Consider the following 69,643-nt stretch of genomic DNA (forward strand, 5'->3'; position numbering starts at 1 on the left):
GGCAAGACGGTTAACTGTGCGTCAAACCGGCCTGGCCCACGGAATCCAGATGTCTGGTCAAATGCCAATCTCAGTATCGCAAGGGATGTATTTTTCAGACGAGATTCACTTTTAAATTGGTAAGCAGACTTTGAGTAAAGCAGATGAGCCTTCACAATGTGGGTGGGCCTTGCCCAGTCAGTTGAAGGCAGACAGATTAAAAACACTGAGGTTCCAGGAGGGAACCTCTGAAGATGGAACCTGGCTCCAGATGCCCTTCACACTCCAGGCTGAAGCATTGACTATCCTCCCCTGGGTCTCCAGCCAGCCGTGCAGACTTGCGGGCTCCCACAACCACATGAGCCAATTTCTTCCAGTAAATCTGTCTCTCTCTTTCCCTCCCTGTTTTGTGTAGACTCCCACACACACACACTTACACACTCACAGATATACATGCACACTTCCCTTTGGTTCTCTTTCTCTGGAGAACCTCAGCCAGTACATGGGTGTTGGAGACACATTCTTTCCTGCCTCTTGCCAGGAGCTATTCAGGTAAGAAGTCACTGACCTGGGGATGAGACCCTAGTGTCCCAGCCCCTACAGAAGGTGCTCCCAGAGCAGGAACCAGAGTGGGGTGACCCAGGGAAGAGCAGCCATGAGTGGGAATGGCCCCAAAAGGCTTGAGGTCTCTGGGAAGGGATCTGATGCTCCCTAGACAGCCCTCTTCTGAAGGTGGTTGGTGAGGCAGCCATCAGACCTAGGCCCAGGGCTGCAGGAAGCGTACATGGGGCAGGCTGCCCCTGAAGCATCCCTGGCAGAGTCCCCGGCTCTCAAGTCCAGCTTCGGGGCAGAGTTTCCCCGGGACCCAAGACATTCTCTCCACCTGCTCTGCCTGCTGCCATCTTTACTTTGGTCTTCTTGGCCTCTTGGCACTGCCGCCCTGGCGCTTGCAGGGGTGGCTGGGAGGCAGTGGGCTATGATGTCGGCCTCCGCTGTCCGTAGACCCTGGCTGGGGGAAGGGGGGAAGACTTCATTATTTTTTTTTATTTGAAATACAACGTTGTTCTGATTCTAAATGAAAAGGAATAGGAATGGCAGTAACAAGCAAGATTCTACCTCTCGATATTGTCAAGAGACTGTGGTCGTCTTATATTTGAAACTCCAGGCAGAAACAACATGCTCAAAACACAGAAACACGCAGGTCCCGAAACGAAGGTCGGGAGTGGGAAGACCGTGGAGCAGAGTCGGAGGCCAGTTCGGGCGGCTGGCCGGCCCCCGCCAGGGCTGGGCGCCCCGGCCCCGGCCCCGGCCTCTTGCCAGACTCAGCTCAAGACCCGTGTGGACTCCTCTCCCCCGCCAGCCCTGCCCACACCCCAGACAACCTCTGGGCCCTGTGGACCTCACCTCCCGGACCTGGGGCCAGACTTGTCCTGGCCTCTGCTCCTCCCATAACCCAGGCCTGTCCCTAGAGCCTCCTCAGCCAAATTCTCCACTAAGGTGAACTCATGCCGTTAGGACAAGGGAATCCTTGGGGACTATTTCCCGTCCCTCACATTTAAAGAAGCGTTTAAATCCTGTGAACAACTGGCTGTTACTCAGCCTGCTCTGGTCTGGGAGCTTTTGGCTCCAGGTTTGTGGCCAGTAAATACCTTTGACACCATTTCCCCCAGAACACTTAAAAGAAAGGGCATGAAATGAGAGGTTGTTAATCTTTTCTGAATCACTAACATAAAGGTACAGTGAGAGGGACCAGGGTTAGCCATAAGGAAGAACGTCCTGCGTAGGCCCAGCAGCTCCTGGTGGCCTTTAAGCTGAATGTTGATTTATACACATCCTTACAGACAACGCGGTGTGTGTTGGGTCAGTGGTGAGGAAACAGTGCCAGGATGTCAGAGGGAGTTTCCTGTTCCCAGAAAGGATTCAGGTCACACAGCCTCACAAGCTGGCCAAGGATGACATGGACGTGAGTGCTGACGTGACTTCAGCCATCACTGGGATTGATCAGATACCCGACCCATGGCTGTTCTTGCTCAAGATATAAAGAGAAAGCAATACAGGAAGGAGGGGCGGGAGAAGTGGAGGGCCACCAGCGCAGGGACGAGTGTGCGCCTTGTGTTTTACGGGTGACACACAGAACATGCAACATTATACCAGACTCGTCATTTCACGATGTGAAGTTGCTCAGTCGTGTCACACGGGAGCTGCATGCAATGCTGCCACAGCCTTAGCAGGTGAGGAGCATTTGTACATGAGTCGCTTGTCAGGTTAATGAGTGTGTTCTCTCACCCTCCTCAGGTGAGGAGGACATGGGGTGACTGGTCCTGTCTGAGGAACAGCCCCACTCATTAATAGCCTCCTCTGGTGAGGGGAACTCTGGTGTGGCTCTTGTGTGACCTAGATGTCCATGCTGTCAGGCTCCTCAGGTGAGGAGACGCGTGGTGCCTGGGCACATCTGAGATACGTGCGCTGCTCGCTCTCACAGCCTCCTGAGGTGAAAAGCTCTCTGTATCAGTCTGGTCTGAGGGAAAGCGTGCATGCTGCCACGACCCCCTTAAGTGAGGAGACACTGGCGACTCATCACATGCTAACTGCGCGTGCAACGCAGTAACGGCCTCCTCGTGTGAGGACAGTCACGGTGACCGGTCATGCCTGAGAATTATGGGCCGTGCCCTAACAGTCTCATCATTTTTAAATCCGTCAATTCTAGGGTAAACGTGCACGCTGTTCACAGCCTCCTCAAGCGGGGAGGCATGTGACCAGGCACACTTGAGGATTATCTGCGCTGTCCTCACAGCCTCCTCAGGTGAAAAGCCCTTCATATCGGTCAGGTCTGGGTAAAGGTGGGCGTGCCGTCATAGCCTCCTCAGGTGGAATGACCTTTCATACTCATCTGTCTGAGGTAAACGTGCATGCTGTTCACAGCCTCCTTAAACAGGAGACGCACGGTGACTCATCAGACGTGAGCGGCTCGGGAAATCCCGTTACAGCCTGCTCAGGTGAGGGGCTGAGGGCAGCCGGCGACTGGCCGTGCCTGAGAGTCACGCGCGATGCTCTGAGCTTCCTCGGGCGAACAAAGCTTTTGCTATCAGTCACACCCGAGGTTCCCACGAAGCCCTTCTGAAATGAGACCCGTGGTCCCTGGTCACTTCTGAGGGACACATACACGCTGTCACGGCCTCCTTAAGTGATGGGCCCGGTGCCGCCAGCCACATCTGAGCTACAACTGTACTCTGTCACAGCCTCCTCGGGTGAGAGGACGTTTAGCACGTGGCCACCTCTGTGGACGCACTCACTGTCGTCACAGCCCTCACAGGCGAAGGGGCCTGTCACATCCGTCGTGTGTGACGGGTGGGTGCGGGGCGTCACACCAGCTCAGCGGAGGTGCTCACGCGCGCCGCCGCTGCTCTCCTGGCGACGGGCCGCGTGTGGCCGCTCACGTCTTAGGCGCGCGTGCGCACTGCCACAAGCCTCCTCGAGCCAGGAGACCGGCGCGCCGCTTTCACGGCCTCCCGCCTTGAAGGTGCGTGTGTTACCGGTCACGTGAGGCACACGTGCGTGCCGTCACGCCAGTTCAGCTGAGGGAGGTCAGGGAACTGCCACGTTGGAGGTGCTCATGTACCGGCGTCACCGCGCCACTGGCCAGGGGGCGTATAGTGTGGGCCAGGACTGAGGTGGACGCGGAGACCGATCACACCTGAGGGACACGGCGCGCTCGCACAGCCTCCTCCGGCGAAGCAGCGGAGGTGCGTGCGCGCTCTCGTCTCAGCCTCCTCCGGCGAAGCAGCTGAGGTGCGTGCGCGCTCTCGTCTCAGCCTCCTCAGGCGAAGCAGCGGAGGGTGGCGGTGGCGGCGGCTCTCGTCTCAGCCTCCTCCGGCGAAGCAGCGGAGGTGCGTGCGCGCTCTCGTCTCAGCCTCCTCCGGCGAAGCAGCGGAGGTGCGTGCGCGCTCTCGTCTCAGCCTCCTCCGGCGAAGCAGCGGAGGTGCGTGCGCGCTCTCGTCTCAGCCTCCTCCGGCGAAGCAGCGGAGGTGCGTGCGCGCTCTCGTCTCAGCCTCCTCAGGCGAAGCAGCGGAGGTGCGTGCGCGCTCTCGTCTCAGCCTCCTCCGGCGGGGGGTGAGTGGCGAGCTGTCTCGTGTGAGGGACACGTGCGTGCTGTCACACCCTCTTCAGGTGAGGGCACGTGTGGTGAGCGGTCACGTGTGAGGGTCAGCTGCAGTGCCACAGCTTCTCAGGGGAAGCTGCCTGTGGTATCGGTTACGCCTGAGGCACACGTGCGCTATGGCCTCCACCTCCTCAGGCGAGGGGATGAGGCGAGCGCTCACGTCTCGGGTATAAATGTCTTAGCGTCCCAGCCCTCACGGCTTAGTGCTGTGTGTTGACAGGTTAGGTCACAGCTGAAGTTCAGGCGCAGTGATGTCACAGCCCGACCAGTGAGAGGCTGTGTGATGAGCGGCCATGTCTGAGGTACCCACGCTCTGACAGATGAGAGCACTGACCTCGGATGTCCCGGGGCAGGAGGGGCGCCCTGCTCGGGCCTGGGCTGCCCTGCCAGGTGGCGCTGGGAGACGTGACGCTGGCCTCTGGCACGTGCAGTGTGTTTCCATCTAAACAGTGAGCCAGAGAAGAGAGAATGTCATTATTTTCAGGGCCACCCGGTGAATCCTGGGAATAAGCTAAACAAGGGGCGTCTGACGCACTGTATTCAGACTCACTACGTGCTGGCTGTTCGCTGAAGTTACCTCATGGTTTTCTCCCACAGCTCTGGGAGGGCTTGTGTTTTCCATGAGCTCCTGAGCTCCAGACTTTCTGGAATTTTCCCCTGTGGCTTGTGGCTCCTCCCTATTCTTCTCAACCACACTCTGCCTTCCTCTTCCTGTTCCCTCCTTGCTCTTAGCTGACCTTGACTTGGCGGTGAGAGGATTCTCTGGGTTCACTGAACGGTGTAATCAGACGCCATCATCAAACAGGAAAGGAGCAAGGAGGGTATGGTGGGGGGATAAGGGATCTCTCCTAGGATTGAGTCAGGCGCCCACTTCCCCAGGCCTCTGCTCACGGGTACCCCCACTCACTCACTCATTCATCTGTCCATGTTGCTGCTATTTATTGAGAACCTGTTGTAATTATCGGGCACAAGGCAGTGATTGAGACCAACTGTCCTCCCTGTGCCCACAGAGCCTGCAGACACATGAACAAAAAAAACAAGCTCAATCTGCAGTCCCTTGGCTGGGGACACACACCGCGGCCCCCGTGCTGAAGGCGCGAGGAGGGAGCCCTTGACTGCAGATCTTCCTCTTGTAAGGAAAGCCCAGCTTCTGCGTTTTGACAAGCAATCTGATTCTTCACATTATCTCACCATGTGCTCGCTGGTCAGCCAGGGTCCTCCCAGCTCTGGGCTGGAGTTGGCCCAAGAACTGCCCATCTGCAATTTCTGCTTCAGTAATCAAAATTCTAAGCTGCTCTAGATGTTAATTCAGTTGCTCTTAATCAGGGTGGAAAGAGTTCCTCACATAGAGGAATTGGACATCTTTTCAGAAGCGTTTTAGGTTGGTTAGGAAAGACCTGCCTCACGCTTGACCCAGGGTGGGAGTCCGAGCGGGTGGGGAGCCCCATAGGTGAGCGTGTGACCTGGGAGCTCCCTCCTCTCGGCTCCGTGCTTACCGTCCTGTGAAATGGGCGCCTATTCGTACGCAGGGATGTTGAGGATGGTCAATGGAGCGACACGCCTGCTCCTCCCTGGCGTCCACTGGCCTGTGGGACTCAGCTGCTCCTTCCTCCCTCAGATGCGCCTGGGCTGCTGCTCGTCTCCGCACCCCCAGATGTGATATCCACCAAGGTGTGGATGCAGGGCCGACCGGACTGGGGCCCTAACTAAATGAGCCACCAGATCGGAACCCCAGTATCTCTGCCACCTCTCTGCACCTCGGATTCCTCATCAGTGTCACGGGGATAACTGTTCTTCTCCTGGTGAAATCACGGTGAGGACTAACAGGCTGACCCCATACAGTGCCTGGCACATAGGCTGTGCTCAATAAGTGTGCGCTCTTGTTATGCAGCGATGCAGGCCAGTGCTCTCGTCAAACACGGTGAGGACTAGCTTCCTTATCTGCTTCTCAGTCTATACGGGACTGAGAATTTTGCAAATATAACAAAAGCAACTTACTAGGAAGATTAAATGAAAAATTCCTTAAAGACAGAATCCAGACCATTGATGCCAAGTTGTGGTTCCATCGGATCTGGCTGCCGTGTTCTTTTCTAAACCCTTGACCTCGACTTCCGTGCTCCTCTGATGGCAGGTCAGTAACAGTTGGTGGCCCCTCTGAGAAGGGCTGTCATCCACCAATCTGTTCCCACACTGCGATAAACCGAACACAATCCCAACATCCAATAGGGGACATGCGTTCGTGCCCCTGTGTACCCCGTGAGGACGGCAACTTACAGAGGCCCTTCCTGGGCGGTGGGGTTTACGAGTGCTTTCTCCTTTGTTGATGATGTCCTCTATATTCCAAAGTTTCCATGATGAGTACTTATTATTTTTGTAGCAACAACCACCGTGGAAGGTGGGACTCAAACCGGCACTGAGAGAACCCACGGGGGCCCGGGGTGCAGACCGAGTTAAGGCAATCAGCCAAATGTGCACAACTGAGTCCTTGCCTCAGACTCCTGGGACGCCAGGCAGGCCAGCAGCACAACCGGGCACACCCCCAGGTGCACCTTTTCAAAGAGCCGGTGACTGTGGCTGACCTGCTGCCTAAGAAAACCTGAAACTCGCTCACGCCAAGGAGCAGACAACGGTAACAGCCCAGACCGTCACACCTTCCAAACGTTTGAGAGGAGGGCCGGAGATGCAGAAAAAACCCAGCTTGCTCTTGTCCTTTTTTGATCGCATACCTGCGTGAAAGCTGAGGCTGGGTTTCATCTTAGTGGCTGAAGGGACAGCAGGGAGAAAGCTCTTTCCCAGAGACTTTGACAGCTGAGGGAGTGCAGGGGGCGGCTGGCTCTCGGCTACGTGATCCGTGGAGAGCAGCTGAAGCTTTTCTGTTGCCTGTGGGGGAAGCATCACCAAGTATGGGGAGCAGGTAGAGAAGGGATGAAACGTCAGGGTCACTTTGAGCTGCAGTCCTGCACTGACTGAACACCTACTGTGCGCCAGCTATGTGGGCATCTTAGCGAACACAACAGGCAGAATCACTGCTAACATCCACTTTCAACCACCAAGAAGAATGAGTGGATGATTGATGCAGTCCTGGGTCTTCGTCCCCGGGCTTTTTCCTTCTCAACCACAGGCCCCCATGGAAGGGGTTCTCATCTAAACCATTGTGATGGTTACCATTTAAACCCATCAGCCATGTAAAGCAGATGGCTCTCTCTAATGGGGTGGGCTTCATCCAATCAGTTGACAGCCTGCATAGAACTAAAGGACTGACTCTCCCGTGAGTCAGAGAGATAGAGGCCCTCTCCTGGCAACCTTTAGCTGGGACCTTGGCGTTTTCCTGCCTTTGGACTTGAACGGAAACTCTGGCTCTGCTAGCTGGCCTGCGTGTTTGTACGGTGGGACGGGGGTGAACACACATACACACAGATTCTTTGGGTCTTATTTCTCAGGATACCCCTGACCACTACACCCGCCTTCTGCTCCTTGCTACTGTCCCACTTTTATTCCACTGAGGAGTCACCAGAGCCATTTCCATTTGAATTAGCAAATGCCCACTGTGTGTCCAGCAGGACTCAGGGTCTCACCAGGAGGGGCAGAGCGGAGCTCCCCCTGGCCACCAGCAATGCCCCCAGGGGTAGCCTGCTCCCTTAGGCTCACTCGGTTTACTTAACCAAGTGGATGACAAGAGATAAGCCCCTCCCGGTGAAGACCAGCTTCATTTGCACCCGGGGAACCCGCACCCTCCCCACACAAACATCATTCCACACCGCTGTGGTCACTTGAATTCTGCCACGCGCTCTCTGCCTTTGCTTAATCCTATTTGTTGAGGCTTTGCCACGGGTGTTCACTGCCTAATATCCCAAGAAAGCAACTCAACGTGAAGAAGTCTGCTCCCACAGAGATGCATGCGCGTCGTGTGAGACGGTCAAAAATGACAGACAGGGACCTCCCTGGTGGTCCAGTGGTTATCACTCCGTGCTCCAAACGTCGGAGTCACAGGTTCAGCCCCTGGTGGGGGAGCTAGCATCCCACACGTGGTGCGGCATGGCCAAAAGAAAAAGAAGAAGAAAGACAACCTGCACCATTTAATGGGGAGCAGAAACACACAAAGTGGCCACAGATGGAATCATGCGTGTCTGGTCATCCCTCTGCGGGTACGACAGGGGGCTGGCTACCAGACTTGGGGAGGAAAGACACATCTCATGGTCGTTAGTGCATAGCAACTCACCTCTCACCAACTGTTATTTATCTGACGTGGTTCAGAATCAAGTAAGTATTAGTTGCTCAGTCGTGTCTGACTCTGCAATCCCACGGACTGTAGCCCACCAGGCTCCTCTGTCCATGGAATTCTCCAGGTCAGAATACTGGAGTGGGTAGCCATTTCCTTCTCCAGGGAATCTTCCTGACCCAGGGAACCAACCCAGGTCTCCTGCACTGCAGGTGGATTCCTTACCATCTAAGCCACCAGGGAATCCACAAGAACCAAGTAATGTGCCTTTTATAAAGTGCAAATACTAGGTAGGCACATGAAAATTCATGAAATAATGGTAGGGAAAAGACCCAGATCACAAAACTGTGTTTCCCTGGGACAATGATGACCACACACGACATGCCCACATGTGGCTTCAGGTCAGGAGGAAGGGACTGGGTCACAGTGACGGGGGCGGGGGTGGGGAGGGTCTGGTTCTCTTCTCTCTCCCTGGTGTGCTGGGCACTCCCACACCCACCATGACTGTGTGGAGGTCAGCCCTGGCCGTCCCCGTCCACTGCTCTGGGTGAACCCCTGGGACCAGCACCCCCAGGCCCCTGTCCACCTACTGGCTGGACGCTCCTGGTGAGGGGGGGCGACGGCTTCCCCCTGGCCTTCTTCTCTGCAGAGCGGGCCCTGCCCGGGCTGGCTTGCGGCCACGTCCTGTCGGCCGGGCTCGTCTCCGGGGCGATGCTGGGCTTGGGGTCCTTGGGGTCTGGAGCCGCCTCCCCTGGAGGGTGGGGGGAGGGGCGGCCACTGCTGCCCTCGCGGTCCTGCGCCCTGGAGCGCCGGGCGGCCGCGATGAGGGCGATGCTCTTGGTGCCTGCAGCCATCTCCTTGAGGGCCTGGGCACTCAGCCCGGCCTCTGCCGCCGTCCTCGGGGTGGGGGTGCCTGGTTCCCGGCCAGCCGGGGAGCCCAGCTTGGAGACCAGTGTCTTCACGCTCTGGGAGCTTGGCTTCTGCGGGGAACGTTGCAGCAGCGGACCATCAGCTGCCCCAGGTTGGGCCCCGAAGCAGGCCCAGCAACAGGGGTCACGGAGCGGTCACCTGGCTTCTCTGGGTCTCATTTCCTGTTTATAAAGTGAGGGGGACACCCACTCCTGCCCCTGCATGGCTGGGGGAGTGTCGTAGTGGGTTGGTCCACGGTGACCCCAGCCCGGGTCCACCTTGGACCCCCGAATGTCACCTCTGCATTGAGTGTGGGTCTTGGGATCCCCAGAGGGGTTTCCTTACAAGAAGAGAGACACAGAGCCACAGAGGGAGGAGGCTGTAAAGACGGAGGCAGACGGGGAGGCCGCCCAGGAGCCCGGGAACCCAGGAGCTGGACGAGGCCGGAGGGACCCTCCCCCGGAGCCTGTGGAGGGAGTGCAGCCCTGGGACACCTGACCTTAGACTTCCGGCCCCAGAAGTGGGAGAGAAGGAGCGTCTGAGCGTCAAGCCTCCTGGTCTGCAGTGCTTTGGCCTGGACGCTCCAGACCCTAGCATGGTGACGCTAGCCGGGCTCAATACGTGGTCAGCACTGTTGTGAGGGCTGCTTCAGGACAACCTGCGTTCCGGAAGCTTCTCTCGCGCCCGCCCTGGGCCAGCTCTGATGGGCCCCGAGCACCCTGTCAGGAGAGGGAGCCTCACCAGAGTCGCGAGCCCGTTAGCACTGCACACACCAACCTCGTGAGCCGGCGGGCTCAGCAGGATGTGGAGCGAGGATGGCGGGAGGAGGGAGTCTTGCTTGCCCAGCTTTTTCAACGGCGTGGCTTTCGATGACTTGTAACCATCACTGTGGACAAAACTCAGAGGTCTCAGCAGGGCCGGGGCCAGGTCCCCAAGTCCTTCATCCAGTCTTTGGGGCTGTGAGAAAGTAACTTCTGTTGTTTAAGTCACCTGTCTGTGGCATCTTGTTACTGCAGCCCAAGCTGAGGTGGCGACACGCACGGGGGAATGTTAGCTACTGAACCCAGGCGGTGAGCGTGTGGTGTTCAGTCTACAGGTCTACGTTTGGGTGTGTTGGAAACATCGGAGGAAAAGAAAGAAAACCAGAAAAGAGGAGGAAAGGACTGAGGTTGGGAGGAGGTGGCTGATGGTGAAAAGAAACCACATGTGAAATGAAGCTGGTCTTCCGAGCAACAAAGAGCCCAACTTCACAATCGCCCCGTGTGGTGAGGACCCACACTGATTCTCCTTAAACAACTCTGCAAGACTGGACATTAGCCTTGCCTCACAAGATGCGCCCAGGGTTACACGTCAGCGTCTCTGGGTCCCCATCTGGGCTCCACCCCACCCTGGGAACCAGGGGATGCCCATGGCCCTGGGATGGGGGCCCTGTCACCTGTCCGGATGCAGCAGCATGGGGGGCAGCTCAAACTGGGCCCCCCACGGGAGGTCCTCCCTGTCGTCCAGCTGGTCTTGGCTGGGCTCCTCTGGCGGGGGAGAGATGTTCAGAACAGAGCCGTCCTGGGACCAGACAGAGGGCAGGGTGAGGCGGCAGGGACCACAGACACGAGCGGGCTGCATTGTCAAGCAGAGCCTGAGGAGCCACCGCCTCTGGAACGAGTCACGGGCTCCTCCACTGCGCCTCCCATCACAGACAGAAAGGGCCAGAGCCCAGGAAACACGGGGCACAGCCTCGATCCCGAGCAAATCGGTGCATAAAGGAGGTGCTTGCTACCAGCACTCTCGATAGCCGGCAGGGCCTCAGGAAGTCAGACAGAATCACCAGACATAGGAGCCAGCAATCCCGCTCCCGGGGGCGTCACCAAAGAACCGAAAGCAGGACATAAACAGAGTGTGCACCCACTCTGAGAGCAGCCCTATTCACAACAACCAAAAGGTGCAGCAACCCGAGTGCCCATCGATGGGTATGGATAAACACAGTGTGCCCGTCCACACGCTGCACTGTGATTCATCCTGGACACAGAAGGGAGCTCTGGCACCTGCCGGAGCGCGGATGCTCAGTGAAATAAGCTGATAGCAAAGGACAGACACTGGGCGACCCCACTTCTGTGCGGACCCCGGGGGCTCAGGGCCACGGACAGGAGTCAGAGTAGGTGCCGGTGACTGGGGAGGACGGGAATCAGTGCTTGTCGAGTCTAGGTGGTACAACGGACTTTGAGTCCTGCGAGTCGGGCGGGGGGCACTCTTGGGGACCCTGACGCTTACTCTAGGATCCCACGAGGGATCCTTACAACAGCCCAGGGGACAGACCTGCTGTGGGGGCCGCACACAGGGCCCCCCGCCCCGTCCCCGCCAGGGACGCCTCATCTGAAACCTGCCTGGATCCTGGCGGGTGGCACGGCCCCATCCAGCCCCAGGTGCCTCTGGTTCTAGGCAGCCTGGTTTGTGGGGTTTCCGAGTTTCCTCTTCCCTCTACTGGGGCCAGTGCCCCCACCAGGGCTTAGCGCACAGGCCAGGCAGGAGGGAACGGCGTCACACAGCCTGAACCCGAAGCCTACTCACGCGCAGGGAGCTGGCCATCACGGTGTGCAGCAGCAGCAGGCGGTTCAGCGTGCCCGCGTCCAGCTCCCGGGAGTACAGACCGTACTGCTGCTCCAGGGCCTCCGGCACCGCCAGGCCGCTATCTGCGGGAGTCGGGGAAGCAGAGATGGGGTGAAACATTCATCACTTGTTAGAAAGACAGCATCTTTTTTGGAAGTTTGAAGGCAATGCTCCAATCTGATAAAAAGATTTTTCTAGAGAGTGGGGTTTCTGTAGGTCATCTTTGCGTTCCTGTTTTAAACATTTTCTGTTATGTTCATGTATTGCCTTCCAATCATAAAATCATATCATTAGCAATTCTAAAGGATAAATAAACTTCGATTTAAAAGTTAAAGAGCGGGAGTTCCCCGGTGGTCTAGTGCAGTGAGGCCAAAAAGAAAAACATTAAAGAACTTCCCTAGGGCTTCTCCGGTGGCTCAGTGGTAAAGAATTGGCCTGCTAATGCAGGAAACCTGGGTTTGATCCCTGATCTGGGAAGATCCCACGTGCCGTGGAAAAACTAAGCCCGTGCGCCACAAGCACTCAGGTCCACGTGCCCTAGAGCCCACCCGGCTCTGAAACGAGAGAAGCCACCACAGTGAGAAGCCCGCTCCCTGCGACTAGAGGAAAGCCCTCGCGGCAACAGGGACCCAGCAGTCAGAAGCAGATAAACAACAACAGCAGCAACAAGAGGACCACTCCTAGGTGTGCCCAGCAGGACTGAGAACGGGGAGCGGCGGGCGGGGACAGGGCTGGAGACTGGTGCCTCCCGGCCTGGCCTGCCGTGCGGGATCTGACTTTCTGGGGACCGCGTGCACTGCCCACTCTTTCCAGAAAAGCGTTAGGCGCTCAGTCGTGTCTGACACTGTGCGACCCCAGGGACTGTAGCCTGCCAGGCTCCTGTGTCCATGAGATTTTCCAGCAAGAATACTGGAGTGGGTTGCCATTCCCTTCTCCAGGGCATCTTCCCGACCCAGGACCCAGAGATTGAAGCACCAGGGAGTTGCTTTTCCAGAAAGTAACCCTGACAGAGGTGGGGGCCCGAGGAAGGGGCGGCGGGGCGGGGCCTCACCCTGGATCAGCCGCTGCTGCTCCCGGATGACCCGCTCGCACAGGCGTCGGTGCCGCTGGCAGCGCTGGATCACGAAGTCCTTCTGGCACAGCAGGCTCCTCCTGCACAGGCTGCTGGCCTGCAGCCCCGTGTTCTCCACCTCCAGCTCGTGCACCCGGCACAGCAGCCGCAGCACCTCCCGCTGGTCCTCGCTGAGGACCTGCGCCGGCAGCTGCTCCTCCATCTGCGAGGCCTTCTTCTTGGCGTTGGCCAGACGCTGCTCCAGGCCCGCCTGGTGGAGAGGCCAAGGGATCAGGGCAGACGCCTGGGGTCTCTGCTGCCAAGTCCTCTCATCCTTACAGACTCTGGTTTGCCATCGCGCTCACAGAGACACGCGGGATTGACTGTGAGGACGTGCCCCGCATTAACCGTGTCCTTCATTTCCTGTTCTGATGTTGTCGCATCTGGGGACCCTGCTGACTGTGCAGGGACAGCTCCCCCAGAACGGCCAGGTCCTACAGACAGCAAACAACTTGCCCTCAGGCACATCTTTCATGTGCAAACAACTTGCCCTCAGGCACATCTTTCATATGCAAACCAGCCAACCCAGAGCCCACACCCTTCCCTCTCCTCCACAGGCTTCCACAATCTGGGCCACTGTCCACCTGCCCTCATCACCCAGGACAGGTACTGAAAGAGCCAGTTCCCAGGCAGGTTGATAAGAAGTCCAGGGTCCCTGAGGAGAAGAAAGGGGTCTGGGACTCTCAAGGAGGAGGAAAAGACAAACTTCTTTTTCCTCGACATTTTAGTCACATAAAACGTTTTTTTCTTTAAGCCTTGAACTGATGATTACACAACAAAGAACTCAGTTTAAACTCTGTGCTAGGAATTATATAACAACCGTGTGTCCTGCTCGAGGACAGTTTCTCCTTCCTGAAAACCTTCTGACCAATCCTGATATTTCAGAATGTCTATTATGGGAGGGGGTCTGGCAGGACCTTTCTATTGTTAAATTCTAATCCTGTTATCCTAAAATGTAAATTGTGGGAGTAGGTCTGGTAAAATTTTCACAAACTTGAGACATTCTTTTGATTGACCGTAATGACCGATTAGGAAGCGCATGTGACGCCCTTGCTAACACCGGGATGGGGCACTCTCAGTCCCCTCCTGATGTCTACGTCAGAAGCTTTCCCTGTCCCTTTTCTTACTTTGATGAAACTCTGCAAAGCTCTTGAGTGATCAAGCTTGGTCCCTGGTCCCAAAGCTAAATCTTCTTCTTTGGAGATCACAAATTCAACATTGTTCACTATAAGCTATCAGTACCAGACAACCCAGGACAGGCCCTGTGCCCCAGAGCCTGCGGGAACAATCCAGACCAGCCAGTCCTCAGCCTGCCCACCCCGCCTTGTCCACTCCTTCCGCAGAAACCTCAGTGAGGTCTCTGGTCCGCCCTGACCCTCCCTCCCTCTGCCTCCAGCCGCCCTGGGGTCTCCACATGCGGCCCTGCCTGGCATTGCGTGCCCCCTCCTCTCAGGAACTGTGAGTAACAAACGATCTTTCCAAGGCAGTTGTCTCCTGATCTGTTGGCCTCATCTTGAACATTCTTGAATGTTCTATTAATGCATGGGGCATTCTAGAACGTTCTATGCATGCACGGCATTAAGAATAATAATTATTTTTATTGATTTACGTACTTGGATGCGCCGGGTCTTGGTTGCCACGTGCAGGATCTAGTTCCCTGACCAGGGACTGAACCCCAGCTCTCTGCATTGGGAGTGTGGAGTCTTAGCCACTAGACCACCAGGGAAGTCCCTTGCCTGGCACTTTGGAACAGACCCAGGGCTTAACCTTCACCACAGTGTCTGGTGCGGGACACCAAGGCTGCCGGTTTTCACGCTGTGACGCTGTCGTAAGCCGGCCCTGGTCGTCAGAGAGAAGGCTCTGAAGGGGTGCTTCTACAGCCTCTGTATCACAGACTTCTTATCTGAAACTGAGGTCCTGGTTCTCTTGGGCCAAAGCTGGACTTGAGAAGGAGCAGAGAGATGGGAGGCTTAGCTCACCCACTGCAGCCCTGGGCACTGCTGCCCTCTTGCAGAAAGACAGTGGAGGGGGGTGGGGGGGGACTGTGAGGTCTGTGCGTGAGTCAGGGCTCCAGAGAAACAGAACAATATTTATACACGTTTGTGTATATATGTGTTTATATATGTTTGTGTGTATATGAATACATATCTATATATTTATGTACATGTTTGTATGTATATGTATACACACACATACACACACACACACACACACACACACACACTTACATAGAGGGGCACGGCAGCCCACTCCATTATCCTTGCCTGGAGAATCGCATGGACAGAGGCTGGCGGGCTGCCATCTACAGGGTCACAAAGCTGGACACGACTGAAGCGACTTAGATGAGACGGTTGGACGGCATCACCGACCCAGTGGACATGAGTTTGGGTAAATTCCAGGAGTTGGTGATGGACAGGGAGGCCTGGCGTGCTGCAGTCCATGGATCGCAAAGAGCTGGACACGACTGAGTGACTGAACTGAACTGAAGCAACTTAGCACACAGCACGTACATATATATATATATATATACATACATACATATATACATAGACTCAGAGGTGGTTTTTTTGGCTGAGCTGTAAAGCATATGGGATCTTAGTTTTCTGACCAGGGATTGAATCCATGCCCTCTGCAATGGAAGCCTAGAATCTTAGCCACTGGGCCGCCAGGGAAGTTCCCACAGAGATTTATTTTAAAAAACTGGGACTGGCGTGTCCAAAACCCATCAGGCAGCTCAACTGGCTGGAAACTCAGTCGGGAGCCGGTGGTGCGGTCTTGAGGCAGAATCTTCCCTTCTCTAGAATCCTGTGTTTTGCTGGTAAGGCCTTTCAGCAGACTGCATGAGGCCCAGCCACTCTATCCGGGGTAATCTTTATTTATAGTCAACTGACTGCAGATGTTCAATTCACCTACCAAATACCCTCACTCAGTTGTGTCCGACTCCTTTTCGACCCTGTTACAGTATAACCTGCCAGGTTACAGGATAGCTTGCCAGGCTCCTCCATCCATGTGGTGCTCCAGGCACAAATACTAGAGTGGGTAGCCATTCCCTTCACTAGGGATCTTCCCGACCCAGGGATCAAACCTGGGTCTCCTGCATTGCAGGTGGGTTCTTTACCATCCAAGCCACCAGGGAGGCCCAAATACCTCACAGCAGCACCTATATGAGCATTTATTCGATCGGATCCCTGGGTACGACAGCCTGGCCACGCTGACACCTGAAACCATCACCACAGCTCATAGCACCATCCAGTCGCCTAGACAGTGACACTCAGGCCGAAGCTGCCTGATTCCCACCCTCAAATTCACGGTCCTGAATGAGGCCCTGCACCAGCCTTCTGCGTCTTCATCCTCTGGGCCCGAGAAGGGACCACTTTGGGAGAAGCTGGCTCAGCTCCCCTAGCAAGATGCTCCTCTCTTCCTTCCAGAACCATTCCCCCCAAATGAACAGCCCCTCCGCCAGCTCCCTAGCACCCTGCTCTGACATCTATTATCCTGCTGCCATACTGAACTGTACGTAGGTGTGTCTCTTCCCAGGAGACTGACAGCTTAAGCCTTAGTATCTTGTTCATCTTTATGGCGTCGGGGCCTGACACTGAGCTGGACACTTAAAATGTTGATTTGTTATTGGCTGATCAATCAGTCAATTAATTCATCAGTAGCCCACATGTACATGTCAGCACTCAGTGTCTGTACTTGGCTCTCGAAGGCCGTATTCCTCACTGAGGCACGTTATCTGTTTAAGAAGAAGGCGTTTTTCTTATTTTTAAATGTTAGAGGACTTTTGCAGTGAGATCATGTAATCTCCAAATTGCAACAGGCAGATGCAATAATATTAAGAGGTTCTTGGTTTGGCAAATAGCTTTTAAGTGAAATAAATGCTGCCTGCTTTTAGCAACATGACATCATCAGATGCCTTCTCCGCTTGCCTGAAAATACACCTGCTAACATTTAACTAATGGGCTGAAATAGTAGCCAGCTTCACTGGCATTTTCCCCAAAGTCTCCATCAGGAGCCAGTTCTGTCATTTTTCTGAAGTGAGACTATTAGATAACTGGTTATTATATAAATAGCTCATATAAATAGCCGGCTCTTCTCAGAAAAGAGGAATGTGAGAAGAGTTCTCTCTCCGGAGAGGAGCCTGGAGTCTGGGCTTCCTCTGGCCGCACTGCGCTCGTCCCTGAGCCATGGGCCCGAGACCAGCCTCGGGGGAGCCTGCGGGGATGCTGACGGACAGTGCCACAGTCGCAGGCAGAAGGCTCGGGGGACATCACACCGCCACTTGGGCCTCGTTTCCACAGCCCCCGTGACCCCCAGTGTGGCCACAACTCTAAATCGAAAGGGCATGGACCATAGCATCAGACTCAGGTCGGGTCCTGCTCGCTGGGGCTGGGGGACAATCCTGCTCATCTCTGAGCCTCAGTTTCCCCACCTGTAGAATGGTCATGATCAGCCCTACTCTGAATGACTATCGTAGGAGGGCATGGTGCATCAGCTGCGATCAAAGAGCGTTAGCGACTCTCAGCACACGGCTGAGCGCGTGGACGCGCCGTCCGTCTCGCACCTTGAGGGCTGCGGTTTTCCGCTGCTCTGCCAGGAGCATGTTGACCTCCTCCCTGGCCAGGGCCACCTCGTGCGGCTCTGCGGGCTCGCCCTCGCTCCCTTCAGGGCCGGCCTCCAGCGCCTCCTCGTCCCTCTCGGGCGTCCCAGCCCTGGGTGCCAGGTGGTGAGACTTCTCCCGCTCCCAGCTGCAGCCACATCAGAGGGGCCAGGGGTCAGAGTGCAGGCCACTCCCGAGCTGGGGGCCCTGGCATCTGGCCCTGGAGTCCCTGCAAGTCCCAGGTGGCAGGCATGGGCGTGAAAATGGGGCAGAATTGGGTCTGCTATCTGATGCCTTCTATACATATGGAAAACAAGAAGTCATGAGAAACATTGGCAGTAAAGAAGCAGTCAACACTTGTGGCAGGACCGCCAAGTGCAGAACTCAGCAGCCAGCCCAGCATGCCTCCAAAAACGCCAGGGCCGTCAGGGTGACCATGGGCCCCCTGCCCCAGCTCCTCAGCTCTAAACCTTGGAGACTACAGCACGCCCAGGGCTCTGTGAGGACGGACTGGGATGACCCGGCTCAGGCGCCGCCGCCAGAGGTGCACCCAAGGAGCCAGAAATGGAACCTGAACTACTACGAGGATCGAGCGGAAAGCGAGAAAGGAGGACGCGGAGGGGGCGGGCAGGGACAGAGAGGGCTCTGTCCAGCGCAGGTGCCCTGCTGTGTGCCTAATCAAGAAACTACACATGCAGGGAGGACGAGGAGGGGATGGGGAGGGCTGGGGAAGAAGCGGGCTCAGGGCACGGCGCCGGGGCCCGTCAGCGGGTGGACACCTGTCCAGTTGTCCAGGGCAGTCCCACTGACACCATCGCCCCGGTGGAATGGCTAACAGCACCTCCTCGCCCTCCAGGGACCATGGTCCAGATGAAAAACTGCGCGGCCAGTCCCTTTCTACACAGCCAGTCACTTATAGTAGGTATGGACTGCGAGTGAGACTGAACAGTAGAAAGACCCCAGCAAGGGGATGCAGCCTCCACATTCCCTCCGATCTCAGCATCCTCACTGTAAAATGGGGTTGGCCCTAACCTGTTGGGACTGGGCCTGCAGAAAGAAGCCAAAGGGGCCTGGGAGGCTCTCCCACTGGCCCAGCTCAGCCACGGGGAGGGAGATGCAGGAAGGGAGGGTCCCTCTGGTGGAAGTTCCCCTGGGGCTGGCTCACTCGGCGATGGTCAGCAGGTGGCGGGACGTGTCCACGTGCAGCCCGATGCTGGTGTTCTCCAGCTCCACCAGGCTGCGCCGCATCTCCAGCTGCTCCTTGAAGGCCCCGATGAGCTGCGCCCGGATCCTGTTCATCTGCAGGCGGCTGTCCTCCTCTGCACTGGGGGCAGGGATGGTGGCTGGGGCAGAAAGAGAGCCAGCTGCACCAGGAGAAACGCCACCCAGGCCAGGGTCAAATCCATGCTTGCCCAGCAGTGTAGGATCTGGCCCAAGGAGGGGCTTTAAACACAGTGAGTATGGAGGGTGGATGAAACAGGGAGGATGGATGGGTGGATGGGCTGGTGAATGGATGGATGAATGCCTGGATAGATGGATGGATGCATGGATGGATGGATGGATGGATGCGTGGATGGTAGATGATGGGTGGATGGGTGGATGCTGGATGGATGGATGGATGATGGATGGATGGGTGGATGATGGATGGATGACAGATGGATGGATAGATGGATGGGTGGATGGATAAATGGGTGGATGACGGATGAATGGATGGATGGGTGGATGTGCGGATAGTGAATGGAGGGATGGGTGGGTGGATGGATACTTGGGTGGATGGATAAATGGGTGGATGACGGATGAATGGATGGATGGGTGGATGCGTGGATGATGAATGGAGGGATGGGTGGATGTGTGGATAGTGAATGGAAGGATGGGTGGATGGATGGATGGGTGGATGATGGAGGGATGGGTGGATGATGGGTAGATGATGGGTGGATGGATGGATGGATACTTGGGTGGATAACTCAGATGATTTAGACTCTCCATTTGCCTGTTTGGGGCTCAGGTTGCATGGATTTGAGTCTCGGGAATCCCAGGAGTGGGGCTAGGTTATCCATCTCAGCGCTGACCTCTCTCAGGGAAGCGCTCCCAGACTCTCAGTCTGGGCCTGTCTGCCACTTGCTCTGATAACATCCTACCTTCTCCCTGGCAGTCTTCTGTGCATCCATAGTTTTGTGGTATGTTCAGCACCTGCCTTTCCTGCTGGAACGTGAGTTCCACAGAAAAAGCCATTTCTGTTTCCCATGGTCAGCTCCTACCAAGCAGTTGTACGGTGGTTAATCCATGGTTTTCTCTGCCTGTTCCAGCAGTTAGCTCTACCCTGGTCATATGCCGTCAGTTCCCCTGACCTTGAGGGCAGTGGTCAGGGGGTAGTTTCCTTGAACATCAAGCAGTCTGGAATTGGTGAAATAAATTGTGATGCACTCAGCTGAGCACCAAAGAATTGATGCTTTTGAACTGTGGTGTTGGAGAAGACTCTTGAGAGTCCCTTGGACTGCAAGATCAAACCAGTCCATCCTAAAGGAGATCAGTCCTGGGTGCTCATTGGAAGGACTGATGCTGAAGCTGAAACTCCAATATTTTGGCCACCTGATGCAAAGAGCTGACTCATTTGAAAAGACCCTAATGCTGGGAAAGATTGAGGGCAGGAGGAGAAGGGGACGACAGAGGATGAGATGGCTGGATGGCATCCCCGACTCAATGGACATGGGTTTGGGTGGACTCTGGGTGTTGGTGATGGACAGGGAGGCCTGGCGTGCTGCAGCTCATGGGGTCACAAAGAGTCAGGCACGACTGAGCAACTGAACTGAACAGATAACCAAATCATCGCAGTTATCGAAACAAAGCACACGGAATGCTAGGAGACGCTCGTACAGGAAGGCCCCTGGTAGAGCTGTGGACACCAGCACCCCACTGCTGTGCTAGGCTCGCCAGAGCAGGACCCAGTGGAAGCCCCTCGTGCCCTCACCATGAGACCCCTCACCCTCTCCATGGAGCTGCCCACCTCCTCAGGCCACCAAGCCGAGCCCCAGTGACTAACAGACCAGCAGGATGAGAACAATTTTACAGCATGTCCCCCTGTTGACCCCTGACCCCAGACAAGCCCCAGTCTCCCAGTCATCACCTGGTTTTATAGATTCTCTACAAGGACCCACTGACCACTGCCAGCAGTCCATGAAGCCCTCGGCTGGCCCCATGGGACTCAGTCTCGTCAACAACAGGCCCTCTTCTGTGAAATCTTCTTCACTGTCTTGCTCCAACAGAAACTCGAGTCCCAGATCCACCAAAGAGAAAAAGGCACCCATGTGGGCAAGGGGGTTACATGACTAGAGAGCCCCAAAGTGCCCATCAGAAGGGGCAGGACAAGCAGACTCTAGTATGGACATTCCTGCCCCTTATTATCCATTTAATACTACTTGATGTTTTAATGTTAGACAGCCCAATAAGTGAGAGCAGTTCCGATCTGTGTCTCTGTTTCCTGATGCAGTTGGGAATTTTTTCCTATGTTTACAGCCACTAGAAACTCTCTCAATTGCCTGTCCATGTCCTCACCTATATTTGTAAATTGGGCTGTTTGTTCTTTCTTGCATGTGGTGTGCTCAGTTATGTCCAACTCTTTACGACCTCATGGACTGTAGCCTGCCAAGCTCCTCCAGCCAGTGGAATTTTCCAGGCAAGATACTGGAGTGGGTTGCCATTTCGCGCTCCAGATCTTCCCGCCCCAGGGGTCAGACCCGAGTCGCCTGCGTCTCCTCCACTGGCAGGCAGATCCTTCACCACTGCACCACCTGGGAAGCCCTTTGTTATTGCTGATTGAATTTTCAAAAGTCCTCTATTTACTACGGCAAAACTTATCCTAATAAGCCAAAAGAAGTGTGTGTGTACACACCTGTCTACTTAACTTCATTACAGGTATTTTTTTAAGGGCATCTTTTAAACTTACTGATGAATTTTAGAGTAACTCTATGGTATGCTCTCCTCCAAAAGGAGGCCTCCGAGATCAAACCGGTTTGGGGAGAAGGGAGGCCTGGACACAGCTGCCCAGTGCGTGTGGGTTTCACTTTGGGGCAGAAATGGTCCAGAGCAAGACAAGAGGAGGAGGCTGCCCCACACAGTGGGTGTGCCGAATGCCAGCGGATGAAGCATTCGATTTAAGGGGTGGGACGCTCAGCAGGGACCCCCCGCCAGGCAGGAGAAGGCCGTGGGCCCAGGGCAGCGCCACGGCAGGAGGCGCAGGTGTGCTGGCCCTACCTTGAGCATCCCGGCTGCCAGGCTCGCCCCTCCTCTCCCTCTCCCGCCTCTCCACCTTGGCCTTGAGGCGCTGGATCTGCCCGCGCAGGTCGGAGGTGACGTCCGTGTGCTGCGCGATGTGGCAGGACACGCTCAGCAGGTTACGCTTGACCTGGTGGCCGGACGCGACCGAGGTCAGGGCCCGCGGCTGCCCTGGGAGAGACTCCTTTCACGCCATGGGAACACGCAAGCACGTTTCATAAGGAAAACTCAAATCAGCCCTCTTCAGCCTTAAAAGGGAAGGCTGGAGGCTTAAAAGGGAAGGCTCCGACACCTGCTACCACATGGGTGGACCCATGACGAGAAATGGAATAAGCCAGACCCAGAAGGAAAACACTGTAGGGCCCAAGTGCGAGGTCCCTGGAGGAGCTGGGTTCACACAGACAGACAGGGGGAGGGTGGCGGTCACGGGTCGGGGGAGGGGAGAGGGGGTTACTATTTAATGGGAACAGAGCTTCAGTCTGGAGATGAAACGAGTTCTGGAGATGACGGTGGTGATGGGTGTACAACAAACTGCTGTACCTAATGCCACCAAACTGTGCTGTTCAAAACGGTTAAAGTGGTGGACTTTATGTTACATACATTTTCCCATAGTTTAAAAAATATACAGTCCAACAAGAGGTTTTTGAAAGCCCTCTCCGTGGGCAGCCACTGCTACCATTTTCGTGTGCCCCTCCTAGACCCTTTTCTGTGCGGTGTCGTGTGTATACACGTACACATGTCTAGAGAGATACATGGTGAGCGTGGGGGTACATTCTGCTTTGGGGCATTTATATGAATTATATCAGACTGTAGCTGCTACTCTTTAACTTGCTTTTCTGGTTCAACGAAGTGTCTTAGAGGCTGGCTGTCTGCATGAGCTCCTCCCTGTGCTCTGTAGCAGCTGCAGAGAGGGCCAGAGCCGGGGGACACACTGCATACTCCCAGGGACATGGAGCTGTCCCGACCTCTTCCGGGGCCCTTTAAGGCTCTCCTGTGACACAGCTTTCCTGAGCACATGGGTCTGTGTTTCTCTTCGGTGACATTGCTGGTTACGGGGCACACGCACTTGACCTTTAACCAGACGTGCTCACTGGCCCCCAGTCTGCACAGACATGCTTTATCACCCGTGGCTCAGCTCCCCTGCCTGACCAGTCCCCTTCGGTGGAAGACCCCCCTGAATCCGGCCTTCTCTGTTATTCTTCCTTGCAGCACCCCGCAGCTCTCTTAGAGAGCGCCCGCCACAACAGGAAGCAGTACATTTGTCTGTGCGGGTTTATGTTTCGCAGCTGCCTCCCCTCTGCTGGGCTCGGGGTTTGCATGGGAGCAGAAGTTCTGGTGATGATGGTTTTGTCAGGGCGCTCAGCTCAGAGCTGGGCACTGGGAAGGCTCATCACAGCTTGGCTGACCAATAATCGTCATCATCATCGTCAGATAACACCTATCATGCGTTGGCCACTAATACTGTACTGTACTGGACCAAGCTCACACAGCTGGAAAGGCGCCTGCCCCAGAGATCAGAGGGAGAGCTGCAGAGTCCATGAGCAGGTGGGAGAGCGGAAGAGAGGGATGGGGAGGGAGAGGGAGAGGGGAGCAGGGGCGAGCGGCTCACCCTCGTCTTGATGTTCTTGGCCCGGTAGGCATACAGCAGGGTGGTCCGCGACTCCTCGAAGTGTGTGCTGGCCGGGCTGATGTGGGCGATCATCACGGTCCGGCTGTTCCCGCCCAGGGCGTCCTGCTCGGGCAAGGTGCCAGCTGGGGTTAACGGGAACCGGGCCCCCACTTGCCTGGTGGTGCCACCCTTCCCTCGCCTGTACCAAGCTCTGCTGGACCGTCTGGGGTTCCTGCTCCAAAGTCTGAGAAAGGCAGCCGAGTTGGACCAAGAGTCAGTGCTCGGGAGGCAACACTCAGGATGAGACAGGACCTGGGGTAGGCCTATCCCATCTGCAGTTCACTCAGATGCGAGCAGATGTGGCCAAGAGGCCACACCTCAGGGCCACTTATTTATTGCTTTGCCTATCTGTCTTCCTCCACCCTGCTTTCTACAGAATGGAGGTGACAGCACTCAGCTCGGTATGGAGAGGAAATTCTTCATGGTCAGACTGTCTGCCATGGGACAGGCAGCCTCGGTGAGACAGTGAGCTCCATGTCCCTGGGAGTATGCAAGCATGGGCTAGACTACACTCACAGAGATGGAGGGGAATCGAGCAGAGAGCAGAGGTGGTTTCTACAGTGTTTTCCTGCCCTCAGGGGTTCCTTCCTGCCCTCAGGGGTTCCTGGAAGGGCCCTTTGGCCCAGGTAAATCTTGAAAGATGCAGTCAGATGCTGCAGCCATGCCTTCGTACCTTCAGCAGACGCGTCAGTTTGCTGTCCCGGAAGTTCACATACTGCGCCCGGCTGCCTCCCTTCTCGCTGAGTGCGTTGATGCAGTTGCCCAGCGCCAGCAGGGAGCGGTTGATGTGGGCACCCTCCTTCATTCTCTTGCCTTGGTTCTGGGTCTGCAAGAAGAGAGGCCGCTGGTGGGGAGGTGGTCCTCACCCTCGTCACCTAGGATGTGGGCGCCCTCCTTCATTCTCTTGCTTTGGTTCTGGGTCTGCAAGCAGAGAGGCTGCTGGTGGGGAGGTGGTCCTTACCCTCGTCACCCAGGGCAGGTGCCAGTCAGCCAGGGACATCCCTGTGCTCCGGAGCCCACTACTCTCCCGTGCTCAGCCTGTTTCCATTGAAACCACGAGAAAGACTGGTCCACGGTTTCCCCTTGTTCTCTCTGCCTCCTGGCCGACCCTGGTGCCTCCCAGTGGGGCACTCATGGCTTCTGATGCCCCCTCCTCTTGGGAACTGTGAGTAACAGACTATTTTTTCAGTGGTAGCTCTCTTCTGACGGGTTGGCCTTACTGGATCTCAAATTTCATACTGTATTAACACAATACACTGACTCTGTTGGCCTCTGGGCCAGCTGCCCAGGCTCTGCTCCTTCCAGCAACCCAGGCACCAGGGCCGGGCCAGGTGATGGGCAGATGAATGAATGAATGAGTGAAGCAGTGTAACGGTCACTAAGCCCTGAGGCCTCGGAGTACTCAAAGTGCAGTGCAAAGTGAAGTGAAGGGAAGTGAACTCGCTCAGTCGTGCCTGACTCTTTGACCCCATGGACTGTAACCCACCAGGCTCCTCTGTCCATGGGATTTTCCAGGCAAGAATACTGGAATGGGTTGCCATTCCCTCCTGACCCAGGGATCAAACTTACCGGGTCACCCGCAAACTGGATTATAAATATCAGTAGTGAAAGGCAAGGATTGGGGCCAGGCCCCTCCAGGCCCAAAGCCCAGATCCATCTAATACCTTTGTGGAGGTGAAGTCACACGACCTCGGGTCTCAGCCCTGCATTTGTACACTGGGCACGAGGCTCTCCGCCCTCTGGGCATTGGGTGATTATGCCAGTGATGAATGCTAAGTGCGTTGTTCTATAGGCACTGAGTCTGTCTGTTCTGTGACCCCGTGGGCTGCAGCCCGCCAGGCTTCTCCGTCCATGGGATTCCCCAGGCAAGCATACTGGAGTGGGCTGCCATTTCCTTCTCCAGTGGATCTTCCCGACCCAGGGATTGAACCCGCGTCTGCCGCACTGGTAGGCGGATTCTTTACCACTGAGCAACCAGGAAAGCCTGGTGCGTTAGAAAGACATAAAATGTCCCTTGTTGGTAACATTACTGTTGTTCTGACTTGGCCGCCGTCAAGCGCCATCTCTGTTACTGGCGCTGGGCTAGGATCTGCCTTCAAAGAACGCTCCGCCCTGGGGCAGAGGCTCGAATAGTCCTGATCTCCCGCAACAGGTACCGCGGTGCGGCGGGTGGGACGCGGGGGCTGGGAGTTTCCGCAGCGGGTGGGCGGGACCTAGGCGGGTGGGCGGGGCTGGCGGGAGGAGTAGGCGTGGCCGCTGTGGTGGGCGGGGCCCCGGCGGACATCCCGACAGCCCCCGCGCAGGCAGCGCGCTCTCCGCCTGAGGGGCTTGCTCTCACCCGCCGAACTCCTGGGGCCTTTCGGGCTCGGCCCTGAGGACCCCCTTCCTCTGGGCCCCGCAGCCTCCGTGTGACCCGGAATCTCGAGGCTCGGGGCTCCCGGTGCTTCATTATCAGCTCGCGCGTCTGCCTCCCGGCCGCGCCCAGGGGCCGTGAGCTCCCCGAGGGCGGGCCGGGGTGTCGCCCATCTTTGGGTCTGGTGCCCTGAGGCCCTGCCGCGCGGGAAGCGCTCCGAGGCGGCCTGGCGCCCAGCGCCTGCCGAGGACGCGTTAGCCCGGCTCTCGCTCGGCGGGCGCCTCCCCGGGGCCGGGCGCTGTTCTAGGTGCTGGAGACGCCGCGGCACTGAGGGGCTGCCTGACGGGTCGGAGAGGACGCGCACCTGGGACGCCCGCTCCGAGCCCGCCAGGTCCACCATGAAGAGCCTGCCGACGCGCACCTCCTCCGCCGGGTGTGCGCCGCGGCCGCGCCGGCGCACGATGACCTGCAGCACCGCGTGCGAGCGGGACGACGTCTTGTTGGTGGCCGTGGGCTCCTGCGTGCGCTGCCGGTTGCCTTTGGTGAGGAGCTGCATGATCTGAGGACAGCCAGGAGAGGGCAGACGGTCAGGGGCTCCCGGGCGGCCGCAGGCTCCCTGCAGAGCAAGAGAAGCGGGGGTGCGTGCGCCCCTCGAGCTGCTTTGAGACGCTCTTCCCCAGCTGGTTTGCTGATGGTGGCAGAACCGCGTCCAGCAGAGGCCATTTCTGGCTTGCGGCATGAAGTGATTAGTTAACCGAGTCAGCAAATCCAGCATAAAGGGCACGTGTCGGATCGCTCACACGTGTACCACCCCGCCGGCGGCCGCTGCCCATGACAGACATCACCAGTGGATCACCCAGCTCTTCCCCGCTGAGCCCTCTTCCATACCGAGCTCCGGGCAGTTGTAGGATTTGCTGGAGCTGGCAGATGGACGGAAACTCACTTGTGCACAAGTAGCTGTGGAAATTAAGCTAGTGAGCCTCTGCTGGGTACCTACTGTGTGCCGGCCATGCTAGGACCACAGAGCATTGTGGAGAGAGACTGACACAGCCACTGAGATTAAAGAATAGGGGAGCAGGTCCCTCTCCCACCCCTGGAGTCCCACAGGCGGGACTGTGCTAAGGGTGGGTGGCCTCAGACCTAAGCCAGCATGGCTGAAGGCTGGGGGACAAGGAGTGTGTGCTGTTTGTAGAAGCCACTGAAGGGTCTGAACAGGTGGGAGACCCACCTCAAAGACTGCACAGAGAGACTGGAGGAGAGAGAGCGAGAGAGGGCCGGAGAAGTCTTTCCAGCTCACCCTCTTTATGGGAGCAACCCTTGGGTTCAGGGTGGCAAACGGATTTCAGACTTGACTGGCTGTGACTGCCTGCAGTGGTGTAGAAAGGGGGTCCCCCGCCTGCATATGAAGGCGGAGGGAAGAGTGCGAGATCCATTGCTGAGGTCAGCCCTGAGCACAGATTAGCAGAGCGGGGACATGGCACAGAAGCTTGCTGCACCCTTAGCTCAGAAGCCGCCTTGGAGCTGTGTGTCTGGTTCTACTCTGCGAGGCCTGGTGAGCGTGGCTTTCGTGGAGGAGCCACATGTCCTTCCGTGGGCCCTGTGACCCTCACCTCCTGGGCGTTGGAGGTTGAGACCTCTGTGATGCCTGCAATCTGGATGCTGCCCCTAGAATCTTCCCGCAGGTCCAGAAACCCCGAGGACGGGCTCAGGAGGTCCCGGATCACTTCGTTATAAATCTAGGGTGAGACAGAAGCGCTGGCGGCAGCAGGTTTCGTGCAAAGGAGGCGCCGGGGCTTTCATCTATCCCTGGGGCTTTGCATCTCTAGAGAAGTCTCAGATGCCCTGAGGTTTCCCACAGGCCAGGGGGATTTGGGGGTAACACGCGGGGGTCTGCAGTCACGATCAGGTCCATTTCGCAGACAGGGCAGCCGAGGAGGGCGGCTCACCTCGAGGTAAGACATGGACACGCTGCAGTCCGTGCTGTCACGGGTCTCCTCGATGGCCTGGAAGAGGCCACTGAGTGTCTGCAGGTAGATCCCAGGCTCCGTGTCCATGCCTAGCATCGTGTGGGTCTTGCCAGCGCCTGCAAGAGGAGGGGGATGCCCACCTAGGCTGGGCTCCTGAGCTGGGCTCGGCCCCTCCCTGAGCCTGGTCACACCTGCTACCTCTATCGTGCAAACCGTCCCGGCCACTCTGACATGCTTGGTTTCCATTTCGGAAACAAGAACAAAAATACCCTCTCTGAACAGCCTGATGGCTGCTCTGGGGAAGAAGACCTGGGCAGCGAAAGTGGAGGACATGAAGCAAAAATGCAGACAGGGTCAGAGGAGGGGCCAGAGAGACGGCTGTCCTCCTCTCCAAATGCACTTTGAGATGTTTGTGTCGTTCTCACGACAGGAGCGTTAATGTGTGTGTTACCTTCAGGGTCACCTCCCCTTACCTGTTGGCTCTGTGGGAGAGGGCCAGTTGGCACCTTCCCTGGAGCCCAGCAATTAGCAGGCGCCCCCTGATGTTTGTTGAATGAATGGATGAAATAAACAAGCTGTGATTTCAGACCAAGGCTTCTCAGTGCCTCAGTTTCCCCACCTGCACAAGCAGGGGGTTAAGGCCCATCCAGCTCTGACCCTCCATGAGCCTAGTTCCCAGGAGGAGAAGCAGCTTAGCCCTATGAGCATTTGCCAACCCCAACTGGTAACTGCAGAGACGGAATCTGTGGTTCTCACGGGCAGCAAAGCGTCGGCTTGGGCTGAATTCCGGACTCAGTCCCGCCTGCTCTCTGACCGCAGGGAAGTTCCTTTACCTGTGTGAGACTCAGTTTTCTCATCAGCGACAGGGGACTTGTTCTACCTGCCTTTCAGGACTGCTGCAAGGACTAAAAGGGGCCAGGCGCAGAGGGGCCCGCGCGCGGCCGGCCCTGAGGAAGCAGGCGCTCTGTGACGCTGTGAGGAGTCCCGCCGCCACCTCCTTCCCTCCCTCCCAGGACACTGCCCTGGCGGTACCTGAGGGGCCGTAGGCGAACACCGTCGCGTTGTATCCAGAAACCACGCCTTCCACTAATTGCTGGGTGGTGGCCAGGTACACGTCCTCCTGCGGACAGACAGACAGAAGACAGTCAACACACAGTCTGACCAGAGTCAGGCACCTGGCTGTTCGCAGAGGCCGAGTGTGTGGTGCCTCAAAGGCCATGCTCCTCCTGGACACGGACAGGCAACCCATGGAGGAGGAGGCCAGTCCAGACGGGGCCCGAGCCCCACCCAGTCCACAGACACACGGCCTGGCGCGCCAAGTGCCCCGGAGGAGACCACGATGAAGGAGCATAGCACGGGAGCGTGAGCGATCCACCGCGCGCCGACAGGCCTGACGGGTTTGGTTCCAAACAGCTGTGAGTCCTTCCCAGGGTTTCTGTATGAACTAAGAGAAGCCAGGAAGAATGCAAAGGACTGGGAACGGGGCTGGAAATCTGGGAAGAGCGTTATGGTTCCTCTCGGACAAAACTGGGACGAGGGAGGGAAAGTTTCGGGCTGGCGAAATTTAACTCAGGGCAGCACTACGCAACTCTAGGAGTGTGTGGGTAGTAAGCTCCCTGTCCACAGGGGTAGTCAAGGAAGGACGCCTTTGGGGCTGGTGTCTGAGGGTATGGGGGTTGGGCTGGACTGGGTAGAAAGGACAGTCCCCCTTCTGCTTTCCCTGAGTGCCGCCCCCCTCCCAGACTCCACTCTGCATCTCTGTCCCACCGTCCCTGGCCAGTGACCCGGCTTAGAGCGTCTGAGCCCTGGTAGGGCAGATGCCAAAGCTGGTGCCGCTTCCCTCCATCCTTGGACTTACACGGTCTGGGACCTTGTCCCGGCTCTACAGGTCTCTACCCATGTGACCTCAGCCCCCTTGCTGACCTTAAGCTCTCCCTTCCTTCCCTGAAAAATGGGGGTAATATCACCATGTACTTTCTAGGGTTGCCGTGACACCTGTAAGACAATGCGTGCCAAGCACTTTGAGCACGACACTTGGCAGACAACAGCTGCTCAAGAAATGGCAACCACCGGCCACTTCTACTTTCGATGCCCTGCAGGTCTCAGGGGCAGAAGAAACCTGTCTGCTCAGAGAGCCGGGCCTGCCACGCTGGCGGGGCTGTGAGCCCCTGTGGGCGGGGCTGTGAGCCCCTGTGGGCGGGGCTGTGAGCCCCTGTGGGCGGGGCTGTGAGCCCCTGTGGGCTGGGAGTGTGAGCCCCTGTGGGCGGGGGTGTGAGCCCCTGTGGGCGGGAGTGTGAGCCCCTGTGCGCTGGCGGGGCTGTGAGCCCCTGTGTGTGAGCCCCTGTGTGTGAGCCCCTGTGTGTGAGCTCCTGTGCGCTGGCGGGGCTGTGAGCCCCTGTGTGTGAGCCCCTGTGGGCAGGGCTGTGAGCCCCTGTGTGTGAGCCCCTGTGGGCGGGGGTGTGAGCCCCTGTGGGTGGGGGTGAGCCCCTGCGGGCTGGGAGTGTGAGCCCCTGTGGGCGGAGGTGTGAGCCCCTGTGTGTGAGCCCCTGTGTGTGAGCCCCTGTGCGCTGGGAGTGTGAGCCCCTGTGGGCGGGGGTGTGAGCCCCTGTGGGCGGAGGTGTGAGCCCCTGTGTGTGAGCCCCTGTGTGTGAGCCCTGTGCGCTGGGAGTGTGAGCCCCTGTGGGCGGGGGTGTGAGCCCCTGTGCGCTGGCGGGGGTATGAGCCCCTGTGGGCGGGGGTGTGAGCCCCTGTGCGCTGGCGGGGGTGTGAGCCCCTGTGCGCTGGTGAGAGTGTGAGCCCCTGTGGGCGGGGGTGTGAGCCCATGTGGGCTGGGGGTGTGAGCCCCTGTGGGCGGGGAGTGTGAGCCCCTGTGGGCGGGGGTGTGGGCCCCTGTGTGTGAGCCCCTGTGTGTGAGCCCCTGTGAGCAGGGAGTGTGAGCCCCTGTGGGCTGGGAGTGTGAGCCCCTGTGGGCTGGGAGTGTGCCCTCGCCTGGTATGGACAGGCCCCGGCTTTGCTGGACGGCTGCGTGGTGGGCAGATGGCTGGAGGCCATGGAGGAGGGAGTGGGAAGGTGGTACAGCTGGGGCACCTGGCAGCCCCGCGTCTGTGGAAGGGGCCTCCTGCCCCCTGCCCCTGAGCTGGCCCAGGGACCAACCTCCCTGTCCATCAGGGAGGCTGTGAGGCGTCACGGGTGAGGCCGCCCGGCCAAGTCCTCCCGCGTGAGGACAGCTTGGTGGGCCTGGGCCAGCAGGGTGTTGGGTGGGGGGTGGGCACCTGGGACGCGTGCTGGTCGAACACAACGTCGAAGATGAAGGTCTTCTCCCGAGACCGGTGTGTGCGCAGCGGGTCCTCAGGGTCCTCGCTGGGGTCCATGAGCACCACCATCTGGGAACCGTGAGGGGCGGGGGTCGGCTCCCGGGTCAGGCAGAGGAGCCCAGGCCTGGCTCTCGCCCTTGACAGCATCCAGGGCTTGGCCCGTGGCCGGGGCCGGGCTGCAGGTGCCTGGCACCTGCGGGCAGCCTCCCCACTTCCGTCTGCCGGTGAGGGCACAGCGACCTCAGAGCCGTGGCCGTGACCCCCGCCCCCCCCCCCCCCCCCCGCCAGGCCTCCCAGGCTCTGCCTCCAGCCCTCACACACCAGCGCCCCACCAATGCCCACCTGTCAGGCCCTGCCGGATGGCACCCTGGACATCAGTGGACAGCCAGCCTGGGTGCTGAGGGCTGGGGAAGAGCCCCACCAGCCATAGCGCCCCCAGTCGTGCCCTGCAGGTGGGGGCCAGCTCTGTGGGCGGTGGAGCCCGGAGCCAGGGGCGTTGCGCACAAGCCTGGGGATGTGCGCCTGCGTGTTGGCCTCTTGCTCGGGGGCTGCGCCCCCCAGAGGCGAGGGGAGACAGAGGCGCGGGCCGCCGAGGAGGAGGGCAGGGCCCACCAACCTCGGGAGCCTGCCTGTCCCTCTGAGCGCCTCGGCGCCCCCTCCCCAGGGTACCTCCTTCCTCACATAAATACGTAATTATAGAGCAAGGTGTACGAGGCCCCTGGGGACAGGGAGGTTCAAAAGAGCCCTTCCCTGGGCACTGGGGGCACGGCATCTAGAGACCCAGGAGCTGTTTACTCTGGCACGGGGCCTGGGGTACCCAGGGCGTCTTAGGGGCACGACCGGGTGGACTGAGCGCCCTGCCCCTGGCCGCCTGCCCATCTCACCCAGAGGCGGCCAGAGCTCTCTGGGAGGAGGTCAGTCCATCCTCACGACGGGCCATGTGCCAAGATCTGGACTGGGGAGGGCACGTCGACAGCTACTATGGATTCTGCCAATTGTTTGCTTTCCAGTTATTCCAAAGGTCGTGCCTGCCTCCTCTGCTCATGTGGGTTTAATCAGTGAGGCCCGCGCAGTTTGAGCGTGAGGACTCGTCCGCCTGGGGACCTGCAGCCCCTCTGCCCTGGCTCTCGGCTGACTGTGGGGCCTAATCGCCCTGCCTCTGCAGAGCGCGGGCCCTGGGAATCTGCCCATCTCTGCTGCTGGGGAGTCGGCCCCCACGTCCCGCCTCCCAGGGCGGTCTCGTCATAAGCTTAGTTACATCCGCGCTGACTCCATGTTAAGACTGTGTACATGCTCTTCACGGCTCAGCCAAAACCTTTCCTGCAAGACTGTGCCCCCTCAGTCTAATGCAGCTTCGTCAGGCCTCCGTGAACTCAGCGCTAAGCCACCCCGGCCTCTCTGCGAACCGCGTCAGCACCTTTACCCCCGACGTCCATCCTGTCCTCCTCCCGCGGTGTCACCCCAGCGACTCACTGCCGGCTCGGCTGGGCGCCCCCACCCGGTGGGCAGCCTCAGCCAGGCGCCCGGCCCCCGGGCTCCTTTGCAGACTCATCCTGGGAGCATCCTGGCACAGCTGCCCGCTGAAGGCAAACGGGGGGATGCAGTTCAGGCACCACGTCTGCCCCTCCCCCGGATTTGGCATTTATTCCGGCCAGTGGCGACCACGGGCACCAGCACCTTGAAACCACGCTTAGCGCTCGGCTTCTGAGCCGGTCTCCAAGGAGCGGGAATCCTTGGCGACGTGGCAGCCGGCGAGCCCCCCGTCCTGCAGTGCGGGGGTCGGTCACCTGGCCCCTCACATCTGCACACGCAGCCCCACCTGCTATACCACGGGCCCTGCTGGCCCATCCCGGTGCTGCCCACCTGGCTCCGCGTGCTCCCGCACTGGGGCCTGGAGCGGCCTCTGGAGGGCCCCTCCCCAGACCACCGCCTCTCCCGCCTCCTCCACGCCGCTCAGAGAGGCTGCTCCTGCCGCCTCTGGCTGCTTTATTCTCTGTGTGCTCAGCTCCCCGACCTCAGATTTTTATCTCTTGCTTGACGCCCTGCTCCATTCCCCCCTCCCAAGTATGAAGGGAGCTGGGGCGGTGGGGTCGGCAGGGCGGAGACTGAGGGGATCCGGCCCTTGAGTCCCCCCTGGCTCCACCCCAGTGTGTGGGGCGCCCGCCGCTGTGAGCTCTGATGTGAGCTTTTCTGGAGGGGAGGGTGGAAGGAGTGAGTGGACGGGAGAGGGGCCTGAGGTGGGTGACCAGGCGCGGGGGTGGGGGTCGCGCTCTGCAGCCCTGTGACAGCCTCACCTGGTCCCCCACCTTGCGGGCGATGACGGCGGCCCCTTCCTCCAGTTCTGTGTCGTTGAGCGGGCGGATCCGAAGTGCCACCTGTGGGCAGGACGCCGCAGCAGCTGCCTTCCCGGGACCCAGGGAGGAGCTCCCCGTCCTTCCAGGCCACAGAGGCCCCGGCCCAGCACCCACCCCCACCTCCGGTGAGCCTCCCACTCCTGGTGAAGCAGTCAAGGCCGCTGAACCCCACAGGGCGCTGACTTCCTTGTCCACGGCTCAGGATGGTGCTCAGAGGAGCACTATGATCAGGTGACCCTCCTTAGTCTGAACTGGGGATACTGAGGCACAGACAGGTAAAGTCACACACCTCACCCTGGCTTCTTCACCCACCACCCGAGGGGCCCGAGCCTTCCTGCAGGTTGTGAGCACTTTCAGAGCAAGAGTTGGTTTTCTGAGTAGAAAAGCCCTGGGCTCTGCCTCCCATCCTTCTCTGCCCCCACCCCCCTCCACCCGGGCTCTAAGGGGGTCCGACAGGAGACCCCGGGGATCTTGCTGACGCAGGCTACAATCTTGCTTGGGTGTATGAGCCGTGGGCCCCAGCAAGCCAGTGCCTTGCTCCTGGGCCTCTGCCTTCTCGTCTGGGAGATGGGGAAGTCCCTCCTGGCAGAAACGGGACTCCCAGACCTGGGACTGGGACACGACGGGGTCCCTTGGTGCTGAGCCTACAGGTCAGGGTGCGTCCCTGGCCTCCACTCACCCCACCGTCTAATGGACTGAGCCTGCACGTCACCTAGGGGACGGGTGAGGAGCAGGGGGGTCACCAGGTCCTTATGGAGGACGGCTAAGCAGAGCAGGGACAGAGCAGAGCAGAGCTGAGCGGATGGGGGCCCGGGCTGATGACAGCAGGTCATCGGGGGCAGCGGGTCAGGAGGAGGCAGCCGAGGGCTGTCCTGGCGCGCGGAGGAGGCTCACCGTGAGCTGCTGGGCCTTGGGCTCCATCTCCCCCATGGCTGGGCTGCCCCGGGCCGGGGAGGGGCCGGGAGCAGGGCGGGAGGGCATGGCTGGCTGTGGACGGGAGCTGCCTGCTCCCTGCTATCCTGGCGAGAGACCTGTTAGCCCCGCCCCACGCCAGTGGCGTCACCAGGGCCCCTGGGACCCAGCTCGTCCCTGAGTGTCTCAGCAACTCGGGGACCGCCTGCGTGGTTCTTTGGGGGGGGACCCTGTGCTCCCCCCTGCCCTGCAGGTGTGCCCGCCTGAGCCCCGGAGCTGTTCCTCCAAAGGGGGACACATCCGATGACATAACCCCCTAAGAACACTTCTTGCCGAAGGCATGTCCACAGCAACCTTAAAATGAACCTGCAGGGTGTTTTTTTTTATTACGATGTGGTTTTTAAGCCCCTTTCCCACATTGCTTGTCTGCACACACTCAGGGCCCGCTCCCCTTAACCCTCAAGCGAATTTACTTCTTAAGCGCCGTGCCCAGCTTTTCCACTGCAGCCTCCAGGGAAGTCGCTGCACCGGGAACCGAGCTGGCCGTGCCTGCCAGGTGGCGCTGCTCGGCCGTGCGCCAGGTGGCGGCAGCAGCGGAGCGAGCGCTGGTGAACCTGAACCGCTGCATTTCAAAGCATGTCGCGGAGGCCAGATCCGCGAACTCTGACCTCAGGGTGGGGAGGGCCCAGAGGCCCCTCCACGCGCGGGGCTGGCCCTGAGGTCGAATGACCTCGAGGGTGCTGGCTGTTTGGCAGGCCCAGCAGCACGGACCATCTGCTGTCTACGGGCAGGGCTGTGCTGGTAGCATCCAGGTCAACACTGGGCTCCAGGACTTCTTGGCCACGTGAACAAGCCCCTCTTAACATCCATGCTCCCCTGCCCCCCTCCCCACCTCCAACCCCCATGAAGGTCCGGCCTCTGACCCACTGGGAACTTGCTTTCGAGTCCATGTCACTGGGTTCCCCCATGAAGGCAAATCCCTCAACCCCGGCTGCCTCGCAGCACGACAGAGACAAGTACTGTGCGGGCGGCCAGGAGCCCAGAGCCTATCCGGGGCCCGAGCTACACGCTGAGGACCCTGCCCTACCCCCACCCCACCGGGTGGGTCAGGAAATGGCTCCACGAAGGGCCAGCCCCAGGACGCCCAGTTAGTCCTACAGAAGAGAGAAGGCAAGCACAAGTGCTTAAGAAATCTTTATTCACAAACTATGTAAAAGTTACAACTAGCCAGTTTAAAACAGTGAAAACTTAGTTATTTAAAAGCTGTTAAAAATCTGTTAAAATGATAGAACCGTGTGCGTGTTCCTTCCTAGGGCCATGAAATTAGGACACAGCGAGGCCTGAGGAACAGGACGGGACACAAGAACCACGGTGATTCTCAGAGGGGTGAGGAGCTGGAGGCAGCGGCGCTCGGAGAAAGCATGGGCTCTGGAGAGGAGCCTGCAGCGCCTGGCGCACGGGGGAGGCCAGGCGGGGGCGGGCGGCCTGCCAGCCTGGGGGCCCCTGGGGTTCCGGTGGGCTAGGGACCACTTCGCGCCAGCCAGCTGAGCCACGGGGCCGACGGCTGCCTGTCCCTGGCCCCCCAGGGTGTCTTAGGTCTGCACACAGTACCGGTCACGGCTGTGAATTCCAGGCTTCACTGCCTTTTAAACTAAACTTCAGGTTCTGGGAGAAAGACAGATGCGGAAGAACTGCCGTTTCACAAGGCACCAAGGACAGCAAGACACTGCAGTGACAACGGGCGAGTTACATGGATTTGCTCAGCCCCTCCTGGGAGGGGAGAGTTAGACATTCAAACAGGACCCCGTGACAACTGACAGTGTAAGTCTTCACACCTGCGTGACTGAGGAAAAGGCTAAAGGGCTCCTTCTCATCAGGTGGGCTGGCAAGCGCAGGAAGCGAAACAGGAAGAAGAAACTGTCTGGGTTGAGGCACCACCTCCCAGAGCTCAGCTGAGGAGGAGTGGACCCCGGGGGGCTGGCGGCCCTCGAGTGCAGTGCTGGCCACGGGCCCAAGGCAGCTGCTACTGCAGCTGCAGACAGAAGAGGCACCCAGGTCACGGCCGCTGTCTACGTTCAAAGAGGAGAGAGACGGCTTTTTCACACACATTTGCTTTATTTCCGCGTTCAGCCTGTTGAGAGAACCTGTCACAACCTGAATGGCAGGGGGCGCACTGGTGCCCCGAGCGGCTCCCCTGCTGTCAGCCAGGGAGCCTGAGGGGCCCGAGTGGCTGTGCAGGCACCGTCTGTGGCGCGTGGGGTCCCCCAGGGGCAGCGCCGCCACGCCTCCGCTGCAGTAGACGCCGGGGGCTGAAAGGCACAGCGACGTGTGGAGATGGCGACTTCCAGGCGCAGCCTCGGGCCAGAGCAACAGAGCACAGGCGGAAACTCGGGGCGTGCAGGCTTTCTGCAAAGGGCGAGCTCGGCCCAGCACAGCGCGCGACACTGCAACAGGAGGCACGGCTCACCCTCCACCCTGACGAGGTGCGGCGGCAGGCTGGTCAGCGGACAGGTGGCCGCCTGGACGGGGCAGCCTCCACCCCCGTGCCCCCTGCCACGGGGACCACGCGGCCAGACAGCCCGGTGCCCGCCCCCCCCAGCGGACACAGACTCCAGCTCTGAGAGCAGCGCCCAGGCCCTGTCTGTCACTGAAGCCTAGTTCAAGCCACAGCTGACAGGATTTTGGAGGCTCTTGTCCAGACCACGCGGGGACTGACCAGAGCAGGTGCTGTGGCTGGTGAGGCACCCTCCGACGGGCACCCCTGTCTTCTTCCCAAAGCCTCTTTTGGCCCCACTCTTGCCCATGGCCAAACCCTACTGGGTTTTAGAGGAATATCACTCCCTAAAGGTGGAGCTCAAGGCCCAGAGTGCTCGATGCAGAGCTCCAGACACCAGGTCTCATCAGAGTCCTCACGGCTCACAGGCAAGGATGTGGCTAATGCTGGGTCCAGGAAACTGGGCTTCACTCACCACCTTCTCACGTGCAGAGCGGAGCAGGAAGGAAAACTAAACGGGACGCCACCTGCTCCCCGTCCAGGCTTACCAGTGCTCCCGGATCACTCCTGATTGCCAAGGGGAATAATCTCTTCGGTGACGAAGAACTCGATGGTCTCCTCCTCCCAGTCGTCTACGTTGCTGTCCAGCTCGTCGGTGTCCACGCCTGAGGGGGTCTGCTGGTCACATGTGGGGCACAAACCCGTGGGAGACGCCCCCCCCCCCACAGGCCAGTGTGAAAACCGCAAGGTCCCCTGCACAGACAGGCCCATGGCCGTGGCCTGCAGGCAGCAGGAAGCTCAGCTCTTGTCAGGAGCCTTCACAGACTCTGTTTACAATCCTTTTAAGAGGACTTCCCTGGGGGTCCAGGGTTAGGGTCCCTGCTGACCACCCGAGCCCAGGGCCATTCCCCGTCAGAGCACTAGGACCCCACGAGCCACAGGTGCGGCCAGAAAAAAGCAGCTGCTTTTAATTTAGGCAACACTTGGATGTTTTCCGAAAAACCTGGCAAAAGATCCAAAAGGGGAAAAGTATCTTAACTATATGCTGTAAGAGGTGTGTCTTGGGCTAACAAAGTTACCTCCTCGTAACTCTAGCCGCGCATTTTTCTGCTCCATGTAGAGCTCCTGAGCCATTTTCCGGTATTTCCGGAAATCCTCCATCATGGTCCGTCTTCTCTCCACTAACTCCTGTGGGCAGAATTGAGGGGAACTCACAGGACGAGCACTTGCCTCACACCACTGCCTTCACTTTGCTCAAGCAAGTGGAAATGAAACACGGTCAGCGGTGCCCAGCCTGACGGACAGGACAACGTAGGGTCCACCAGAGGCTGCAGGGCGGGAGCGCCGGGCGTTGTCTGCTCGCCCTCAGCTTCCTCTGGCAGCCCCTCCACCACGCCCTCCCGTGGACGGATCCAACCCTGGGGTCTGTCCCCTGGCCTGGTGCTGGCCTCTCTGCTGTGAGGGGACAGGACTATCTGGGCGCTTCCCTCATGCCTGGGGACAGGGCTAACCTTTGAGGCTTTGGACTGGCTCAAACGATCCTTCTGTTCAAAGATCTTGGAGTATTTCTTCAGATCCTTTTTAATTTGCTGAAACAAAGGTAAGTCCCTCAGGATCAGCACATTCAAAGCGAAGAGGCACAGACATGTTCCTCGCGGCAGCGCTCAGCAGAGCGCAGCCACCTGAATGCTCAACGTGGCGCTGGCCTCCACGTTTCCCACCGGCAGCCTTCCTTCCCCGGGATTTACACTTGTCCCTCAGAACAGCCCTGATGAACACCACGTGTCCCACCACAGTTACGTAAATCCCACGTCTTACAGTCCCACCAGGACTTTCTAGCAGCCCATCCGCTCCATTTCCGCAAACTTCCTACAACCCACCCCTCCGTTTCCGCAAACTTCCTACAACCCACCCCTCCGTTCCGCAACTCCTACAACCCACCCCCCCCCCCCTCCGTTTCCGCAAACTTCCTACAACCCATCCGCTCCATTTCCGCAACTTCCTACACCCACCCCCGTTCCGCCTTCCTACACCCATCCGCTCCATTTCCGCAAACTTCCTACAACCCACCCCTCCGTTTCCGCAAACTTCCTACAACCCACCCTCCTTTCCGCCTCCTACACCCCCCTCCGTTTCCGCAAACTTCCTACAACCCACCCCTCCGCCTCCGTTTCCGCAAACTTCCTACAACCCATCCGCTCCATTTCCGCAAACTTCCTACAACCCACCCCTCCGTTTCCGCAAACTTCCTACAACCCACCCCTCCGTTTCTGCAAACTCCCTACAACGGTCCTGACATGGCCTCAGAACCTGCTGAAACCCCCCGCTTCCCTTTGGTTCTCACTGCCCTGCATCTCCTCGAAGGGTTTGCTGTGAGAGCCACACCTCCACGCCCGTCACCCTGACAGTATCAGGAAGGAAAAGCTTCTCTTCGTGGCAGTCACTGCCACTCCCTGCAGCTGACGAGGAAAACCAGACCTTGATCTGATCCTGGCTCAGGAGCGTGGGGGGCCGAGGCCTCCAGAGCAGCTGGCAGAAGCGGTCCTTGCTGTTCTTCTGCAGAAGGCGGCCTTGGAAGGTCCACAGCCAGTAGGCGTTGTCCACCTGGAAGAGAATGGAGCCTCACTAGCTGCCCACTCCACCAGGTGACCCCAGGAGAGACCCTGAATCCTGTCAACAGAACTGGCAAAATTCACCATGACACTCAGCAGATGTCTGAGAACCAATCCCTTGCCAGTGTTGTTGGTACTGGGGGGACACAGTGAGCAGGGGAGGACCATGGAGGACAGGCAGCTAGGAGCACGCACTTCGCGTGTGCAGCAGCCACAACAGCGCCAACAGAGCGCCTGAGCCGGAGCACAGCCTGCCAGCCACGCCACCACGGCTCAGCAGACGCCTCTGTACCGAGCCCTTCTCGGTGAAGGAAGCGGCGCCCACGCCCTGGCGGACTCCGCTGCAGACCAGCCCTCGGGGGCAGGAAGCAGAGTGGTCAGCATGCTCAGAGGATCTGCAGTGTCAGGGCGGGCCTCGGTGAGGTGGCCTCCGGACAGGCCCGGGCACGGTCCACAGGCCCTGACCCGAACACAAGGGTGTCATTCAAGACAGTTTCCAGCCACATTCACAAAGCTCTTGCTCCTGAAACTTCATTAAACACAATCACTCTGTCTCAACTGGTAAACGTATGTGAGCTGGTTCAACTGTGAACACCTCAATCAGTAAAAAGTCATTAAATATACAGAAGGATCTTGAGCAAATTTCACCAGCAGTGGGAACGCTGGGCTTGTGAAAACCGTAGACTGTGGCTTGTGCAGCACAGACTCCTCAGGCCCCAGCTCTCCCCAGACCCAGAGGAAGCGGCTCCCCACCTAGGAGAGGGCCAGCGCACACAGCTTCCGCCTGCCCAGGGAGGCCCCAGGCCGAGAAGCCCCCTCCCCGGCAGACTTCACAGCGGTTCCTGCAAGCGCTGAGTCCTGCATCTACCCCAACCAACACACCCTCGGATCTTTCGCTGAAGACAGAGAGGATGATCTTTTCAGGAAATTAGAAACAGAAACGACGTGTTTTCTCACATGCCAATTCGGTCAGCAAATCCCGACTGAAGGCTGACAATGTGCCAGCAGTTTTAGATGCTGGGGATGTGGCGCGGGAGAAATGGCCCGTCCTCCTAACGGCTCAAGCCAGCAGGAAGAGAGGACAGCGAACGGCTAACGACAGTGAAGGCGTGTCACGCTGTGGAATGGGGGCCCATGAGGACACCGGGGAGGGACAGAGGGACCAGGCTGGGGACCCCGGAACGGCTGGAAGCCCCACCACCCGGAACTGCAGTCCTGGGGTGAGGGCGAGGCCCTGAGGCAGAGCAGGCAGGGCGCTCGGGACCCCCGCACCTTGTGGCTCCACCAGGACACGGAGGTGACGACGTAGCGCCCAGTGGGGTCCCACTCCACGTCGGAGGCCATGTAGTGCTCAGCGATGTTCATGACCGTGCAGTCCGAGGTGTCGACAAACGCCAGGGCGCCGTTCATGCTGAGGAAACAGCACGGCTGGCGTCACCGAGAGCCGCGTCTGTGCCGCCCTCAGCTCGGGCGAGCAGGCCTGCGCTCGGGAGCCCGCTGTCCCGCCCGATCATGGACGTGGCAATGCCCACAGGGACACAGATGACGCACAGGGCACACGGCTCCCCGAGGAGAGGCTGGCAGAGGCTGAGCTGCCAAACCCCAGCGCGAGGCACCCACAGTGAGGCGGGGAGCCCTGCCAGCCCAGAGGAGGCCCCGCACCCCTGTCCAGGCTCTGCACGGCCTGCTGCGCAGCCAGGTGGGGAGCAAGGGGGTGAACGCCCAGAGGCTCGTGGGCACACCCAGCAGAGGGCAAGATGGGCTCCCAGCCTGACCAAACCCCCTTCCCACACGGACGCGCGGCATTTACACCGGGGGACTGGGCCACCAGGAGGAGGTCCTGCGTTCCGCAGTCCCCGGTGGAAGTGTCTGCAAGGGGCCTGGTCCTGGCCACGTCTGGGCAGCAGGATGGAGACGCCGCACGATCCACCCAGGCCGGGATGCCCTTGGGAGCACCTGCCCCGCACTCGCAGGGAGGCAGCAGAGCAACCTTCGGGGCCGGAGCCGGGGCCACGGTCTCCCCCAGCCCCGCACAGGGCATCAGCGGAACCCACCTCCGCAGGCCAGCCAGCACGACGAACTGCCCCTGGGGGCTCCAGAAGATGGTGTTGGCCTGCTGCTTGTCGAACATCTCTGGAAGGAGAGGGTCAGAGGTCAGCGTGCAGACAAGACAGGGCCACCCCGCAGGTGTGCACACGAGACTGTGAGGCGCCGCACCTCGTAGTTTGGGGGCCTGGAGGGGTTCTGAAACTGCGGTGCTACATTAAGTAACACTAACACTGCACTTGACGGTGCAATCAGACAAAACACCCCACGCAGGCAGTGTCACCATGGGGACGCAACACCAGGGCAAGGAGTCCAGTTTCCATCAGATTCTCAGAGATACGTGACCCCAAAAGCCTAGAAATCCATTCTAGTGACTCACTTTTTAACTGAAAGAAGCTAATTCCACCATCTCTCCCAATGCCAACCCAATGCTCACTCCTGAAGGGGTGGGGCCTGGCCCTCATCTCTTTACTCAGGAGGGAGGGGCAGGGTGGGGAGGGGGGCAGCACCGCCCTGATAGGGACGGGCAGGATGGAAAGGATCCTTAGCAGTCCCCAGCACTGGGGTGGTCTGCAGGCTGACCCTTCAAGGGGAGGCAGGGCTGCGGGGTGCCTGGAAAGCAGAGGCACTTGTACACTTGCTGCATCATAACCTACTTTACAACAGGAGGCCATGACTCTTCAGCTGTCCAAGTGTCCTTTCATGACAAAGGGAAGTGATAATACACTCAGTTTTGTGGCAGCCAGTTGGCGACATCACAGGATGACGATGCCACACACACCGCTGCTCGGGAGTGCACAGAAGGCCTGTCCTTTGCAGCAAACTCCCTCGCCCACCACCAGCTGCCCACAGGACGCTCTGTCCAGCCAAGCACTCTCCCAGGAGCAGTAACCAAGCTCCGCCCCTGGGCTCCCACTCAGCCGCTTACTGATGAGCTCAATCTTCCCGTTGCTCTTCACGTGATAGAAGGAGACCGATATCCGAGGCGCCTCCCCGTGCAGCACAGCAAACTTACTTCCGTTCGGCTCCCAAGCGAAGGCAATGATGGTTTCTAGGGCCAGGAAGAGAGGGCGAGCCCCATGATCACAGAACATCATTTTCCGTTAAGGCTGCTCAACAAGAGATGCCCCAGATTCTCAGGTTCATTGAAAGGCCCACAAGCAGCACGGGCACAAAGACAGCACGCTGAGCCCTGCGGAGCCGCCGTGGCCGGCGGGCGGGCCCCACTTTACCCCAGGCTCCTGCCACGGGCGGGCCGGCCTGTGGACGCGCCCCTCACTCTCCGCACGGCACACAGGGGTCATGCCCTCTCCCAGGCAGCACCTTCCCTCCCCTTCCTCCTCTCCCCAGCAAAACAGGATATACACGCTAAACGTTCCACCTAAAGGCAGAGACAGCGTCTCCAGTTTTTAGGAGTCCAAAACCCAAAATACCGCTACTCAACTGAGAACTTTCCTATGTAAGAGGACAAGCTCTTAGCTGCGTTGCCGGGTGTGTGATGAAAACCTGCTCTTCACACTCTCTCCCAAGCGTGAAACCAGGCTCGAACCTGTGTCCCTCTGCTATGTAAGCAGATCACATGGTGTGAATGAAAAACAAGGGGGCGTCTCTTCACCTGGCAACTGGAAAGGCTAAGAGACTGAAGCTGGGAAGGACAGAGAAACCGCGACCCGACGCAGGCTCTGTCACAGAGACGCCTGGCCTCAGCCAGCCTGCCGGGCTGTGAGCTCGCAGGGAAGCGCTGCGAGGAGGCGTGACGGCTCGGCGGCCACTCAACCTCAGGACAGGACGGAGGCACTTGCCTTTCATCTCGACCACGTCAACAGGCACCTGTTTTTCTCTCATTCGGAAAATTTCAAAATTTGTGACAACACCCTGTTTAGAAGAAAAAAGAAGGGGTAACATTCTGAAAACAAAGCATGAGGAAGACTCAAAGGACAACTTAAGAAGTTAATGAAAGATTAAACGTATACGCCTGTTAGAGACGTGAAAATTGGCAGTGACTGAAGTGGTGAGACAAGAGCTCTCAAACGCTGATGAAGGCGGAGACGGGTACAATGTCCGGAGAAGACGCGGTCCCTCGGCCCCAGCCCAGACCCTAGACCTGCCCTAAGGTCACCTCCAGCAGACGGGCCCAAGGATCCATATTGGGACTTCTCTGCAAACCTTCTGTCCCAAAGGCCCACCAACTGGGACTGATCCAACTATTATTTCAAAACAGTGGAACAGCTATGTTTGCGTAAGAAGCTGCATTATCTGTGAGCAGCCCACATGCCCACCAAAGGGTTAACGGGCAAACGCGACGCAACACAGCAAGCGGCTCAGCCACGGCAACGGCGAGGGGCGGGCCTGCAGCCCGCGCTCAGGGGAGGCGGCCAGACACGGAAGGCTGCAGAGCGCGACTCCACTCGTGAGAAACGCCCACAGCAGGGGCGCCCGAGCAGGCGACAGGGTGTCAGGAGCCCGTGACGGCTGGTGCGGGGGGAGTTTCTTCTGGGGCAGATGGAAACGCTCTGGAGTTAAGACAGTGGTGGCTGCTGCATGGCTACGTGACCACACACCTCAGAAACTTGCTGTGAAAGCAAGATTCCCATTAGAAGGAAAAAAACCACGCGTTTGTGTACAAACAAGTGTTAAATGAGGCAAACAAACAGTCTGGACGCAGGCCTGTGTCAAGCATGCTACTCTGCGTTTCAAAAGAAAAACCTGAAGAAAACAAAGCACTGTCTTAACACCTGCAGAGAAGGAGGGCGGGCGCCTGGAGGCTCCGCGGTGTTCTCTCCTGAGCTCTGACCTGTGCCAACTAGGCGGCGCATTACCCACTCAGTCTACAGGAAAGACTGCACTCCTCCGCCGGAAGAGGGTCACAGTGCTAGCCCTGACGCGACAGCTAACTTTTGGTGCCAGGTGGGCCTGAAAAAAGTCTTAAGTTTGAACCAAAAAAATCCACGAACACCGCCCCGCCCCCCCAAACCGAGCTGCGGAAGGAAGGGCCCCGCCCGCTGGTGCCCACGTACCTGGGTGCCTTTGGGAGTCCTGTCTACTTTCACACACAAGTAGTCCCCGTTCTTCTGCCAGTGCAGCTTGCAGTCCACAACGTTGAAGAGGTTCCTGACTCTGATCTCTTGTCTGGTGGGCAGCTGCATCAGGGTTACCCTGGCCGGAATATCTTTATCTTCAGGCACCCAAAAGGCTATTATGTTACCACCGGGGGACCAAGAAAAATCTCTGCCGAAGAAGAAAATAAAGTTTACCAGGACCGGCTGAGCCACGATGAGGAGGCACAGGAGTGAAAGGGCTCACTCCCTGTGCAAAGCAGGGCGCTGGCACGCTCACCTCCCGGAACGGCAGTGGCAGCGCCACCCTGAGGGCCCGCCCCCGAGGCCTGCCCCGGGCGTCCTGTGCAGCCTGCTCTGTCCCCAGGACAACGGGGGCTTTGCCAGACTCACTGTGCCAGTGAGGAGCGAGGTGCTGATACCACCGCCCACCAGCATGGGGGTCACGTGGGTGGTGGGTCAAGCCCCAGGCTCTGAAACCACACTGACACTCTAAACCACAAGGCAAGTAAGAGAAACTTTCGGTTGATGAACCAGCTATGTGATTTCTGAACATTCATTAAGAGGTCAAAGGGAGAAAACTCCAGATTAAGACATGTACGAGAAGCGAAGTAGGGGCAATTCTCTTCACCGCAAAAATTTAAAAGTTGCGTTCACAAACGATTCACGAGTTCCTGTCCGTGCAGAGCATCTTCACTTTCGCTTTTACTGCGAATTAACGCCCAGTTTTAATTAGAAGCCATAATTCTGCCCAATATATAAATACAACAGAGCAGGAAGAGATGTGCGCATCCCCGGCGCTGCTAGGGCTTCTCACCGCCCCGAGATTTCAAGCAGACAAAGACGTGCCTACTCTTTGACAGATCAAACCAGCCGCAGCTCAGAGGCCAAGCAAACCCATGGCACAGACCATCAGACTGACATGGAGAACCCCGACAAAGAAGAGACTCCTCTTCCTCAAAGACTGTGCCCCCGAGTGTCTGGTCCCCAGGCGGGAACAGGAAAGGGAGCAGCCCTCGAGACACCCCTATGAGCAGGAGCAGGAGCAGGAAATGCTGACATGGCCGCCAACGAGCAGCCCGTGGCGGCAGGCATGAGCCCGCGGTGACACCGCTGTGCCCCGTGACTGGCGCGAGCCCGCGGTGACAGCCCCGTGCCCCGTGACAGGCATGAGCCAGCGGTAACACCCCTGAGCCCATGGTGACAGCCCCGTGCTCGGTGACAGCCCCGTGCCCTGTGACTGGCGCCAGCATTCTCTCCCAGGGCACAGGAGCCGAGTGCTGACGCGGGCAGCCGAGCCCGCTGCCCCCCGCGCTGCGGGCCACTCACTTTATGCCGGAGATCTTCAAGCTCTTCTTGTCCAAGAGGCCCATCGACTGTGGGAGAAACGAGGGCAGCGGCGTCAGCCAGCCCACCGCCTCAGCAGCACGTGCAGTTCTTCATGGCATGAGCTTGCTGGGGGAGCAGCGCCGGCACAGGGCGACAGACCAACTGGGCACCGGTCGCCCAGAGCAGTATGACACCCTCCCAGGGCCCGTTCCAACCACTCCCTCCCCAGCTCCCCGTGGCAGCAGAGACCCGATCCAGGGCCCGAGAACCTGCAAGGCCCAGAGACCGGAGGCCACCCTCTCTCCTCTCGGCCACCCCTCAAGCTAAGGAAAGCTCTGCGCCGCAACAGCTCCCAGCAGGGCAGGTCAGCTCAGGCAATCAAATCAGCCACTTACAGGAGTTTCATAGATACTCAGAGTATCGAGCGTCATTCTGGCAAAAAATTTACCATCGTGGCTCCACCTGAGGAGAAAAAAAGAAGTGCCAAGCTGGTCGATGAAGAGGGGGCACAGAGGCCACCGTGGCTACCCGGGTCCACTCACTTAAAGATAGGCCAGTGGGCTGAGCTCTCACAGTGGAAACCTCTCTTCTTCTGCCCGGTGAGGATGTCCCAGATGATGATGGCCTGAGGGTCATCCTGAGTGTCCATCAGGGGGCTGAAGGTCACCAGGTACCTGCAGCAGAGAGCGCAGCATCACCCCCTGCACCCCGCCTCCTCTCCTGTGAGGGTGCGGTGAGGACCAGCCGTGGCGGGAGTGACGGGCTTCTGCTCCCGAACGTGACTCCAGGCACGAGGGAGAGAGACTCCTGGGACAAGCAGTCAAGAGTCGTGCAGCCAGCACCTTCTCCAGCCCAAAATGCCATCCTGTCCAGAGAGCCCACTCTAAATACAGAGCAGAACCACCGTGGCACACACCACTCAGTCCTGCCTGGCACCACGGCATACTCCGAGGGTCACCTTACAACGTTTCGCTGATAAAATCAGGACAAGGAAAGACCTAGCGGGTTCCCAACAAAAGTCCGCGGCATGCGCTAGCAGAAGGCGTGGTGTGGCACGCTCACACTTTCTTTTCCCTGGACTGATCAGGTGAACAGCTGGGCCCCGCAGTGGACACCAACGGCCGCGGGCGCCGAGGCCCTTGTCAGACGACGGGCGTTCACGCGTACGTGTGGGGAGAGGAGGTGATAAAGCAAAGGCAGCCAGACACAGCCCATCACGGTAAAGAGCACACGGGAATCCTGTGCGCTCTCACGACGGTTCTGCTCTGCAGCGGGAACCACTGCGAAATGAAGCTTCAGAAAGTCCTCTAGAGGGCTGGCAGCACTCCACCTGCCATTCTGTAACAGCTTACCTTTCACAAGGTGAGAAATCGATAAGCTGAACCCCTTGGTGGCTGAATCTCTGAATCTGTTTGAATTTCTCTCCCCCCCACAGAGCAATGCCTCGCTGGTGAAAGGTGGCCAGGTAGGTGCCCTTAGGAGACCAGCGCACGTATGTCTCTGTCCATCGCTGTGGAAAAAGCCAGCGCCAGTGTCAACGCAACAAAAGAGCCAAACACAAAGGCTCCGAAGTCTATGACGAGTTCAGTTCCCAAACTTTTAACTAAAAATACGGGAAGCCTATTCACTTCTTAGGACCTGTTTCAAAGCTAGCAGAATAAAAGCTGCTATCGAGACGGGTAACCTCAAAGCACGTGACACTTCACCCGCTCTGGAACAAGCTCCTCTTTCTCCTTCCGGCCGCGCCCCGTGGCCTGTGGGATCTCAGTTCCCTAATCAGAGATCAAGCCCAGGCCCACGGCACTGAGAGCGCAGAGTCCTAACTGCTGGACCGCCAGGGGCCCCACCACCCCTTCTTTGTTAAGGAAACCCAGCAATGAGCCCCTGCCCGGCAGCAAATACCTACCGCTCTCTCCTCGATGGAGACCGGGTCCTTCACATCATTCCAGAATATGGAAGTGCGGTCCCCGCTCTCGAAGATCACGCTGTACTGATCTCTGCACTCAGCCTCTTCAAGCCAGTAGCGCAGGTTTCCCTGAAGGAGCCAAGCACAAGGGATGGAGAACATTTCCCTAATTTTGGCCAAAGAAAACTTGTATTCGTAAGTGTCGCACTTAGCACTATGACGAATTCACTCAGCACCGTGGATTCCTAAGGAGTCACCACTCAAGGCAAGAGGCTAGCCACCATTCCTTCTAGTTACATAGAGATTTTATGCAACATACCAGGTCTTTGAAAGGTTGCTTCTCTGGAATATCCCATTCATCACTGATGGTCATGTACCTGGAAGATCAGTGACACAGCAGATGGCCACAAGGGTGAGTGGTCCTCGCCAGACAGCACTGCACCCTCCCGCGAAGGGAAAGGACAGGCTTTGCTTGGCCATTACTGGTGAGGGGGTGCTGGGCGGGGGAGGGGAGCACCTGGCCGGGGATATGAAACGACCCTGCACTGTCTGACGAGAGTGCAGCCTCCCGAAAGACCACTAAGTACCCCCGGCCCCCTGGGGCAGAAAGGCCTGGCCACGCATGCTCAGGAAGACGTCCAGGTCCTCCTGGGCCGAGTCAGAGCTCACTTGTCAAAATCAGTGAAGAGGTTGACCCTGAACGTGTGCTGCTTGTCGAGCTTGTAGCCATCAGCATTCTTCACAGCGTCCAACGCGTGGGCGGGGGAAGCGTATTCCAGGAAAATATACCTGAATCAAGGGAGAGGGTAACTCACAAGCATGCAGACCCCAAGAGCAAGCAGGTCATGCTCCACACGCCCAGGCCCCGCAGAGCTTGTACACCCCACGAGCATCCATGACCCGTTTGCTTGCCACGTCCCGAAAGCAGTCAGGTCCCTAGCAGAGCAGCTCTAACATGAACAGAATCCCAACACAAGAGCCGGTGCCTCTAAAATTAACCAAAATGCTCACTACCCTGACTATGGCAACCGTTTTAAGGATGTACATGTTCATCAAAACTTATGAGATTGTATACTTTAAAACTCTCTGACTTGACTGTCAAGTATCTTTCAACAAAGCTATTTATAAAAAACAGGAATAGTCTGATACTGTGTATTACAGGGAAAATCACAAAGGCTCTCAGAGAATGTTTCATTTTAATACAAATCACACATGCAACTGCTCCGGAAAAAACCACCCTCCCACCTTTCCGAAGCAGGAAATGTAAGAAGCGCTGCCTGTGTCCTCCTGCCTTTCAGAGGCAGCAAATCTAAGAAGCGCTGCCTGTGTGTGATCAGTTTCCCAAGAAGCTAAAACTATTCTAGGCAGGTTCTAAAATCTGGAATTAAAAAATGAAGTTTATACCGCTTTCTCATTCCTGTCTCATAAAAGATGACTTTGCCCATACTCAGAGGCTGATGTTTTTACGAAAATTCAACGGAGAAAGTCTGACAAGTGTGTGGAGCAACCAACAGAACTCTGGTTGCTGCCGGCTGAGAACAAGCCGGGAATGGCCGCTCGGGCTCCACCGGGACTTGCCCAGAGGCGCTGCCGGCGCGCACTCTCTCCTGTACTCAGGAGAGGACAGGCACAGGACTGTCCCAGCCGCTGCTCCAAACAGTCAATCGACAGGAAGACAGACAAACTGTCCCATGACAGAGCACCACAGCGTTCACACAGAGGCAATCAGAACCGCATCACCAACGCAGGAAGCCTAACACTGAATTCAAAAAGCAGACTGGAGGACACACACCTCGCACCGTCGGCTTAAAAGACACAATGTTTTAGGGGACAGCATGAAAAGTTACTGACTGAACAGTGACACAATGCTTTCCTCTAGACTCTAAGAAATACCCCCATTTCAGATGTTAAAATGTGGGAGAAAAGCATGCTTTAGAATCAAAATACCGTAGGTCAGATTTTCCTGAAGCCCTGCCAACCTCCAGATTTGCCTACGATCTACCTCTGATCAATCACTGTTCAAGGAGAGAAGAGCCCAAGCTCTCACGTCCCAGCAGCTCAGCAGCCGACTCACAAAACCCAACTCAGAACCAGACGCCCAGGTCTCCCCCCTGCCCTGCCCCGTTGATGGTCCCTGCCTCGATGATGGTCCCTGCCCCGAGGCTCCCACAGCACACCATCGCCTTCACAGTGTCAGCTGCCAAGAAAAAACAAACCACACGTCCCTGTTGGAGGACATCACTCACCCTTTTGTCCTTCCGTCCTCCTCTGGATAGAAATCGTTTGTGATTTTCCCAAACTTGGAGAAGATCTTATGGATGACGTTTTTGAGTTTCTCCAGGCGGTCGGGCCCCACCTGAGGCACATTGTCGACCACAATCACGGAATCAATTCCATCTGCTTCCTGCGGCCGGTCTTTGAGCACATCCCCCAGTAACTCTGCAGGAGGGAAAGGTGTGCCCAGTTTACTTTCTCTGACCAAGTTAATGCACCAGGTTAGCACACTGAACACATTTCCAAAAAGTAAAAAATGAATAATTAATCTGAATGCTTTTGCTCTGAACGTTAAAATATCACAGCCCTGGCTTGACTAAAAATTTAAACTTGAAATAACTGGGAGGACTGTAACTCTTTACACACGCCCTAACAGTCAAGATATGTCAATAATTGGCAATATTAAGTGAATTTTTAAAAAAATTTTAAAAACTTTCCCCTCTATCCCCAAATGAATTTTTAAAAAAGACCCTTTAACAGTGAAGAAGCGAAGAGGATGGACTTTTACCAGAAAAAAAAACAAAACCAAGTGAGCTGAGGAACGCTTGTGGTGAGCCTTCTCCGACCCACCTGTCACAGACTCATCACCCACGGTTCTGTACGAAAAGCAGCCTTGTTTCAAGACCTCGTGGGACGGCGACTGGCAGTTAGACCAGGTGACTGGAGGCTACAGGGCCCATGAAAGCGCGCGAGGGATGAGGCCTGTAGGTCGGGTGCCTCCAGCTGGACAGAATACCCGGCAGTACTACCACTGGGAGACACCAGCCATTCAGATGTTAGACTGTAAACGCTTAGAACAGTGCTCGGAACGTAGCAAGAAACGTCAACTGGTAGTTTCATAACTTCATGCAAAAGCTCAAAGTGCATTCTGTTCACGTCACAGAACAGAAATTAAAATCACAGAACCCAAATCTTAAGTGCTCTCAGTAACACAGACCTTCCTTGACTTACGATGGGGTTACTTCCCAATAAACTCATTTTTGAACCATTGTAATTCAAACCATCACAATTTCAAGGCTGTCTGTACAGGCAAAATGAATGTCCAAGGTAATTTTTAAACAACAGCTGAAGAACAAAGGCTTATTATCTGTGTATCTGTGTGTTCTAGAACCTAATTATGACTAGTTTTTAAGTGTTTCAACATGTTATAAAGGACACATCAGAAAATACTCTTTGCTGTATTTTATTTTCAAAAGTTGAGGTGAATTCCCTCCACTTTAGTGGTTGAAATTTTCAATAGTAAAGGAAGTCTTTAAAAAAGGAAAAAGCGTAATTTCCAAAGGCAAGTCCTGTTATAAACTACCTCTAATGAATTCCAACACCTTTACGAATGATACTGGAAATGTTACCTTAGATAAAAGAACTGCCACTTAAATTTCAATGAAGCTAAAATCATGACCAAACAAAGAGGAAACAGAGAAAGAGGCAGATTAGGGGATCTTCCCTACAGAGCCGGAGTCAGTTGCTTGGGTTACTGTTAAAGCTGACTTACCAAACTACTATATCGCCTGTTAAGCCTGATCTGAATTTACAAGGTTTACAGAAAGCAGCTCAGCTTTTATACAAACCGTGGACTCCTTCCCACAACTTTGAAGGGTCTAGCTTTACAAGAACCCGCCCATACACAGTAGGGGAATGAGCACAGTCACCACATGAAAACATTTCCTTCTCATCACGGCCCACGCATCTGGCTACTCTTGGCTCATGGATTTCCAATCTGACTCCAGGAGAAATACAAGAAATGCAAGTCTCAAGACTTAAGTAGCGAAGACATTTGGTCAAAATCTTCACCACACGCTTGCCTGGTTGAGCATCAAGGACCAAGAACGCTGTGTTTAAGACGCAACTGTGTGACACAGGTCGCCTGTGTCAGGGAGGGAGGGGCAGACAGAGGCGCTGCAGCTACGGAGTGTGCGAGAGGGCTCGTCAGGAGGCCCAGTCCATTTTCACAAGAACCGGTACCTTGAGCATCGCTCTCTGACCCTATAGGACGGTTCTCATGAAACAGAAAACACATGAGCTCCTGACTACAACCACTGGCCTCGAGAAGACAGACGGCTCGCTCAATTTTAGTTCCTTAGGACCAGGAGCCTCACAGGTCCCTCTGAAGAAGTATTAGGATCGCAAGCACTTCCAGAGGCCCTGCCAGCAGTCACCTGGCCTGGCTGGCCCGTGCTTATGCCAGCATCCTGTCACACCGTGCAGAAACCCTGTGTGAATCAGGTGTGTTCAAATAATACTTTAAAAAAGTGAACACTGAAGGACTCAAAATGAGCTTAAAAACCACAACTTAGACTTTAAAATATAAGAAAAACTGGTGCAGTGAAAAAGAACAGTGGTCTAAGCTGGGGGGACTGGGGATGGGCTACCAAGCAACACTGCCTATGGATTTTCAGCAAGCGACTCCCCAGGAAACACATTCTCTTAGAGGTGAATGGGTGAGGGGCTTTGACTGGGTCAGCGGCTCCCAAGTCCTCACGAGCAGGAAAAGTGCAGCCTTTCCTGCTTTTCATGCTGAAATGTCTTGTGTCTCATGAAACAAAGTATAAGACAATGCTGACAATAACCTTTAAGATTCTGTTTCAAGGAAGTCATTATGCGGCATATCCCAAACCTATACAGTGCTGTGCATCAGTTACAACTCAATAAAACTGGAAGAAAAAAAAAAGCATTTGATAAAGAATTTTAAAATAAACTGTTTCAAAGTCAAACAACTGTGTTCCCTAAACTTTCTCATGTGAAATTCTTTATGATTCTGACTCAATCTCAGTGATCAGGCACACTCCCCCGCCAATCTATCTCTACGTGGTAACATCTTATTTTCCTGGTGTTTCATCGGCTATTTCAATGGTGTTTTACTCTTTATTCCCATTTTAATAACGTGGCCAATATGCAGAGGACCCATTGATGTGCTCCCAGCCTGAAGAGTTACAACGGCTTAAAAACAACGCAAAAACAAAAACAAATGAGAAGTCTGACACTCCGCTCTGCCCACTCCCAAGACAGCGTCCGTCCACCCCTATGGACACGGCACCGAGTCAGTTGCAGGCCTCTGACAGGCAGGCCTGGCGGGTCACTCGGGGCAGCCGGACCTCAGAGGAAGGGCTGTCACCCGGGACCGTGCAGCACGTGGAGCGCCTGCCTGGCCGGGCCCTGCTGACCACACCCCTGCACACTCGGCCACGGCTCCCGCGGGCCCGCCGCCGGCCCTCGCCGCCCTCCAACCTCCCGGCTGCAGGGCCCGTGCCTGGCTCGCCAGATCGTCTCCCTCTGCTCCCCTCCTTCTTTCGGAGGAAAGACGGCGGTCCAGGCGTTCACGGAAGCCTTCCCCCGGCGCGGGGAGTCTGGCGGGGGACCGGGAACCTCGGTGCGGCGCGGCCCCGCCGCCTCACCTTCCTCGCTCACGTCGTCCACGAAGTCCTCGGGGTCGCTGAAGGAGGGCTCGTCCGCGCCGCCGTCCTCCGCCGCGCCGTCCGGCTCCCCGCCCGCCCCCTCGGACCCGGCCTCGGCCGCCGCGTCCTGCGCCTGCTCCGCCCGGGCCTCGCCTGCCAGCGGGGCAGAGGACTCCTCGGGCGGCGGCGGGGTGGCGCCGGGGGTCGCGTCGGCCCTCTCGTCCCCGTCGGCCGCGGGCTCGGCCGGCCGCTCAGGCCCGGGCGCGGCCTCCGCCTCCGCGTCCTCGCCGCCCGCCGCCTCCTGCACGCCGGGCCGCGCCACCTCCGCCCCCGGCGACGGCTCGGCGGCCGGCTGCTCCGGCCCCGGCTCGGCGCGCTGCTCGGCCGCCTCGGGCGCCGCCACGTTCTCCGCGTCCTGCATGGCCCCGCGCTGCCGCCTCGCCCGGTCTCGCCGCGCTTCCGACTCTCCCAGGCCGCACCGCGCGCCTACCTCCCGGCCATGTGCGTGCGGCGGGGCCGCCCACGGGCACGGGGGGCGCGCGCGCCCTGGCGCCGTCCCGCGCGCCCGGGCGGGCTCACGGGGCGGGGCTGTGTCCGCCGGGGCTTGCGACGGCGCCCGCGCCACGAGCGCCGGGCCCAGGCGGAGCAGCGGCCCTGTCTCGGTCAGCCCACCGGCGGCTTGAGAGCCAGGCCGCCCCACCTCAGGCTGCGGATGGTTCCGCCCAACATGGCGGCGCCGCGGCCTCCTCCCGTCAGGCCGTGCGGCGGGGAGAGACCACCCGCGAAGCCGCAGGGAGGCGGCAGGCGTCCGCCCGGCGCGCGGGGCGCCACAGTACCCTCCGCTTGCACACTGCTGCCGGCCGGGAGGCTGGCACAGACTACTTCGGTTGGAATATCTTGGCCTTTCACCAAACAGTTCAACTTACGTTACCAAGTTCCACCTCTACACGCCGGCTTTTAGACTCGTCTACTGACTGGGCAAAAGAATGGGCGATTCCAAAACACAGAAGGACTACCTGGCGAGCCAGGGGAGGCCCGGGCTGCTACAGGCACGACCGCCCGGCGCAACACAGAAATGAATGAGCGCTGCTCTGATCCCGCACACCCACGTTCACCGCGGCGGCTGTAATTCCGCCTTTCCCCATTCTGATGGTCACCATGGTTCGACCCGCGCGGGCCTCCGCCCCCTGACGCGCGGGCGCGCGGCCACGGGGCGGGGCGGGGCCAGGCGCGAGGGGCGGGGCCAGGCGCGAGGGGCGGGGCCGTGTGGGGCGGGGCCGCCGCGGGCGGGTTGGAGGGCGTGGCCTGCGCGGCCAGGTGCTGAGGTAGACCGTGGCGGGTGGACCGCGTTTACGTCTCTGTCTTTTGGATTTTGCGGAGCGCGCGGGCCACCGCTCAGTGTAAATGTTTTAGTTCTAAAAAAGAAGGCGGTGCTGCGGCGGCAGGCAGGACGGGAGTTTAGGACAGTTTGGGAAGACGGATCGGGTGCCGGCTGCCGACAGGGTGAACGCGCTTCGTGCCTCGGAACTCTGCTCTGAAAAATGGGCAACACTGTGAACGGAGTGCTGGGTGTATGTTACCTCGGCTGACAGGAAAAGAGAAAAGAACCAGGGCTCTCAGGCTGCCTACCTGTGAGTTCCGATGCTCCGTCTTTCAGCTTTTGTAGCTGTGGGCAGGCCCCACGGCCTCTCTGCCTCGGTCTCCTCACCTGTGAAATGAGGTGCGTGCTCCAGGGGCGGGCTTCGGAAGGGAAACTCACTTTTCCTGGCCGTCAGAATTACCCTCCTGTTTTCTGGTTTCTTCCACAGTTTTCACAGGCTGCTGGGCTCTGTCCGCGCTTTTCTTCTAGAAGGTGCTCTTGGTGACCCAGCAATGAGTAATAAGTGAATGTGCATGCGCTCAGTCGTGTCCGACTCTTTGTGACCCCATGGACTGTAGCCCGCCAGGCTCCTCTGTCCGTGCGATTTTTCGGGCCAGAATACTGGAGTGGGTTGCCATTTCCTCCTCCAGGGGATCTGCCCGACCCAGAGATGGAACCCTCCTCTCCTGCATTGGCAGGCGGATTCGTTACCACTGAGCCACCTGGGAAGCCCCTTAATAAGTGGATATTCACAGAAAGCTTGAAAACAGCTGACCTTGGCTGGGCAGGTACATGTTTCTTAGGGAAGACTTTTCCGGTGTGCAGGTATTGTAAATATTAGCCACTCATTACTATTTCCCAGGGGAAGGACTCCTATCTTATTCTGCAGGTAAAATTATGAATGTGCTCATGATGCCAAAAAAAAAAAAAGTGTATTTTCAAAGTACGTGCCGCAGTGTTCTAGCAAGAAAAGCAGCAAGACCATCCACAGTTCCTCCACCCTCCAGAGTTTGAGGAGTGCTGAGGGGAAAGTTCAGAGTATATCAGGGCCAGAGTGGGAGGCGCTCTGTGTGGGGGGTTCAGCAGGGAGGAGGCGTTTGCAGTTCTTGTCTCAGAGTCCCAGTGCTGTGGGGGGACTGTCAGGAGTCAAACACCACAGAAGTGGGGCTGAAAGTACATGTGCCGTAGAGTCAGGAATCCTTTGGCACCCCTCTCAGCAGGGGAAGCTAGGGGGCCTCCCTGGCTGCCCAGTGTTAAGACTCGATGCTTCCACTCATGGGTGTGTGGGTTGGATCCCTGGTTGGGGAACCGAGTCCTACATGCCATGAAGTGCAGCCAGAAAGTTTCTAGAAGGAGGAGCCAAGCCCTGCCCTCCTCAAGTGTGGGTGCCCCTGATCGCTCACTTCCAACAAACGCGTGCTGCCAGAAGTGATGCCATGTGACTTCCAAGTGTGGGTCCTAAAAATGATAAGCTTCCACCTGGCTCTCTCTCTTGGGCCGCTGGGTCTGAAGGAAGCTAGCCACCTTTCCCCGAGGACACCCAAGCAGCCCATGGAGGAGCCCGCTCTGAGGAGGCCCCCCGTGTGGAGGAGCTTCAATCCCTGGCCAATCAGCACCCGGCTCCCAGACCCCTGAGATGGAGACGGCCCTCCGTCCCCAGTCCAGCCTCGTTGGCTGCAGCCTGAGCCCAGCTCTTGAGAGAGGCCTCAGGAGACGCCAAACCTGCCAGCACCTTGATCTTGGACGTCCAGCCTCCGGAACAGTGAGAAATAAATGTGTTGTGTTAAGCCTTCCAGGCTGTGGCATTTTGTTATGGCAGCCTGCACTGACTAACGCATTAGGTAAATATGTGAAATACATAGAAACAAGCCTAGAAGGATACACGTTCAGCTGAAAAGCGATTGATGAAACAGTGGCAGTGGTGGCGCTGGTCACAGGAAAGTGCTCACTGTGACATCTAGGTGGCAGGTGTGCAACTGTTCACTGGAAAACTCTCTCAACATACCTGTATGTCGGAAAATTTTTATAATAAGTTGTTGGGAAGGAGTCGGGAGGACTGCAAGAGGCCCCCTGCTGGAATAGTTGGAGCCTCAAAAGGAATAAAAAGCTGTATATGTTTGACAGGTTTAAGTTCATTTGTTCGTTATGCTGTGTTTTAAAAATCCTGTTGCTCACAGGTGAACATTGCTGGGGCATTGCCTCATCCTGAAAATAGACAAAAGACTGAAGCAATACAGTTAATCTTGCCTTTTTAATTTTATCTTTATATTTCAAGGTAACCAAACTGTTGATGAGGGAAAGCTCTTATTTATAAAATAATTCTAGCCAATACATGCAGATGGTTCAATAACATTAGATAAGCAACAGTTTGCAAACCTTATGAAATAACCATCCAAGGAGTGGTCCTGAAACAGCGGTGAGAGGTCGGTGGGGAGCTGTGGGTCGGAGGGGCCAGGATGACAGCATCTGAATTTAACGCCGTGATTTTCCCTCTAAGCGCTACTTCAGTTACATCCCACAAATTATAATATGTTGTGTTCTCCTTTGAAAATGTTTCCTAATTTCCATTATGATTTCTTCTCAGATCTGTAGTTTGTTTGGAGATCTGGTCTTAGGATGCACCTATTTGAGGGTTTTTCGGATATGTCTCCAAATCTGGCTTCTGGTTTAATTGTGTTGTGAGCAGAGAACGGACTTTGCTTCTTGGCTTTTATTTTGGCCATGCTGCTTGTGTGATCTAAGCTTCCCGACCGGAGATCAGACTCGGGCCCTCTGCGGGGAGAGCACGGAGTCCTCACCAGGGAATTCCCCAGGGAACATACTTTGTATGGTTTCAGTGCTTCTGAAACTGTGTTGAGATCTGTGGCCAAGAATGTGGGCTCCCTCGGTGCACGCTCCCTGAATGCCGCTGGGGATGAGTGTTCAGGAAGCATCGCCAAGATCCAGCGGGCCCCGGGCATCGCTCCAATCTTTGAAAACGTCTCTGATTTTCTATCCCTGTGTGCTCTCAGCTGCTGAGAGGCACACGTTGGCAGCTTCGAGCTCTAACGATGGATTTGTCTCTCTCTGTTTCATCGCTTCTTTCGCGTACCCTGAAGTTCCGTATCGTGCACACGTCCCTGTAGGGCTGCTTCGTCTTCTTGATGAGTTGGCCACCTTGCCGTTTTAGATACTTCTTTTTATTCCTGATAATATCCCCTGCTCTCCAGTTTACTTTCTCTGGTACTAATATAGCAAACTTCCAGCTTTCTTCTTTTTCCTCCTATAAGATTGTATTTATTTAGTTTCGGCTGTGCTGTGTCCTTGTTGCTTTGTTGTTTGGGGTGAGAAGGAATAAGGATATAAGCCTAGAGCGGGGCGGGGGTGTGTGGGCCAAGTGTGTTTTGAGGGGGCAGGGTGGCAACCAACTGTATACGCTGTGTTTCTGGTCAGCAGAGCGAGACGGTCATCACGTGACCAACTGTATACGCTGTGTTCCTGGTCAGCAGAGCGAGGACGGCCACCACGTGACCAACTGTATACGCTGTGTTCCTGGTCAGCAGAGCGAGGACGGCCACCACGTGACCAACTGTATACGCTGTGTTCCTGGTCAGCAGAGCGACGACGGCCACCACGTGACCAACTGTATACGCTGTGTTTCTGGTCAGCAGAGCGACGACGGCCACCACGTGACCAACTGTATACGCTGTGTTTCTGGTCAGCAGAGCGACGACGGCCACCATGCATCCACCTTTGGTTCACCACCATGGCAGCAGAGCAGCCCCAGCTTGGGCCTAGAGCCTTATCTCAACATATCAGAACCTATTTTTTAAACTTAAAAGCATTTTAAGGCCAAATTTAGAGTTCCAATTGAAATCATGAGTTTGACAGCTAGTTTTATTTCAATAACATTAGGAGAAGGGGATGACAGAGGATGAGATGATTGGATGGCATCACCAACTCAATGGACGTGAGTTTGGGTAAACTCCAGGAGTGGGTGATGGACAGAGAGGCCTGCCATGCTGTAATCAATAGGGTCGCAAAGAGTCGGACACGACTGAGCGACTGAACTGAACTGAACCTGACTAAGTAACAATTAAAAGGGAAAATGTTCTGCCACGTTCCCACCCACTTTGGGAAGCCTGGGGCTTGGGAGTGAAGGAGAGACCTGGGCTAGGTCTAAACTTCCTCCCTTGTTGGATGACCTTGGGCTGTTTATTCATCATCACTAAGCTTCAGTTTCCTTATATTAAAAATGAGATTAACAATCCTATTCGATCACAGGCTTGGGAGAAGTTCCATGAGATTAGGTGGACAACTTACGCCTTTTTTTATCTGTGTTGTTATCGTTGTTCAGTCCCTAAGTTTTGTCTGACTCCTGGTGACTCCATGGACTGCAGCAAGCCAGGCTCCTTTGCCCTCTGTCTTATTTATCTGTAGGCTTATCTTAAGACAGTGAGAAGTATTTTCAAGAGGGCTAACCTAAATGATAGGATACTGAAAGAGATACTCCCTAGGTCAGTAGGTGCCCAATATGCTACTGGAGGTCAGTGGAGAAATACCTCCAGAAAGAATGAAGGGATGGAGCCAAAGCAAAAACAATACCCAGCTGAGGATGTGACTGGTGATAGAAGCAAGGTCTGATGCTGTAAAGAACAATATTGCATAGGAACCTGGAATGTCAGGTCCATGAATCAAGGCAAATTGGAAGTGGTCAAACAGGAGATGGCAAGAGTGGACGTCGACATTCTGGGAATCAGCGAACTAAAATGGACTGGAATGGGTGAATTTAACTCAGATGACCATTATATCTACTACTGTGGGCAGGAATCCCTCAGAAGAAATGGAGTAGCCATCATGGTTAACAAAAGAGTCCAAAATGCAGTACTTGGATGCAATCTCAAACACAACAGAATGATCTCTGTTCATCTCCAAGGCAAACCATTCAATATCACAGTTATCCAAGTCTATGCCCCAACCAGTAATGCTGAAGAAGCTGAAGTTGAACGGTTCTGTGAAGACCTACAAGACCCTTTAGAACTAACACCCCCAAAAGATGTCCTTTTCATTGTAGAGGAATGGAATGCAAAAGTAGGAAGTCAAGAAACACCTGGAGTAACAGGCAAATTTGGCCTTGGAATACGAAATGAAGCAGGGCAAAGACTAATAGAGTTTTGCCAAGAAAATGCACTGGTCATAGCAAACACCCTCTTCCAACAATACAAGAGAAGACTCTACACATGGACATCACCAGATGGTCAACACCAAAATCAGATTGATTATATTCTCTGCAGCAAAAGCTTTATGCAGTCAACAAAAACAAGACCAGGAGCTGACTGTGGCTCAGATCATGAACTCCTTATTACCAAATTCAGACTGAAATGGAAGAAAACAGGGAAAACCACTAGACCATTCAGGTATGACCTCAATCAAATCCCTTATGATTATACAGTGGAAGTGAGAAATAGATTTAAGGGCCTAGATCTGATAGATAGAGTGCCTGATGAACTATGGAATGAGGTTCGTGACATTGTACAGGAGACAGGGATCAAGACCATCCCCATGGAAAAGAAATGCAAAAAAGCAAAATGGCTGTCTGGGGAGGCCTTACAAATAGCTGTGAAAAGGAGAGAAGCAAAAAGCAAAGGAGAAACGGAAAGATATAAGCATCTGAATGCAGAGTTCCAAAGAATAGCAAGGAGAGATAAGAAAGCCTTCTTCAGTGATCAGTGCAAAGAAGTAGAGGAAAACAACAGAATGGGAAAGACTAGAGATCTCTTCAAGAAAATTAGAGATACCAAGGGAACATTTCATGCAAAGATGGGCTCAATAAAGGACAGAAATGGTAGGGACCTAACAGAAGCAGAAGATATTAAGAAGAGGTGGCAAGAATACACAGAAGAACTGTACAAAAAGGACCTTCATGACAAAGATAATCACGATGGTGTGATCACTCACCTAGAGCCAGACATCCTGGAATGTGAAGTCAAGTGGGCCTTAGAAAGCATCACTACGAACAAAGCTAGTGGAGGTGATGGAATTCCAGTGGAGCTATTTCAAATCCTGGAAGAGGATGCTGTCAAAGTGCTGCACTCAATATGCCAGCTAATTTGGAAAACTCAGCAGTGGCCACAGGACTGGAAAAGGTCAGTTTTCATTCCAAAGAAAGGCACTGCCAAAGAATGTCAAACTACCGCACAATTGCACTCATCTCACACGATAGTAAAGTCATGCTCAAAATTCTCCAAGCCAGGGTTCAGCAATACGTGAACCAAGAACTTCCTGATGTTCAAGCTGGTTTTAGAAAAAGCAGAGGAACCAGAGATCAAATTGCCAACATCCGCTGGATCATGGAAAAAGCAAGAGAGTTCCAGAAAAACATCTCTTTCTGCTTTATTGACTATGCCAAAGCCTTTGACTGTGTGGATCACAATCAACTGTGGAAAATTCTGAAAGAGATGGGAATACCAAACCACCTAACCTGCCTCTTGAGAAATCTGTATGCAGGTCAGGAAGCAACAGTTAGAACTGGACATGGAAGAACAGACTGGTTCCAAATAGGAAAAGGAGTACGTCAAGGCTATATATTGTCACCCTGCTTATTTAACTTATATGCAGAGGACATCATGAGAAACGCTGGACTGGAAGAAACACAGGCTGGAATCAAGATTGCCGGGAGAAATATCAATAACCTCAGATATGCAGATGACACCACCCTTATGGCAGAAAGTGAAGAGGAACTAAAAAGCCTCTTGATGAAAGTGAAAGAGTGAAAAAGTTGGCTTAAAGCTCAACATTCAGAAAACGAAGATCATGGCATCTGGTCCCATCACTTCATGGGAAATAGATGGGGAAACAGTGGAAACAGTGTCAGACTTTTTTTGGGGGGCTCCAAAATCACTGCAGATGGTGATTGCAGCCATGAAAGTAAAAGACGCTCACTGCTTGGAAGAAAAGTTATGACCAACCTAGATAGCATATTCAAAAGCAGAGACATTACTTTGCCGACTAAGGTCCATCTAGTCAAGGCTATGGTTTTTCCTGTGGTCATGTATAGATGTGAGAGTTGGACTGTGAAGAAGGCTGAGTGTTGAAGAATTGATGCTTTTGAACTGTGGTGTTGGAGAAGACTCTTGAGAGTCCCTTGGACTGCAAGGAGATCCAACCAGTCCATTCTGAAGGAGATCAACCCAGGGATTTCTTTGGAAGGAATGATGCTAAAGCTGAAGCTCCAGTACTTTGGCCACCTCATAGGAAGAGTTTACTCATTGGAAAATACTCTGATGCTGGGAGGGATTGGGGGCAGGAGGAAAAGGGGACGACCGAGGATGAGATGGCTGGGTGGCATCATGGACTCAATGGACGCAAGTCTGAGTGAACTCCGGGAGTTGGTGATGGACAGGGAGGCCTGGCGTGCTGCAATTCATGGGGTCGCAAAGAGTCGGACACGACTGAGCGACTGAACTGAACTGAACCTGGTTCTCACTGGAAAAGACTCAGATGCTGAGAAGGATCTAAGACAAAAAGAGAAGGAGGTGGCAGAGGATGAGATGGTCACACAGCATCACCACCTCAAGGGGCTCTGGGAGATGGTGGAAGACCGAGGAGCCTGGCGTGCTGCGGTCCATGGGCTCAAAAAGACTTGGACACAACTGAGTGGCTGAACAGCAACGACAGCCTGTTTCTGAAGGGTGGAGGTCACCTCTGGTTTTCAGCAGGAGGCTCAGAGCTGGGACATGCCCAGTTCCTGAGGCTGGAGGGCAGTGGATGAGGTGGCAGAGGCTCCAGATGCCTGCTGGCGGTCTCAGGGTGTCAGGACCCCCAGCAGAGAGGCTCATGGGTTTCGGACATCTTTGTTGCCACCCGCAGCCTGAGCCGACTTTCGAGAACCCTGTTGGGCTGGAGGGACTGGCTGGTAGTGGTGTGAGCCGAGGCCTAGACTGCCCACCTCACCTCCCAACCACTGGCCAGCCTGGGCAGCTTTGTCAGCTCTGTGTCAGCCTGAGCGACCGCCCCTGGAAAACAAACAGTTAAAAAACGTGACACTGAGTTTCTTTTTGGCCAGGTGAGTGGAGGCTAGTTCTCCGACGCGTGGGGTTGAGAAAGCGGAAACTGCGAGCCTGTTGCGCGTGGCCTTCGCCCTCTCGCAGTGCTGCCGTGCCGTGTGCAGCACACGCTAAGTGCCCGGGAAGTGGTGCTTGCTACCAGCTCTGACGGCCTGATGGCACACACTTGTGCAGCCGGCCTGCTCTCACGGGGCCGGGGGGCACAGGTGAGAGGCACCCCTGCTCCGGGCCACGGAGAGCTGACCCGAGGGAACCAGACGCACTCAGACAACGAGGCCTTGGGGGAAAACGCAGGATGGCCCCCGTCGTGGTCATTCTTGTTGGTGGTCCATGCGGGGAATGAGTGACGCCTCGTTCCTCTGACACGAGGTGGAAGGGAGACAAATAACGAAGGGAGATGAAAGGGCTGCCCTGGTGGCCTGGGAGTTAGGACTCTGCGCTCCCAACCCAGCAGGCCTGGGTTCAATCCCTGCTCAGGAAACTAAGATCCTGCGTGCTGTATGGGTGTGGCTGAAATGAAAATAAATACAAAATAAACTTTTTTAGAAAAAAGGGAGGCGAGGCAAGCAGGAGTCTGCTCATTGATCTCCTGTGGACGGCAGCCCCACTGCTGTGTTTGAACGCTTCAAGGCAGGGAGCCACGCTTCCGAGGACTGCTCTGGGCTGGCCGAACCCCAATGCACACAGTGCCGCAGGTGCTCCGCTGGAGCAGCTTTGTCTCCAGGAAACCCTGGCCCGGGCAGGACGCAGAGCTTTTCATCCTCTGAAGCTTCCTCTTGCCCCTTTGCAGGTCAGCCCCCCTCTGCCCCCAACCCAGGCACCACTGATTTGGGGGAAAAGGAATCTAAGTGGTGGGAAAAGAAAAACAGAGCTACTGGGAGGAGGGGAAATTGGGAAACAGCAGGATGCCATCCAAGTTTCTATTTGCAAAATTGCTCTCTGTGTGTGTATACATTTGCGAGAGAAGCTGGGCTTTGAGAACAGATTTGCATTTTCTTTGTGATTTTTCTATCAAGTTAGAAGGGGCAGAACCTCAGATGGCTACCACCCCTGTGGTTCTCAAACTGTGGTCCTCAGGGTGCTGTACTAAGCTAAGGTAAGAGAACAGCCTTGTTCCCGGGAAATACTCCCAGAGGTATTTCAAGGTAAAAGGCTGTGATGCATGCAACTTACTCTCAAACATAAACAAGGATTGCAAGTGATGGAGCATGTCAGTAAGATGTTAGCAGCAGTGAACAAGAGGTGGGAAAACCTCCTGAACTTGGGGAAGATTGGGAACAAGCATGGCGAGCTTTTTCCGGGACCTCTAGGGCTTGACACAGTGTTTGCAAGTGAATGATTAAATAAATGAAGGAATTAAAGAGTTAATAAATAAAGGATGTGATGATCTTGGTTGAAATCGAAAGACACTTGCTCCTTGGAAGAAAAGCTATGACCAACCTAGATAGCATATTAAAAAGCAGAGACATTACTTTACCAACAAAGGTCTGTCTAGCCAAGGCTATGGTTTTTCCAGTAGTCACATATGGATGTGAGAGTTGGACTATAAAGGAAGCTGAGCGCCGAAGAATTGATGCTCTTGAACTGTGGTGTCCCTTGGAGAGTCCCCTGGACTGCAAGGAGATCCAACCAGTCCATCCTAAAGGAGATCAGCCCTAAATATTCATTGGAAGGACCGATGCTGAAGCTGAAACTCCAATACTTTGGCCACCTGATGCGAAGAGCTGACTCATTGGAAGAGACCCTGATGCTGGGAAAGATTGAGGGCAGGAGGAGAAGGGGACGGCAGAGGATGAGATGGTTGGATGGGATCACCGACTTGACCGACATGAATTTGAGTGAACTCCGGGAGTTGGTGATGGACAGGGAGGCCAGGCCTGCTGCAGTCCATGGGGTCACGATGAGCTGGACACAACTGAGCGACTGAAGTTAGCTGAACCGAGTCTTGGCTGGACATAGATATAGGGCAGGGGTCCTCAGCCTTTTTGGCGCCTGGGACTGGTTTCATGGAAGACAGTTTCCCCACAGACTGGGGAGGACGTGGGGATGGTTTCGGGATGATTCAGGTACAGTACACTTACGTGCGCTTTCTTTCTGTCATTATTACATAGGCTCGAGCTCAGATCATCAGGTATTACATCCTAGCGGCTGGGGACCGACTCTCAGTGACTCCATGGACTGCAGCCTACCAGGCTCCTCCGCCCATGGGATTCTCCAGGCAAGAGTACTGGAGTGGGGTGCCATTGCCTTCTCCATGTAGGGGTACATGCTCCCTAAATATGGGTGGATGAATGAATGAGTGGAGCTAGGCTGGTTAGAGCAGGCTCTCATAAGGGTTTCATAGCCAATCAAGAGCATGCTGTTAAATGAAAACCCATCACATGTGCAGTATTCCATTTCTGTTTTTTAAAATCTTAAACGAGGGGTCTCCCTGGCAGTCTAGTGGTTAAGAGTCTGCGCTTTCAGTGCAGGGGGCGCTGGTTTGATCCTTCGTTGAGATGACTAAGATCCCGCATGCCATGTGGTGCAACCAAAAAAGAAAAATTGAAAAAAATTAAGTAAATGTTAGTATATGCATAGGTAAATACGTATCAGACTGTATGCAATGAATTCGGTACGTGTTCACTGAGAGCCTGGTGTCGGGAGCCACCACGGGAGATCCCCCCTGTGACAAGGTCGTGTGGAAGAGAACTGTTAAGCAAGGCTTCAGAGCTCAACGGGTTCTGTAGGCTTTCTTGAGCATCTACCCCAAAACCAGAATTTGTCTGTTTTACTATTTCATAACTTTCACCAACTCCTCTGACATTAACAGGGGGCTATTCCTGACCACCTTTCTCTGGAAAAAATTAACTTAGGGCTATAGCTAATAAGTCTCCTGGACATGAGAGGAATATTTCCAATTAAAACCCCCGTTAGCATTCTAGCTTGCTTGGCAGGTATAATCCAGACTCTTGCAGCTAAGCATGTGATTATTCGCAGCCTCCCAACTGTGAGAGGCACGGAAAGCCTAAAACATAGAGCCTTTTAAAGAGTTAAAAATTATTAGAGTAGTGCTGGTATAGGATTTCATTATTGGGCCAAGCTTGTTGCTAAGTTCCCATGTCTCTTATCCACCGTGCACCTGGGAGTGCATTAGTTAACATAGTGAGAAAGTAAGAAAAACAAGTGTAGCCTTGAAATTAACCACATCAGACTTTTGAGCTAATTGGTTCTTTCTTGTAACTCACTGCACCTTTGCTCCGTGAGAAATGTAACTTGTTTAATACTTTCTGAGGCTGACACAGATTAAAAATATAAAAAAAAAAAAAACATTTCAAGGGAAAATAAGTTTTTTGGTTGAACAGCCTTTATCAAAAGAGGGTCATAAAATGTTCACAGGCCTCGAAGGCCAGAAGATAATGTACACAATATTGTTTTTGGGAAAGGTTTGCAGAAAAAATCCTGGTTTCGATAAAGACAAAACAGATGTAATGTTTGGGCTGACTCTGTATGACTTTGCATCTTTCATTTCCCTCTATGTACAAGTAAAGGTATAAAAGACCCTTTTAAAATAAAGCTATGGGGCCTTGCTCGAAAAAGCTTGGTCACCCCGTGTTTTTCCTTTTTTCTGTCTTTCTTTCTTTTTCAGGCTGATCCCTTAGAACACAGAGGCTCTCTGCGTTCACTTTTCTGCCTGGGCTTCTAAGACTTTTTTAGCTTTCTGTGTAAACCAAGGAATGTCAGCCTCTTTCTCTCCTCTGTTTTTTTATCTACAACATTCTTTCCTTATCTCTCTCTAAATCAATCGCCGACGCCGTTTTTCCTTCACGTTCCCCTGGATCCTGCAGGGGCTGGACCCCGGCAGCCAGGCCTCTGCCCTGACGGAGCTGCTGCTCTGGCTGGGGAGACAGTGGAAAGCTGGGGTGGACAGTGGCCGAGGAGAGAAACGGAAGCTGGTGGGGCAGGATGAAGGCGGCACCAGACGGGGTGAGACCTGGGACGCCAGCGGCGGGGGCTGCGTGGGAAGGACTGGTGCTACCGCTGCTCCCACCGAGGAAGTGATTTCCTGGGATCTCGGGAGAAACGTGAGTCGGCAGAGAAACAAGTCGCCCGCAGGGGGCGCTCTCAGCTTGCCCTTTTCGGTCCACGAACTGGGGCTGCATTTCCGCTCTCCCCTTTCTTGCGCACCCCGTGGAAAGCCCAAAGAGGAGCTTTGCAATCGTTTCTCTAGGATGTTTTATCCGAACAGGGCTGTAAGATGAACAGGAGGCTCTAATCTGGCCCAAATCCCCCAGACCTTTCCCCTTCTCCCCTAACCGAAGCTACCTCTGCCTTCACCAAAGGCTGATTCCACTTCTTTAGACGGGCTCAGTCAGAGTCCGCCTTCAGCTCTGAAGACCCTGGGCGAGTTATTCATCTCATCTGAGCCGCTTCCTAGCTGTGAACTGGGTCAAAACCCTGACTCTGAAACAAGGTCGTGGGTTCCCTGCAGTGGGCAGTGCCTCTGCCTGGGTCCTGGTTGGTCCTGGGGTGGCTGAGCCAGCTGCCAGGCACTGTCCTGGGTGCTCACTTAGTCCCTGGGACAGCCCCCAGGCGGGGATGCTGGCGCCCCCACGGGCGTGGGTGCGGTCCAGCCAGCCTCCACTCTCAGAGGCTGTGCTATGCTCGATTGCCTGCCCTGGGGCTGTCTGTGGGGTGGCAAGAGTCAGACATGACTTAGCAACCAAATGGCGAATGAGGACAGCCTCCCTGTTTCAGAGACGGATGCCTTCACCGGGGTCCTTCCTGAAGACAGGTGGAGCTTGTGATGCTGTACCCCTCAACAGGAGGGGAGAATGGGGGATGAGCCGAGAGCGGAAGAAAATGACAATTCTCTGGAGCCAGGCCAAACCTTCCCCTCCCTGGCTCCTGGTGTCTGATTACCTAGAGCAGGAGGATTTATTAAGCACCCAGTAGGAGCCAGGCACTGCCTTAGATACTTTATAAACACTGTCTCATTTAATCTTTTCAGCATTTTTTAACTCAAAGCACAGAGTAGCATTTACACACCATTCACTTACATCCAGATTTTTAAACGTTACCATTCTACCACATTTGCCTTAGGGTTTCTCTTTCTAAGGGGAAAGAAAAAGGATCTGAAGCCCTTTCTATCTCTCCTAACTGCATCTTCTCCACATACCCCCACCCTGCCAGGAAGAAGCCATCACGCATCTGTAAGTAATCCATATAGTTCAGTTCAGTTCAGTTGCTCAGTCGTGTCCGACTCTTTGCGACCCCACGAATCGCAGCACGCCAGGCCTCCCTGTCCATCACCAACTCCCGGAGTTCACTCAGACTCACGTCCATCGAGTCCATGATGCCATCCAGCCATCTCATCCTCGGTCGTCCCCTTCTCTTCCTGCCCCAAATCCCTCCCAGCATCAGAGTCTTCGCCAGTGAGTCAACTCTTCGCATGAGGTGGCCAAAGTACTGGAGTTTCAGCTTTAGCATCATTCCTTCCAAAGAAATCCCTGGGTTGATCTCCTTCAGAATGGACTGGTTGGATCTCCTTGCAGTCCAATGGACTCTCAAGAGTCTTCTCCAATACCACAGTTCAAAAGCATCAATTCTTCAACACTCAGCCTTCTTCACAGTCCAACTCTCACATCCATAGATGACCACAGGAAAAACCATAGCCTTGACTAGATGGACCTTAGTCGGCAAAGTAATGTCTCTGCTTTTGAATATGCTATCTAGGTTGCTCATAACTTTTCTTCCAAGGAGTGAGCGTCTTTTAATTTCATGGCTGCAATCACCATCTGCAGTGATTTTGGAGCCCCCCAAAATAAAGTCTGACACTGTTTCCACTGTTTCCCCATCTATTTCCCATGAAGTGATGGGACGAGATGCCATGATCTTCGTTTTCTGAATGTTGAGCTTTAAGCCAACTTTTTCACTCTCCTCTTTCACTTTCATCAAGAGGCTTTTTAGTTCCTCTTCACTTTCTGCCATAAGGGTGGTGTCATCTGCATATCTGAGGTTATTGATATTTCTCCCGGCAATCTTGATTCCAGCCTGTGTTTCTTCCAGTCCAGCGTTCCTCATGATGTCCTCTGCATATAAGTTAAATAAGCAGGGTGACAATATATAGCCTTGACGTACTCCTTTTTCTATTTGGAACCAGTCTGTTCTTCCATGTCCAGTTCTAACTGTTGCTTCCTGGCCTGCACACAGATTTCTCAAGAGGCAGGTTAGGTGGTTTGGTATTCCCATCTCTTTCAGAATTTTCCACAGTTGATTGTGATCCACACAGTCAAAGGCTTTGGTATAGTCAATAAAGCAGAAAGAGATGTTTTTCTGGAACTCTCTTGCTTTTTCCATGATCCAGCGGATGTTGGCAATTTGATCTCTGGTTCCTCTGCTTTTTCTAAAGCCAGCTTGAACATCAGGAAGTTCTTGGTTCATGTATTGCTGAAGCCTGGCTTGGAGAATTTTGAGCATTCCTTTACTAGCGTGTGAGATGAGTGCAATTGTGCGGTAGTTTGAGCATTCTTTGGGATTGCCTTTCTTTGGGATTGGAATGAAAACTGACCTTTTCCAGTCCTGTGGTCACTGCTGAGTTTTTCAAATTTGCTGGCATATTGAGTGCAGCACTTTGACAGCATCCTCTTCCAGGATTTGAAATAGCTCCACTGGAATTCCATCACCCCCACTAGCTTTGTTCGTAGTGATGCTTTCTAAGGCCCACTTGA

At 55.9% G+C, this 69,643-nt stretch overlaps 2 protein-coding genes across 2 annotated transcripts; both read right to left on the reverse strand.

Annotated features, from left to right (window-relative positions):
• LOC102169725 (kinesin-like protein KIF19) lies at window positions 11,799-34,488 on the reverse strand. The gene is made up of 15 exons (XM_018040011.1): window positions 34,402-34,488; window positions 34,187-34,301; window positions 33,448-33,704; window positions 31,112-31,222; window positions 28,872-28,959; window positions 27,819-27,955; window positions 27,483-27,608; window positions 26,237-26,431; window positions 24,193-24,345; window positions 23,460-23,582; window positions 21,640-21,980; window positions 18,744-18,902; window positions 17,543-17,726; window positions 12,919-13,189; window positions 11,799-11,950 (listed from the first exon to the last, which is right to left on the reverse strand). Exons 1-15 carry the CDS (start codon window positions 34,486-34,488, stop codon window positions 11,799-11,801), a joined length of 2,499 nt encoding a protein of 832 aa, XP_017895500.1.
• On the reverse strand, window positions 35,601-53,984 carry EIF3B (eukaryotic translation initiation factor 3 subunit B). Its single transcript, XM_018040616.1, has 19 exons — window positions 53,529-53,984; window positions 50,109-50,301; window positions 48,532-48,651; window positions 48,182-48,239; window positions 47,863-47,991; window positions 47,309-47,466; window positions 46,499-46,630; window positions 46,352-46,418; window positions 45,957-46,003; window positions 44,589-44,799; window positions 43,374-43,446; window positions 42,500-42,622; window positions 41,580-41,658; window positions 40,798-40,936; window positions 39,392-39,517; window positions 38,425-38,502; window positions 37,993-38,101; window positions 37,462-37,578; window positions 35,601-36,863 (listed from the first exon to the last, which is right to left on the reverse strand). Exons 1-18 carry the CDS (start codon window positions 53,947-53,949, stop codon window positions 37,475-37,477), a joined length of 2,367 nt encoding a protein of 788 aa, XP_017896105.1. The 5' UTR covers window positions 53,950-53,984; the 3' UTR covers window positions 35,601-36,863; window positions 37,462-37,474.

The sequence above is a fragment of the Capra hircus genome, chromosome 25 (assembly GCF_001704415.2).
Source record: "Capra hircus breed San Clemente chromosome 25, ASM170441v1, whole genome shotgun sequence".
Taxonomy (NCBI): Eukaryota; Metazoa; Chordata; class Mammalia; order Artiodactyla; family Bovidae; genus Capra; species Capra hircus.

Coding starts and splice junctions, on each gene's coding strand:
- LOC102169725 (XM_018040011.1), bottom strand. CDS start 34,488: ATGCCCTCCCGCCCTGCTCCCGGCCCCTCCCCGGCCCGGGGCAGCCCA. Junction 18,903..21,639: donor TGGACCATTTCTGCCCCAAA/GTGAAACCCACA, acceptor CCCTGCCCCCAG/TGCAGAGGAGGACAGCCGCC. Junction 13,190..17,542: donor GGAAAACCGCAGCCCTCAAG/GTGCGAGACGGA, acceptor CCTCTCCACCAG/GCGGGCCTGGAGCAGCGTCT.
- EIF3B (XM_018040616.1), bottom strand. CDS start 53,949: ATGCAGGACGCGGAGAACGTGGCGGCGCCCGAGGCGGCCGAGCAGCGC. Junction 48,652..50,108: donor GAGGACGGAAGGACAAAAGG/GTGAGTGATGTC, acceptor CCCTTGATTCAG/GTATATTTTCCTGGAATACG. Junction 46,631..47,308: donor GATTTCTCACCTTGTGAAAG/GTAAGCTGTTAC, acceptor TCTCTGCTGCAG/GTACCTGGTGACCTTCAGCC.